The 58,934-nt window shown below is 37.3% G+C and overlaps 7 protein-coding genes and 2 long non-coding RNA genes across 13 annotated transcripts; 4 read left to right on the forward strand and 5 right to left on the reverse strand.

Annotated features, from left to right (window-relative positions):
* Positions 1-21,952: 21,952 nt before the first annotated feature.
* Positions 21,953-22,913, reverse strand: LOC147919122 (uncharacterized). The gene is made up of 6 exons (XM_087503851.1): positions 22,869-22,913; positions 22,740-22,780; positions 22,591-22,672; positions 22,345-22,497; positions 22,174-22,303; positions 21,953-22,071 (listed from the first exon to the last, which is right to left on the reverse strand). The coding sequence occupies exons 1-6, from the start codon at positions 22,911-22,913 to the stop codon at positions 21,953-21,955; spliced, it is 570 nt and encodes a 189-aa protein (XP_087359977.1).
* Positions 22,914-23,389: 476 nt separating this feature from the next.
* LOC104706895 (ubiquitin-conjugating enzyme E2 PEX4) lies at positions 23,390-25,019 on the forward strand. Of its 2 annotated transcripts, none has more exons than XM_087504295.1 (6): positions 23,390-23,615; positions 23,911-23,960; positions 24,090-24,212; positions 24,343-24,471; positions 24,547-24,676; positions 24,767-25,019. In XM_087504295.1, exons 2-6 carry the CDS (start codon positions 23,955-23,957, stop codon positions 24,853-24,855), a joined length of 477 nt encoding a protein of 158 aa, XP_087360421.1. In that variant the 5' UTR covers positions 23,390-23,615; positions 23,911-23,954; the 3' UTR covers positions 24,856-25,019. The 2 variants fall into 2 exon arrangements, with proteins under 2 accessions (XP_087360421.1, XP_087360422.1); XM_087504296.1 differs by having other exon boundaries at positions 23,536-23,797.
* LOC104771051 (uncharacterized) lies at positions 24,874-28,034 on the reverse strand. 2 transcript variants are annotated; one of them, XM_087504293.1, is made up of 15 exons: positions 27,884-28,034; positions 27,649-27,801; positions 27,159-27,280; positions 26,995-27,065; positions 26,808-26,888; positions 26,562-26,690; positions 26,374-26,463; positions 26,237-26,290; positions 26,029-26,119; positions 25,855-25,925; positions 25,667-25,736; positions 25,527-25,579; positions 25,352-25,445; positions 25,174-25,271; positions 24,874-25,082 (listed from the first exon to the last, which is right to left on the reverse strand). In XM_087504293.1, the coding sequence occupies exons 2-15, from the start codon at positions 27,768-27,770 to the stop codon at positions 24,996-24,998; spliced, it is 1,233 nt and encodes a 410-aa protein (XP_087360419.1). In that variant the 5' UTR covers positions 27,771-27,801; positions 27,884-28,034; the 3' UTR covers positions 24,874-24,995. The 2 variants fall into 2 exon arrangements, with proteins under 2 accessions (XP_087360419.1, XP_087360420.1); XM_087504294.1 differs by lacking the exon at positions 27,884-28,034 and having other exon boundaries at positions 27,649-27,756.
* A 246-nt stretch (positions 28,035-28,280) lies between these two features.
* Positions 28,281-31,974, reverse strand: LOC104771053 (eukaryotic translation initiation factor 3 subunit B). The gene is made up of 11 exons (XM_010495531.3): positions 31,652-31,974; positions 31,304-31,538; positions 31,036-31,182; positions 30,646-30,774; positions 30,399-30,527; positions 30,222-30,305; positions 30,010-30,134; positions 29,726-29,924; positions 29,112-29,644; positions 28,913-29,021; positions 28,281-28,830 (listed from the first exon to the last, which is right to left on the reverse strand). Exons 1-11 carry the CDS (start codon positions 31,762-31,764, stop codon positions 28,492-28,494), a joined length of 2,142 nt encoding a protein of 713 aa, XP_010493833.2. The 5' UTR covers positions 31,765-31,974; the 3' UTR covers positions 28,281-28,491.
* A 602-nt stretch (positions 31,975-32,576) lies between these two features.
* On the forward strand, positions 32,577-34,162 carry LOC104771054 (uncharacterized). Of its 2 annotated transcripts, none has more exons than XR_764705.3 (4): positions 32,577-33,172; positions 33,260-33,480; positions 33,581-33,650; positions 33,849-34,162. It is a non-coding gene; the product is annotated as an uncharacterized LOC104771054 (long non-coding RNA). The 2 variants fall into 2 exon arrangements; XR_015592444.1 differs by having other exon boundaries at positions 32,679-33,172; positions 33,831-34,162.
* On the reverse strand, positions 34,163-38,046 carry LOC104771056 (protein tesmin/TSO1-like CXC 7). The gene is made up of 9 exons (XM_010495532.3): positions 37,606-38,046; positions 37,412-37,525; positions 37,125-37,305; positions 36,643-36,972; positions 36,414-36,502; positions 36,237-36,331; positions 35,831-36,154; positions 35,144-35,739; positions 34,163-34,720 (listed from the first exon to the last, which is right to left on the reverse strand). Exons 1-8 carry the CDS (start codon positions 37,833-37,835, stop codon positions 35,705-35,707), a joined length of 1,398 nt encoding a protein of 465 aa, XP_010493834.1. The 5' UTR covers positions 37,836-38,046; the 3' UTR covers positions 34,163-34,720; positions 35,144-35,704.
* A 1,124-nt stretch (positions 38,047-39,170) lies between these two features.
* Positions 39,171-42,772, reverse strand: LOC104771058 (small RNA degrading nuclease 5). Of its 2 annotated transcripts, none has more exons than XM_010495533.3 (14): positions 42,222-42,772; positions 42,075-42,125; positions 41,916-41,981; positions 41,690-41,823; positions 41,498-41,607; positions 41,207-41,329; positions 41,027-41,097; positions 40,889-40,948; positions 40,760-40,815; positions 40,601-40,661; positions 40,224-40,491; positions 39,945-40,126; positions 39,568-39,857; positions 39,171-39,450 (listed from the first exon to the last, which is right to left on the reverse strand). In XM_010495533.3, exons 1-14 carry the CDS (start codon positions 42,330-42,332, stop codon positions 39,327-39,329), a joined length of 1,707 nt encoding a protein of 568 aa, XP_010493835.1. In that variant the 5' UTR covers positions 42,333-42,772; the 3' UTR covers positions 39,171-39,326. The 2 variants fall into 2 exon arrangements, with proteins under 2 accessions (XP_010493835.1, XP_087361848.1); XM_087505722.1 differs by having other exon boundaries at positions 42,075-42,142; positions 42,222-42,512.
* Positions 42,773-44,309: 1,537 nt separating this feature from the next.
* LOC147919123 (uncharacterized) lies at positions 44,310-46,532 on the forward strand. The gene is made up of 3 exons (XM_087503853.1): positions 44,310-44,647; positions 45,662-46,090; positions 46,190-46,532. Exons 1-3 carry the CDS (start codon positions 44,310-44,312, stop codon positions 46,530-46,532), a joined length of 1,110 nt encoding a protein of 369 aa, XP_087359979.1.
* An 11,638-nt stretch (positions 46,533-58,170) lies between these two features.
* Positions 58,171-58,730, forward strand: LOC147919124 (uncharacterized). Its single transcript, XR_015592898.1, has 3 exons — positions 58,171-58,301; positions 58,491-58,517; positions 58,608-58,730. It is a non-coding gene; the product is annotated as an uncharacterized LOC147919124 (long non-coding RNA).
* The last annotated feature ends 204 nt before the right edge of the window (positions 58,731-58,934 follow it).

Below are 58,934 nucleotides of genomic sequence, written 5' to 3' on the forward strand. Positions count from 1 at the left end.
AAAGTGTTGATCGCCACCCTCTGGTGTCGTTCGACACCAGATTGCAAGTGTAGATCGACACCCTCTGGTGTCGGTTGACACCCTTCTGTAGTAGCAGTTGATGATGCAAATGCTTTGTATATTGTCTGGTTTGTTTTATTGTTTGTTGTTTGTGGCATGAAGAGATCTTATTGCTTGTGTGGATAGCCCAATAGATGGGAGGATTGTCTCACTGAGTGTTTATTAAATACTCATGCATCTCAATTTGTGTTTGTGGAAAATACTCATACTCATGCATCACAGTTCATTGTTGCTAGATCAATCTCTGGAAAAAATGAAGAATCTTTGTTCCAAACCTTCTGTCTTTTGAAAGCCTTTTCCACTTGTGTGAAACTTGCTTGAACATTGTAGCATCTCTATATTATTGGACTTAACCTGAACTTAAATTGTCTTGCTTATGGAACTTGAATGCTTGCTCATGATAACTCTAAATCTCGGGTTAGCACTCCATTTTTGCCAATCTTTTCGCTTAACCCGAAATTGTTTACCCCTACCCTTGAACTCAAACCTTTTCTTTCAAACCTTGTTGTGATTTGTTGAGGGAGGCCTTTTCATGTTTCGATGGTGCTATAGGTTGTGAAATCTTGAGAGTATTGAGAACGATAAAGAACTGGCTCTTGTTTTAGCTAAGTTTAGAACCATTTGGACTAGCTAGTAGAATCGGTTTTGAAAGATATGTGGTTAGCATGTTTATTTGGGGTTGGGTTGAGGATCAAAAGAGGAATTAAAGAAGAGGGTCCCTAAGGTTCAGTTTAATCAGCTCTAAGTCTCTAAGTAAAAAAAAAAAAAGAGAAATATCTTGCTATAGTCTCCTGAAAAAAAAAAAAAAAGAGAGAGAAATGGCTTGCTATATAGTCTCCTGAAAAAAAAAAGAATAAAAAAAGAAAAAAAGAATTAGGAGTATAGCAAAGAAAGAAAAAAAATATTTGTAAAATAGAGCTAGATGTTTAAAGTTAAAACCTTAGGGATTGTAAAAAAAAAAGGAGTTAAAATCAAGGTTGTGGACAGTTTTACTCTAGGGTGTTGGATAAAAAGAAGATAAATGAGAAAATGGTAGATCATCAAGAGTTAAGCTTTGTATGCCTCAATTGTTCTCAATCTTAGATAGTTTTCACAATTGTCTAGCATTCCTTCTTTTGAGAGTAAGCCACCTAAAGATATTGTTTGAAACCTACCTACCAAAAAGCCTTACCCTTGTAACCGATTGAGCTTGATTTATTTTCCATTTGCAAGAATTCGCCAAAAACTTTAATGAATGTGAAAGAGATGTTCTTTGGAATCGCAAGTCTTTACTGATAGTTGAAGGATGAACAAGATCGCTGCATGGTGATGAGTCCAGTCCACAAGACAAGGTCTCCAACGGTCACAAAGTCACTAGAATCTTCTTCCATCTAACCGTTATTGATAATACACAAGTGGGAAGCAAAGAGAAGTCAAACAAGAGTCACATGTATGTTTAAGGAGAACATGTCACTTTCAGTCATGTAAATTGTGCATAGGATCTCTAGAGAATATTCTAAATTGTATAGCCTTTAAATAGATTGTAACTAGGAACTAATTAAGGTAAGAAGTGAGAATTCTTCTTCTACACTTTATCTCTCAACTCTCTCTTTACACTCGTATACTCTCTTTCTCTCTCTCTTGTTCTACACACTTGATCTTTACACTTTCATACACTCAAACTTACATGGTATCAGAGCAGTTTCGCTCCTACTTCTAAATCTCTCACCCACCTTATACTTCCGCTTAATCTATCTTTCAGTTTCTGTTCCGACTTTAAAGTCTTTTCTCTTTAACCGTTGGATAATAGCATTAACCAGCGGACAAAACTCCATGGAAGGCACCAAAACCTTGATTGTTCCAGTTACTCTCAAAGGAGAGAACTATTTGTTGTGGGAAAGAACCACAAAGACGGCTCTATGCGGCTGAGGGCTTTGGACCCATATTACATCAAGTGAAGCTCCAAAAGGCGAGCCTACTGAAGACGGCAAAGCTGTAGCCGCAAGTGGTGAAGAAAAGTGGTTCCAAGAAGACCAAAGTGTTCTCGCCATCATACAAAACTCTCTTGATGCTCTAATACTCGAGGCCTACTCGTATTGTGAAACGGCCAAGGATCTATGGGATACCTTGCAAAATGTCTTTGGTAACACTACCAACCTAAATCGAGTGTTTGAGATCAAGAGAGCCATCAACAACCTAAGCCAAGAAGACATGGAGTTCACCAAACACTTTGGGAAGTTTCGGTCTCTTTGGGCTGAGCTTGAAATGCTTAGGCCGGCGACACTTGACCCGGCCATCTTAAACGAGAGGCGTGAGCAAGACAAGGTGTTCGGCCTCCGTCTTACACTGAATCCATCCTACAACGACCTCATCAAGCATATCTTGAGGTCGGACAAGCTTCCTAGCCTAGAGGATGTGTGTAGCCAGATTCAAAAGGAGCATGGCTCCATGGGACTGTTTGGTAGCAAGGGGGAGCTTGTAACCGCTAACAAGGCTGAAGTAGCGACCGCAAACAAAGGCTACTATCGAGGTGAAGACAAGAACCCTCCAGTGTGCAACCATTGCAAGAAGCCAGGCCATTTCAAGAATCAGTGTTGGATTCTTCATCCACATCTCCGAGCCAACCGGTCGATGAACAACCGTGGAGCACCGAGAGCAAATCAAGCGGTTGTGGAGTCGTCAAGTGCAGAGCCACACCAGCAAGTCTCGGACGTGAATGGAACTGCCCTGTCTGTCAACACTGACCTCGTGAGGAAGTCTGACCTCGATGCACTCATCAAAGCACTCAAGGATGCCTCCGGTAACTCCTTTCCCGCTTTAAAACCGAATAAACCCCTTATAGTTGACTCCGGTGCATCTCATCACATGATTAGTGATTCTAAGTTGATTAGTGATATTAAACCTGCCTTAGGAAATGTGATCATTGCTAATGGTGAACAAATACCGGTTAAAGGAATAGGAAACTTGAAGTTGTTTGATAAAGAATCTAAAGCATTTTACATGCCTAGCTTTACGTCTAATCTCCTATCTGTTAAAAGGGCTACAACTGATTTAAATTGCTATGCAATATTTGGTCCTAATAAGGTTTATTTTCAGGATATTGAGACAAGTAAAGTGCTTGGTCAAGGTTCTACTCAAGATGATCTCTACTTGCTTAAGGACTTGAATTTATCTTCTTCAAATTCTTCTTGTTTTAGTTCAATTTCTAGTGATGTGAACAATTTTATTTTGCATGCTAGACTAGGACATCCTCATTCTAGAGCTCTTGAGCTTATGTTTCCAAATATTTCTTTTAAAAATGATGAATGTGAGGCTTGTATTCTTGGTAAGCATTGCAAAACTGTTTTTCCCATGTCATTGACTATTTATGATAATTGTTTTGATCTTGTTCATTCTGATGTTTGGACATCTCCATGTTTATCTAGAGAAAATCAAAAATATTTTGTGACTTTTATTGATGAAAAATCAAAGTATACTTGGCTAACCCTGCTTCCTTCTAAAGATAAGGTTCTTGAGGCTTTTATTAATTTTCAAAATTATGTGACTAACCATTATAATGCCAAGATTAAAATTTTGAGATCAGATAATGGTGGAGAATATACAAGTCATGCCTTCAAACAACATCTCAACAAACATGGGATCATTCATCAAACCAGCTGCCCTTATACCCCACAACAAAATGGTGTAGCCGAAAAGAAGAATAGGCATCTCATGGAGGTAGCTCGGTCTATGATGTTTCATACTCATGTACCTAAACATTTTTGGAGTGATGCTGTTCTAGCCGCATGTTACCTCATTAACCGGACGCCTACAAAGATTTTGCGAGATGTTCCCCCATTTGAGGTATTAAACAAAGAAAAACCCACCTTCGATCACCTTAGAGTATTCGGTTGTGTTTACTTTGTTTTAAGGCCAGGTGAATTACGGGATAAGCTTGATGCCAAGAGTACAAAAGCAATGTTCATTGGCTATTCCACAACGCAAAAAGGGTATAAGTGCTATGAGCCGGAGACGAGGAGAGTTCTAGTATCGCGTGATGTCAAGTTTGTGGAGTCAGAAGGGTTCTATGATGAGAAAAATTGGGACAAGCTTCGCAATCTATCAACCTCTCCATCCGATCGGACACGGAACCTCTGAGTTATCCTTGAACGGCTAGGCATCAAAAACGATCGGGTCATCAACGAACCTGCCGGGTCAACATCACCAACACACACTGAGCCACCTATAGAAAGCAGCTCCAGGGAATCCAACACTCAACCCGCTCTGACGGATCAATTAAATCATGAAGAGACTCACTTGGAGAATCTTGATGATGAGGATCTTCCGGGCGAAATCATGGAATCACCTAACGATGAAGTTGAAGAAGATGATCCTGAGGACATTGATCATGAGGAGGTCATTCCACTAAGACGTAGCCAACGCCTGGCTGTAACACCATTACGACGCAGCCAACGTAATGCCTCGCAGCACAATCGGGTGTACTATAACAATGTGGCTGTTGTGCATCCTATTTAAGCCGTGTGTACACTCGCTCACTTTCCAACGGAACACCAAACTTTTCTTAGCCAAATTGATGAGCATTGGGTTCCACAAACATACGAAGAGGCCAAGGATCAAAAGGTATGGCGTGATGCGGTTCAAGCAGAGAGAACGGCTATGGAGAAGAACCATACATGGGACGAATCTGATTTACCAAAAGGGAAAAAGGCTGTCACCTCATGCTAGATCTTCACCATCAAGTACAAGAGCAACAGGGAGATCGAACGCCACAAGGCTCGCCTAGTTGCACGCGGGTTCACACAAACGTACGGGGAGGACTATAGAGATACGTTTGCTCCGGTGGCCAAGCTTCATACGGTTCGAGTAGTTCTCTCTTTGGCCACGAACATAGATTGGGAACTCTGGCAAATGGATGTCAAGAATGCATTCTTACAAGGCGAGCTTGAAGATGAGGTTTATATGAGGCCACCACCCGGCTTAGAAGACACTATTGGTCCAGGAAAATTTTGAAGCTCAACAAGGCTATATATGGTCTTAAACAGTCACCTAGAGCATGGTACCACAAATTGAGCACAACCTTGCTTGGAAGAGGCTTTCGCAAGTCAGAATCGGATCATACACTCTTCACACTACCAAGTGACAAAGGTATAGTAGTCATTCTAGTATATGTTGATGATATCATCATATCTGGAAGTGACAAGGTAGGCATTCAAGAGACTAAAGAGTTTCTTAAATCAGTTTTTGATATTAAAGATCTTGGAGAGCTTAAGTATTTCCTTGGAATAGAAGTATATCGATCCAATGAAGGATTATTCTTATCTCAAAGGAAATATGCACTTGATCTCTTAAGTGAAGCAGGGAAGCTTGGATCGATGGCTGTAACCACACCATTTGAGGAAAACTACAAGACAGCCGGAAAGGGGGAGCCTCCATTTGAAGATGTCACACGATATAGGCGTTTAGTGGGTAAGCTTATATATCTTACTATTACTCGACCTGATATTTGTTTTGCTGTGAACCAGGTGAGTCAACACATGCAAAACCCAACTAGACATCACTGGAACATGGTGAACCGTATCCTCAAGTACATCAAAGGATCACCAGGACAAGGCATATGGATGGGAAGAAACGAGAACACCGAACTAGTAGGATATTGTGATGCTGACTATACCGGAGATCATGGGGATCGTCGTTCAACCACCGGATATTGCACATTCTTAGGAGGGAACCTGGTCACGTGTAAGAGCAAGAAACAAAAGGTTGTCTCACTATCGAGTGCGGAGTCCGAGTATAGGGCCATGAGGAAGCTGACTACCGAACTCATGTGGCTTAAGGCCTTATTGAAGGATCTTGGAGTCGAATCATCGAAACCTATTACTATGCATTGTGACAACGAGGCAGCCATTCACATAGCCACCAACTCCGTATTCCACGAGAGAACAAAGCACATTGAAGTTGATTGTCACAAGGTGCGAGAGCAAATACAACTCGGTGTTACTCTTCCATGTCACACCAACACCAAAGAACAACTAGCCGACATCCTCACCAAGGCAGCCAGTCCGCAAGTCTGCGAGTACATTCACTCTAAGCTCGGCCTTAGAGACCTCACTCGGCCATGAGATTTCCCTACCATGACACCTACACTCTTTTTCCCTTATGTATAGTTTTTCCCAAGTGGTTTTCTATACTGAGGTTTTTTTAATGAGGTGGGTGCTCGTGAGTCCAAGCTTGATGTTCTTACTCGATCAAGCTTGAGGGGGAGTATGAGAACTCGCACCATGTCCGTACAATGCACCTCGTCCGTACAACCAATACGAGATGGGCCGTCCGTACATATTAAAGGATCAACGAGTCCAGTCCACAAGACAAGGTCTCCAACGGTCACAAAGTCACTAGAATCTTCTTCCATCTAACCGTTATCGAGAATACACAAGTGGGAAGCAAAGAGAAGTCAAACAAGAGTCACATGTATGTTTAAGGAGAACATGTCACTTTCAGTCATGTAAATTGTACATAGGATCTCTAGAGAATATTCTAAATTGTATAGCCTTTAAATAGATTGTAACTAGGAACTAATTAAGGTAAGAAGTGAGAATTCTTCTTCTACACTTTATCTCTCAACTCTCTCTTTACACTCGCATACTCTCTTTCTCTCTCTCTTGTTCTACACACTTGATCTTTACACTTTCATACACTCAAACTTACACTTGGCACCATTAAACTATCTTTAAGGACTATAGCTTGAATCCTTCTATTAGTACTTTGAGGTTATGAAACCCCACTTTCAAACCTCATCCTCTTATTTCCTTGCTAGAGAACTAGCAAGAGATAAGTTTGGGGGTGTTGATAGCTCTCTAATTTACATGTTTTAGTCATCCTTTTTCATCTAGGTTTTGCATCATATATACCCTAACCTTACCATTTTTAGGTCCTTAACCTTAGGAATTTGCATTTAGGCCATTTAGGATGCTGCATTGTTGCAATTGTGCATTTTGGATGAAAAGAGGTGATTTGGAGCCCAAAAAGGGGAAGAATGATGCAAAACCCGAACATGTAACCGAAGGAGCGATCGCGCGAGAAGAACAGTCCAAACCTTAACCCGATCAAAGAGGATCTGAGCGCAGGAAGAAGAACCCGAAGCCCTACCCGAGCATCTACCTGACTTGAACCTCGTGCACAACCTCTTTGCAGACCTTCGGGCAGAAAAGGCGAGTATGTGTTCTTGGTCGATTAGGATGTCTTAGCTTGAATGTTTATTTTATAAAAATTCCTTTCTAGATTGGTATTCTTACTGTTATTTTCAGACCGAGAGGTTGAGATTAGATCTAGGGTGTTTTGCCATCAAGAGATGTTGTTGAAATGCTTGAATCAACCAATGCTTGAGATTTACTTACTTAGCCTAAGAGATTAGATGTGTAAGGAGTTTATTCACAATAATGAATCGGATTTTAATGTCTGCTTAGTCATGTTTCTCCAACGAGAGTTGGGTAGGGAAGTGACAAATGTTGAATGTTTCTATCACGAGAGTGTTTTAGCAAGATTTAGGGATTTATTGTCTAAGGGATATTTTCTTAAGGCGTGTGAGATATCCCAAATTAATCAGGAGCACTTATGAATCGATTACCCCATCCTTAGGAGCTTTCGCATCTTGATTGTTTAGTTTTTTTACCTATAACTCGACCCATTACCCGAACTGGTACTCGATCACCAGCCTCGTGTATCCCTTCGAGTTGTTCATCTTTGTGTTATTGATTTCTTCTGTCATTCGATTACCCACTCGATCTGGTACCCGAATGCTTGCATCGAGTGCTTAGGTCGTGTGGTTCTTGTTTTTATATACTTTTCCTTACTTTAGGTTGTTAGATAAAACCCCCATTGACGCTTGGCTTGACTTGCATTGTTCTGATCATATCTTATCTGCTAGCATAACAACCATTTGGATTGATAATTCTTTGTACTACAACTGCATAAAGAATTGATACCCTGGGTGAAAATACTGTTATCAGTTAGGCTGCTAGAGATGAGTCAGTAGAACATTACTAGGTTGCTGGTTTGAAGTTTTATGTTTCTGTTGGTTGGTTTAATACTGCTATTGAATAATTGGTTTATTATTTATTGGTATTGGTTATTGAATATTGGTATATGTTGGTTATTTTCCGCTGTTTGGTTTGGATGTGGTTAGGTGGCTAGTGGGTATGGGACCACTAATTAATTATGATTATATAAAAATTAAAAAACGGGTCAGGTCGTTTCAATCTTTTACGAGAAAACATGAAACTGACCTACTCCAACCTGTAAACCATGTACCTTAAATTTGGCCAAATTTGTTACTTCTCTTATTACAATTTTTATAAATTTTCAAATTCATTGATGTTGTTCTTAACTGGTAAAGAAAGATTTGGAAATTAAATCACTAGTTTTTGTGCTAGAAACACTTAGAATCTGGCGCCTCAATCCTTTGAGCTTAAGAGAAAGATTTCATTGAAGAAACTCTCTAACCAAGTTTTAACTAGAAATGGTCATCTATACATGTCTGCATGTTCATGATTTGTATGACATAATGCACTATTTTGCTTATTTCATCTAGAAAATCTTTCTGCTTTTTTTTCTGATGGTCAATAGCATGTGGACATGATTTGATGGATGACATTATATATATATTGAAAATAAAGCTAAATAATTATAAACATATAAGCATCTGGATTTAAATTTGTGGATGATAAATATATCAAAATGCAAAATTAAAAAAAAAAAAAAATGAAAGGGAGTAAGATAAACACATTTATCAAAGAAAGGGAGTTAGATAAACAAATAAAAGAAAAATAAAATAAAAATTATTAGGAAATGGAGAGATAATTAGTAAGGGTACGAAAGAAAGCTAAATAAAATAGAGTAAACAAATAAAAAATAAAAGAAAGATAAAACTATATAGTAATTTGTTTGGAGAGATAGTTAGAGGATAAGAAAGTAAACAATAAAAAAAGTGTGGTGTGGTCCAAAAGTGTGCAAGAATGTTATTTTTCTTACAAAAGTGTGTATTAAAGCAAAAAAATGAATATAGTTTTTTTTTCTAACTAAAAAGGGATAAAATATTATATATTTACTTCTATTCTTTTTATTGTGCACCAAAATTTTATATCAAATTAAACATTCTCCAAGGAGGGAAGATTAATAAGGGAGGAGCCGAAGCTAAAACTCCCTAATCCAAAAGCAAGATAGATTGATAGAACAAAATAATCCTAACACTTTGACAATAACTGAAATCGCAGAGTCCTCGATACTTGATAACAATAGAGCAAAAAAGTGAGAAGACACCTTGGACAACATTAAACACACAAGGTGAGATGTTGCTCGAGATTGAGTCTACCAAAGGGGCAGACAAAACAATCCACAATTGGGCTGCAGCGACAAAGGTGACAGGGCACCAAGCTGGCGAGCCAATGAAACCATCAGAGAAAGAAATCTCTGGGGAAGCACCCCTCAAGAACAGATGCTGGCCGTGTAACATAATAGCATCAGCTGAAGCATCATGGAAGCAAGGATGACAGTTGAGTGCTCTTCTCCAAAATCCGGGAAAAAGAAGCAAAAACAGAATGGAGGATAGAAGTATATCCAATCCAGTCAGGGTAATGGATAAAAGTATATCCAAACATGAAGGTCTTCTAACTGGCAACTCCTAAGCAGACCGGTGGCTCCAATTGCAGAATGGAACATACACCGGCCCAAACGGCCTAACAAGGAGCAGAAAAGGGCAGTGAATACAAGCTCTTTTAGTAGACCAAAAATGCAAACCCACTAAGGAGAAAGCATCAACAAAGATCAAAGAAGTATTGGACCAGACCCACCAAAAAATCAAATCCAGGGGCCTCCGAAAAAGACCTATCATAGTCGAGACACCATCACAGCGGCGGAAGGGAGGGGGAGCATAGGACGGACCAGTACTTCGGGTTGGCTAATGAGGCGGAAACAAGACAAAAGGAGGAGATGTGGGGAGGGGGAACCTGTGAAACAGTCGGCAAGGGCATAGTTAGAAGGAGGCTAGCAGCGAAAACAGAGAGAAGGGAACTCACAAAAACAATTGAGGGAACACCAGATCCAGTTCTGAGAAGAGACTCGTCCATACCTGGGCAAATGCAAGAAAAGAAACCGTTACACAAAACAGCCTCCAGCTCCAGAGGCCCCGCTAAGACAAACTCCAAAACTCAAAGGAGAAGACAAATTACGGCAGAAGCAATGCCGGCAAAGAAACCAAAAGTACGATTTAGAAGAGAACTTGAGACGACAAAAGCTTGGATTTTTGGGAGAGAAACGGGGCAGCAAACTAGTGCTCTCTTTGGTCACTTGGGAATGGCGGCTAGGACGACCTCCAGAGAGAGAAAGAAAATAAGTTCTTTTAACAATAGCTAAATTTTTTTAACATATATTTACTTTTAAAAAATAGTTTCTATCTATAAAAAAAATATTAATATATTATTTTTAAAATTTAAATAATTTTAAAACCCAAAACTCGCACATCGAGCGGGTCATAATCTAGTGACATATAATTAACACATAATTATGATAAATAGTAATCATATGAAGAACTTGGTTATTTAGTAATAAATATAAAATCAAAATGATAAATGTTCTTTTCTAAACCCATCTCAATAGTTTGTTACATTTGATTTTACTTTTAAATTTTTTTTTTAATGCGTTTTATTTTCTTACATTAATGGTTTTTTTACTCAAACTTTTTTTAGTTTATTAGAATATGTTTCAGATATCTATACATATTAATAAGAAACATTTTCTTTTGTCAACAGTTATAATAACTCAACTAGATTAGAATCCGTGCTAGAGCACGGGTTGAAATTCCTTTTATTTATATAATAATTTTTTTTTTCAACTGCACAATAAGATCTTGGAAATCACGATTCATTGTGATAAATTGCCAAGATTTTTTTTTTTTATGCCTAACAGTATATTTTTATGCCAAACAATATATATTTTGTAACAATACATGGAATACTAAAGATTTTATTTTGGAAATTGTATAAATCATTAGAATATTCTCTTTAAGAGGATTCTTTGGGATATTCTTAAGTGTATTCCACAGATTGACCAATTAATCTATAATTTTTTTTAACCAACCTATATTTAATCTATAATCTATTTTGTAACCAACTTATAAAAATTATATAGTTTACAATAAAGGTTATGTACTTCCGTTTTATTATATAAGGGATTAAAAGGTTAAAGAATGCAAGTCGTAAGTTCAAAAAATTTGCACAACTAACATCTATATTAACATTTTCACAGCATTTTTTGAGAAAACCCTTGGAGTTATAAACTATTTACAATCCTATGCCATTGAAATTTATTATTTTTTACATATTTAGCAACAAAAAATCGAGTCAATTGTTTCCTTTATCAGAACCCTATAAATCAGTTCGAAATCGATTTTGTATATGCGTCATTATTACTTACCACATTCAATTATAAAATTAATTCTCCCCCTTAATCTTTATATGCAAAACCAAAAAAAAAGAAACAAATTAAAGTCTCAGAAAAATCGAATAAGATAAAGTTAGTATATTCCTAATAATCAAAATTTTGTGAATATTTAATCCCTAATTAGTAGCATCAACAGTTAAATCTATAGCGTGCAAAGGTTGAAATGTTCAACCTAATTTAGTGTGACAACCCGTCCCGCGGACTCCACTAGCCCACTGCTAGCTGCCCCAACGGACCGTCCGTGGACCCTGCTAGCCCACCGCTAGCCGTCCCAACGGACCCCAAGCTGGCCCTGCAGGGCATCGATCTTAACCCCTCACTGGACAAATGGAACTATTCATCCAAATCCACAGTAGGTTATTGGTGCGCCAGGCGTTCCTCTAACCCTGGTCCCCACCCTTTAACAACCTTCTCACAGGACAAGCTGTCACCAATTGATCACCAATTCATCTGCAGGTCAATTGGTGACAACTTTTTCTGTGGGAAGGTTGTTCAAGGGTGGGGACCAGGGTTCGAGAAACGCCTGGCGCACCAATAACCTACTGTGGATTTGGATGAATAGTTCCATTTGCCCAGTTAGGGGTTAGGATCGATGCCCTGCAGGGCCAGCTTCGGGCCTATGGGGACTCCACTAGCCTACCGCTAGCTGCCCCAACGGACCGTCCGTGGACCCTTCTAGCCCACTGCTAGCCGTCCCAACGGACCCCAAGCTGGCCCTGCAGGGCATCGATCCTAACCCCTCACCGTGGCAAATGGAACTATTCATCCAAATCCACAGTAGGTTATTGGTGCGCCAGGTGTTCCTCGAACCCTGATCCCCACCCTTTAACAACCTTCCCACAGGACAAGCTGTCACCAATTGAGCTGTGGTAACTTGACTTGCAGATCAATTGGTGGCAACTTGTCCTGTGGGAAAGTTGTTAAAGGGTGGGGACCAGGGTTCGAGGAACGTCTGGCGCACCAATAACCTACTGGTGGATTGGGATATCCACAGTGATGGGTTAGGATCGATGCCCTGCAGGGCCAGCTTGGGGTCTGTTGGGACGGCTAGCGGTGGGCTAGCAGGGTCCACGGACGGTCCGTTGGGGCAGCTAGCAGTGGGCTAGTGGGGTCCGTGGGACAGGTTGTCACATTTAGAGCCTATAACTATAAACTAGATTTTAACTCGTGGTACACTGCATGCATATAGTTTTATTATTATTTATATTTTATATTCTATTTGTTTGTTAAATATTAGATGTTTTATAAATAGAGAAATAACCAAATTTTCTGGCCACTTGTGCGACTAAATGTTTATATTAATTTTTTAACATGTAATATACTATATGACCATTTGTTTATTATATTTAGTTTGTTTTTTTTAGTGTTTGAGATTTTATTTCGATTTTTAATTATTATAACAAAAAATAAGGGATCTAAATACATAATAAATCATTTATATGATATGATTAAGTCACATTTTTCCTAATGAATTAATTATTTTACACAATTTTAGGTAAAACAAATTGATTTTATATGTCAGATATTATAATATTTATAGTGTTGGTAAATAATAAAATGAAGATTTAACCCGTGTTAGCACATATTTAATAATATTTTATTAATTCCAATATTTCCTTTTTATAACCACATTATATAGTATTTTAAATTTTTCTAATTTTACATATTCATAATATTTTAAATTTTATTAAATATATATTTATATATATATATATTAATTATAATATTTAAATAATTAGGAATCGAAGTTCTTCTTACGTTAAGAATCAAAACTCACAGGTTTGAAAAATAAAATGGAAAATATATCATTGTTTATGTCTCTATATAATATTGATTGCTGTTTTTTATTTTTGGTTGGAATGAAATGTAAAATATTTAAGAAACAAAATCTGCAATGATGTTATTTTTGGAAAGTTTTAAGGGATTAAATTTGTAAATAAGTTTTTAAATAAATATAACTTCAATGGTAAAACACCAAATGTACTTTAAAAATGTTAATATAGATTATGCTAGAGAGCCACTAGATGCCTACATTGGAGAAAGATCCAAGAGAGCTTGTCTAAGGACAACCGACTCTACTCACCCTGCTTGAGAAAGCAAGCTAACTCGAGCCAACGACGTTAAACAAGTGCGCTTATTGGGAGGCAACCCATATCTAGTAAGTTTTTATTTTTAGGATTTATTTTCTTTTATTTTTAATATTTCTACATTTTAGTTTCATATTTTTATAAATAAAAAAAAACACAAAAAAATAGAAAATAGAAAAGCCAAAAAGAAGGAAGAAGGAGATTACACACGCTATGACTAGTGGCAAGTACCACCTACTGACCGGCCATGTTCAACCTGACCAAAGCAAGCCGAAGGCGACGGATCAATCACAATCCTCATGTGATCGATGCCGAGAGTCCCCACTAGTTGTACCAACCGTAGCCGATCCCATGTACCATGTCCTATGTCCCATGTACCATGTACCACGTCCAACATTAGCTGCTAATGTTTGTGACCGTACCAACTACTATGTCCGCAACCGTTGACCTGTGTACCGCGAGACAAATCCAAACCCCCACCATCCTACCACCAACCATCACCATTCTTTTACTTAGGTATGTTTTTATTATTTTTATTTATCATTATTATTGATGGTTTTAGGTTTTTGTTTCAAGGAGGATGCATTTAGAGATATATCAAACACAATTCGAATGAACTTAGCCTAGTTCATGCTCAATGTCAAGCAACCAAAGGTACAAACGGTTAGTCACCATATTTTTCCACAGCCGAATTCTAAGACAATTTTTGGGCAACCATAAAATGTCTAAGAGTCGACACAACATCAGTCCATCAAGGTGGCACTGTTCTTAAACCCTACACTTTTCTTTATGATATTTAATCCTCAACTCTTTCTTTTTTCCCAATGAGGACAGTGTGATTTAAGTCTGGGGGGAAGGATGTTCCATCCTATACTAATGCTACTTTCTATTTTGTTGACTTGAGACATTTTTCCACTTTTTACATCAATAATTTTGACGTTTTTATCGAGTCATATTTTTTTTATTGAGTCAAAACTAGTAGGGATTATGATCTTATTCTAACGGTTTATTTGATTTGGATTAATACTTTATGATTCTTGATTATGCTTGACAACAGAACCGAAGTTTGGAAAGACTGTGAGCCGACTCAACAATCCCCAAAGTCCCTATTCGATGGATATTCAGATGATCTAACGTTGTCTCTAAATTTTTATAGGACCTAAACCGGACTTAATTTTCATGCCCTGGGAATTGGTATACATTGGACTAGGTCTCTACATTCAAGCCACACAAGACATTGCACTTCTTTAAAAGTATGTTCCCCTCTCTCTTCCCTTCAATACTCTAAAAAAAGAATAAGGATATAGGTAAAAAAGAAGTGAGCCAAGGGATGTCGAGTAAACCGGTGCATACTTTGGATTTCATGGAAGCCTGTCCAATATAAAAAAAAAAGAGAAGAAAAAGAGCAAGGGATATATAAAAAACATAAAATGATACCCTAGAAAATCAGGGAGAAATAGATTCCTTGAAAGTGAGAAAAGGGAGAGGAAAGCAATTATATGAAGAAAGTCTTGGCTTGAAGAGAGTCGACAAGCCTTTGATCGATTTTCCCTTGGTAAGATTTCACTTTTTATTATTGTTTAATTTATGTAAAGAGATGACAATGGAGATTCTGAAAACTCTAAAGAATTGTGGGATCAAGGAGCGTTGATGATTCTCATGGACGATTACAAATGGAAGTTCCTAATGTCAAGGAGAAGAAGAGTGCAAAGACAATATCCCCAAAGATAAGTGAATTTCCATTATTTTCAAAACCTCTTTTTCCATGACTTTATTTTGATTATTTGCTTGTGGACAAGCAAAGTCTAAGTCTGAGGGAGTTGCTAACATCATTATTTTACTCATTTTAGCTATAGTTTTAATATGCATTTAGAAAGAATTTGATATGATTCCAAGGCTTTAATGCCCATTTTTAATTATTTTAGGTTTCAAGAAGATTTTACAGATTTTATATCAAAAAGGACCAAAAGACAAGAAAAATATGTTTCAGGAAAGAATCAGAGCTTTGCAGTACGGAATACTTTTGAAGAACTTCCAGAACTCACATTTCAAGGTGCTTTGTGTCTATGGAAATCTGGAAGAGTCATCTTTCTCCTCGAAGTGGAATCAAGTCAATCCGTTCAATCATCAGGACGTTATGCCCAATTTACCGAGACGTGTTATAAACCGATGAGAAGATAAGTTTGAAGCCAAGTGGAATTTAATAACGGCCATTTTAGCAACCATCACGGCGGCCCGGCCCGGAGGAGTCACCACGTTCTAGAAGCTTCCTGCACCGCCCCTTGTCATGCACTTAACAATAAAAGACGTTTTTACCCTTACAAAACCCTAAGCTTTCAAAACCTATAAATACTCTTCTAAACCAAGGGTTTCAAGTGTGCAATCATTGGAGCAGCCAAGAGACACGACCAGAGGAGCAGCCAACGACCTAAAAGCTCTCTCTCGTCCCTCTCTCGAAGCCTTGAGATCCACCAACTCTTTCTCTTGTTCGTTTGATACACTAGTTTTCATAAGGAGAAATCTTTACATCTTGTACTTGGTTCTAAGAAGTAATCTCTAAACCTTATTCTTACTATTTATTCTTTTATGTTTATGAATTAATTAAACCTAGCTTTGATGATTCCCTTAAACATGCTAGAGTAGTTTTTTAGTTGGGTTTAAAGGGATAAATCAAAGGGGGGAGATATCTTAGTTTATGTGGCAATTTTTTAGGGTTTGTTAGATTTATATTCTTGTTTATTTTATACTTTAATTCTAAGTCTTTGCTTAATGCTTTAAATTAGCCTCATGAACTAACTATGATCTAAAGTGTGTGTAGGTCGCCAAAAACTTGCATGTGTGTTTGACCTAGCTTAGATGTGTGAGGTGTCATAGGAAGCACATACCACTTACCTATGGAACTTCATGGATTAGAATCAAACCTGTTTTAAATGCTTTGATCTATGTGTCGTTGCCTGCGAAAGTTGAGTCTCAGAGTATAGGGATCTTAGACGGTTAGCTTGTGATCTATAAGTTAACGGTTCATTCGTGTTTCGTAGTCCGAGTTTTAGATAAACAAAGTAACCCTAAACTTTCCTAGATAGATAGATCATTGATCCTCTGCGATTTCCCCTTGATGCCCAACGCTTTTCTTATTTATTTTACTTGTTTTTTATTTACGTTTATTGCTTACTTACCGTGACAACTAAAACCCCCATTTTTATTGAGTCCTAGCCTTACATCTCTTCCGACGGATTCTAATACGATTTCCCCTAGGATTTAACTCTGATGAAGGCTGATAACCGAGTGATAGGTGATGTGGACGGAAGGTGATGATGAACGGATGATTTTGGGTGATGATGTGTGAAGATCGAAGGAAGAAAACAATGGTTTGATGGAGATAGATGTTTAGATGGTTGTATGGAACGAAACAAGTGAAGAATTTCTGTATCACAAAGTGTTTAGAAACCCAGAATTCAAGAACGCATTCAAGAAATCAAATTGAGGAAGAAAGATCAACAATTCGTGTTACAATATCATTCTTCGCTAAAGAACAAAGGAGGCGTGCTATTGGGTTTTATAATCAACCCTAGTCTCGACACTCCAAACAACAGGTAGTTCAAAATAAAACAGCAAGACGTTTTAAGGAAATAAGAAAACAGCAAAACGTCTAGGTGACCTGTAGTAGTACAGAAGTCGCTTGTACTAGTACAGAAGTACATTATTCCCCATTGGTAATGACTTCTAGATAACTCGACGTAGTGATCCATTTGCCTCATTAAAAACCATACTGAGAAAACCCAGTGGGACAAAACTCAGCTATGGGAAAAAGAGTACAAACTTCACACCTAAGTTATCTAGTTATCATTACCGGGTGAAGTCTTCATGGTGGATATGTTGAAGACTTGGATCCTCGGTAAGACGAATGACCCATCAGCTATGAGTGAATGAGCTTCCTTGGCCATCTCCTTAGCTCCTGAACGAGTGATCCTTCCCACGATCTCTGGTTTCTCTGCAGCTTCTGACTCCTGGCTAGCCTCGATCATATCATCCTCCCCCTCTTCAAAAGGATTTGTCCTCAAATCGGAATCTGCATAGTAAGAGAGCAAGTCAGAAACATTGACTGTTGATGATATGGTATACTTACCTTGAAGATCAGTCTGATATGCGTTGTCATTGATCCTCCTGATGACTTCCCTGAAAAACAAGTTAGCTACAATAGCAGCATCATTCGTCTTGTGACTTGCAATGAAGTGAGCCATCTTGCTAAACCTATCAACCACAACAAAAATAGAATCTCTACCATCTCTGGTTCGAGGTAAGCCAAGAACAAAATGCATAGAAATATGAGTCCAAGGTTGAGAAGGATTCGGTAGAGGAGTGTACAAGCCGTGAGGCTGTACCTTACCCTTCGCCATTTTGCAGATATGGCACCTAGAACAAACCTTCTCAACGTCTTTCTTCATTTGAGGCCAATAGAAGTGTTCTTGCAGTCCAAGTAGAGTCTCTGACACCTCAAAATGTCAAGCTAGTCCACCTCCGTGAGCTTCTTTGATCAGCATCTCTCTCATGGATCCTCTGGGTATGCACAATCTATCCTTAAAGAACAGATATCCATCCTGCCTATAGTAGTTTTCAAAAGCAAGCTTATGGCATTTGCCATAGCTCTTAGCAAAATCGAGGTCAGTCTCATAAAGTCCTACTAGCTTAGAAGACAAAGTAGAAATGAGAGTGTACCTCCTGGATAATGCATCTGTGACTACATTATCCTTACCTGCACTTGGACTGAGGTTCTCTTTAATGTGTCCCTTGCTCATCAGCTCTTCTACTTGCTTCTGAAGCTCTTTAGTTTCTACTGGATTGGTTCTGTAAGCTGGTCTGTTCGATAGAGCTGAACCTGGTACCAATTCGATCTGATGCTTTATCCCACATAGTGGCGGCAAACCTGGAGATATCTCTTCTGGAAACTCATACTTGTACTCCTCTTTAATCTCTATGATTTCGCGTGGAAGCTCTTCTGCTGTCTTAGTGCTGGTGAGTGTTTCTTTATACTCAAACATGAATGTGGTCATCTCTGGATCAAATAGATTGTTGAACTCACTGTGGTTGATGTACAGGCTGTGAGACACTTTCTCTGTATCCTTGCGGTTCATGTGAAGCTGGTCCTTGTAGATTTCGCTGGGTGTAAGTGGTAGAAGAGTGACCTTGCGTCCTTTGAACTCAAATGACTGCTTGTTGGTGTGGCCATCTTGAAACACTCTTCTGTCGAACTGCCATGGTCTTCCCAACAGAATATGACTTGATTTCATCGGAATCACATCACATAACAGCTCATCCTCATACTTCCCAATCGCTAGTTTCACCATCACTTGCTGCGTGACTGTTAAAGCTCCCTTGTTGTTCAACCACTGTAGCTGATAAGGCCTTGGATGTGAAGTGGTCTTGAGGTTAAGCTTCTGTACCATCTCTTCACTAGCTGCATTAGTACAGCTACCACCATCTACGATCAAGGTGCAGACCTTGTCTTGAACCATACACCTGGTGTGAAATAGGTTCTCACGCTGACCTCTATCATCTGGATGCATCTAAACACTTAAAGCTCTGCGTGCTACTAACATCTCTCCCATGACTGCGGGTTCTCCTTCTTCATCTAGTTCAGGCTCTGGTTCACTTTCTTAACTGTCTACTGGCACAATCTCTCCTCCTTCTTGAAGAAGAAACATCTTCTTGTTAGAACAGTCTTTGGAATAATGTCCCATTCCTTGGCATTTGAAACACCTGATATGACTTGTAGAGGTGCTACTCTTGGACTTATAATCAATCTTAACTTCCTCTTTGACTGTGGTTGTCACGGGTTTGCTGTCCTTGGTGAAGGCGGGTTTACTGAACTCTCTCGGCTTGGACATGTCAGGCGTAGATGTAGACCTCATTCCCTTTCTCTTGATCTGCGATTCAATCAACTCTGCCTTATGTACCATTTCTTGCACATCTTCATAATTCTGCAGCTCTATCTTGTCTTGAATCTCTCTGTTCAATCCTCCAAGAAACCTAGACATAACCATGTCTTCACTCTCCCTCAGATCAGCCCTGATCATAAGCGTTTCCAGCTCTTGATAGTAGTCTCTAACAGACTTGGTGCCTTGGATGAGACGCCTAAGCTTGTTAAGAATCTCCCTCTGATAGTGTGTAGGCACAAATTTCTTTCTCATCTGCGTGACTAACTGTTCCCATGTAGTGATAGCAGGTTCTCTCTGTCGATGTCTAGTAAGTCCCAGCTGCTCCCACCACAACAAAGCATAGCCATTGAATTCGGATATGGCTATCTTCACCTTGTTCAGCTCATAAGTACCTTGAACCTGAAAGTTAGATTCCATCTTCCTCTCCCAGTCTAGATAAGTCTCTGGATCATTGGTACCATGAAAAGAAGGATACTGAATCTTGAGATTTTTCAGCTGCTGCCTCAAAGGATCATAATCCCTGCCTCAAAGGATCAGATACTGTTTCGGTTTCTCCTCATTGTCTCTTGACTATGATCTGAAACTTCTTCTTCTTCAGAATATTCTCTATCTGACTCAATATATACTCGATGCCCAGCTACTTGTTCAACTTGTTGTGGGCGTATATGATCTCTACCGGTTCTGCGTTGCTCTCTTTCTGTACCCTGAGTGCTTCTCCTCTGATTGAAACAAGTCTCTCTCCCCCCAGTAAGTGTATTAACTGTTCTGATCCGTGTGTGCTTGGAAGAGACTCCAACGTGTGCCTTTCCTTTAGCTAAACGATGGGCTTCATTAGGACTAGGCGGGTCTGAAGAACTCTGTTCTGAAGCACTAGATGCTTGAGCTATGTCTTTGAACTGTTTCTCAAACTTGTTACTGAGCTGCTCCATCTGTTGCTGAAACTGAGTAGACATTATCTTGTTTGCTTCTGCTATTTGCTTAGACATGGCTTGGTTCAAAGCTTCCATAGCTTCTGGAGAAAGCTCCATTGTACCTGCAAATTAAAGAAGAAACTCGCAGTAACTTGTTCTTTGAATGAGAAAAACGAAAATAAACTCTAAGACTCTGAATTTTAAACAAGAAAACACGACTTGCAGACCTAATGTCGAACAAGACTATAAGAAAGAAATCGAACAATACCAAACCCTACAGCTAACAAACTCAAAATAACTAAACCCTATTTGCAGTCTAATTTCGAAACAACACAAAACTAACTCCTAAACTCAAACGAATCAACAAAAAAACTAAACCCTATTCGATCTAGACACAAACGAATCAACAAAAACAAACCCTAAAACTAAACAAACGAATTTTAAGCAACAAAAACGAGATTAGGGTTTCAGAATCGCTTAGCCTTGGCACAGAGTTGGCTCTGATACCACATAATACGATTTCCCCTAGGATTTAACTCTGATGAAGGCTGATAACCGAGTGATAGGTGATGTGGACGGAAGGTGATGATGAACGGATGATTTTGGGTGATGATGTGTGAAGATCGAAGGAATAAAACAATGGTGTGATGGAGATAGATGTTTAGGTGGTTGTATGGAATGAAACAAGTGAAGAATTTCTGTATCACAAAGTGTTTAGAAACCCAGAATTCAAGAACGCATTCAAGAAATCAAATTGAGGAAGAAAGATCAACAATTCGTTTTACAACATCATTCTTCGCTAAAGAACAAAGGAGGCGTGCTATTGGGTTTTATAATCAACCCTAGTCTCGACACTCCAAACAACAGGTAGTTCAAAATAAAACAGCAAGACGTTTTAAGGAAATAAGAAAACAGCAAAACGTCTAGGTGACCTGTAGTAGTACAGAAGTCGCTTGTACTAGTACAGAAGTACATTATTCCCCATTGGTAATGACTTCTAGATTACTCGACGTAGTGATCCATTTGCCTCATTAAAAACCATACTGAGAAAACCCAGTGGGACAAAACTCAGCTATGGGAAAAAGAGTACAAACTTCACACCTAAGTTATCTAGTTATCATTACTGGGTGAAGTTTTCATGGTGGATATGTTGAAGACTTGGATCCTCGGTAAGTCGAATGACCCATCAGCTATGAGTGAATGAGCTTCCTTGGCCATCTCCTTAGCTCCTGAACGAGTGATCCTTTCCACGATCTCTGGTTTCTCTGCAGCTTCTGACTCCTGGCTAGCCACGATCATATCAGATTCTCTAAACAACAACTCTTTCTCTGTGGGATCGATCCTTAAATACTTCAACCGATTAACTGTGCACTTGCAGTAGTCATGTGATCTTTTAAGGTAAAAGATTTTGAAGCGAAATTTCACACACATCAATGTCCCACTTCTTCTCTAGAATGGGTAAACTCTACAATAAGCCAATCGGAACCTAATGCTCAGCCTTCACTAACTGGCAAACATCATATTCCGCGGCCCAATCAGCTACATCCTTCTTCATCCCGACCCAATGATAATACTGCTTGAGGTCACGATATATCTTAGTCACTCCTGGAAGAATAGAAAACATATTCGCATGAGCCTATCTCAGAATCTTCTACCTCAACTCCTCATCTTTAGGTACACAAATCCGTACATGCATAAATATGGTACCATTAGCGGAGACATGATACTCCAAACCAACGTCCCTAGAGGCATTCACTAGTCCATCATCCCTCTCATGTGCCAACCAAACTCTACTCAAAAGATCGATTTGGTCTGATGCCTCTAATCCCAAAGGCTCCTGTGAAATAGCACACAACCTCAATGCACTATCTCACCCACCAGAGATTCCATATCTGGCTCCTGGGCCGAAGCCGTCTGCTTACGACTTAGAGCATCTACAACCAAGTTAGCTTTACCAGGGTGAAAAGCTATCTCTAGATCATAATTTGCCACCAACTTTATCCACTGCCTCTGCCTCAAATTTAGCTGAGGCTGAGTGAAAATGTATTTTAAGCTCTTATGATCTGTAAACACATGTACCTTCCAGCCATAAAGATAAGACCTCTAAATCTTTAGGGCAAAAACCATAGTAGTCATCTCCAAGTCATGGGTAGGATAACTGTCCAAATGCTTCTGCAACTGCTTTAACGCGTAGGCAATAACCTTCCTATGTTTCATCAACACACACCCCAAGCCAACTCTAGAAGCATTTGTATAAACCACATAACACTCACTCTGCTCTGTCAATGCCTAGGAAACTCCTGATCTTCGTGGGCTATACATACAACCATCAAAAATTAAACCATGAAAAGGACAAGCATCCAGCCGCCTGCTGAGTAATGGTGTCGACCGACAATGATCACCTGATATCCACCTTCCAACGAGTCCAAGGCTCTCCTAGAGGCCATTTCAACTCATAAAACCACAAAACTAAGCAACCAAGCAAGAAAAGACAATCAACCCACTCCCAAAAACAAAGAAATTAAAGATCTTAGCTTAGATAAGCCATGGTCATGCACCCACCTATCCAACAAGAAGTTTCTGACTAACAATGACGAATTCAATACCACAACAAGCCTCCCAACACATCTTTAGCCTTAGATCTTCACTCAACGGGACAAATCTGTCTAAAAACGGCTTAGAACTCTCAGGAAACTCACATAAACTATTTATCTCTTCTCAAACTCTCTGGAAAACGAAAAAAGGCTAAAAAAATAAGGACATCGGGTTTCTTCCTTAAATACTCGAGCCCTAGAGTTTTCCCACTAAACCAAACCAAACCAAAGATATTAGAAATAACTCGAGCACTAACCGAATAGTGGTGTCAACAAACACCCTTTCTTGGTGTATACCCACCCAAACCAAAAATTTGGTTCGCCTGTATTAGATGAAAATGCTTGAGGTTTTTTTAGTTAGAAAAATGAAATGTATCGATTAATTTGGTTAACAAAATAAATAACTGAAATCTGATAACCGAACCGAATCGAACCATTATTTAGTTGGTATCTTCCGTCATCTCTCTCTCCCTCTGTACCATCCGTCAATCGAATCAATTTGCTTTCTCTCTCTCTCTCTCTCTCTCTCTCTCTCTTCTTGTCATTCCTCTGCAGGTAAAGGCTTCGTTGAATCTTCTTCCTCTTTATTATGTCTTTCTTTATTAGATCTCAAAAGTAGAGTGATTGATTAACCCTAATTAATCAATGTTCTTGGATAATACACTTTCACCTAATGATTGATTGAGATTATCACCACCGGATCTGATTACTGCCGTCTGTCTGTGAATTACAAGAAAGTAAAATAAAACCCTAATTTTGCTGCAGGGTCGTTTTAGTTCTTCTTGATTTTTAGTATTTGATATCAAGATCTCTCTTTTTTTTTTTTTTTTTTTTTTAATAACTTTTGCAGTTGAAAACGACGATTCGATCTTTGCTTCTTTGGGCAAATAAGAGATGCAGGTAGTAGTTTTTTTTTTTTTTTCTGTTATGAATTTCACTATGATAATAACTAGGGTTGTCTGAGAATTAATTTTTTTTGGCTAAAAGTGATTGATTGATTGATTGATTGATGTGGTCTTGTAAAAATAGGCATCATCACGAGCGAGACTGTTTAAGGAATACAAAGAAGTTCAGCGTGAGAAAGTAGCTGATCCAGATATTCAATTGGTGTGTGACGATACCAACATTTTCAAATGGACCGCTCTTATCAAGGTTTTTTTTTTTTATAATCAAAACACTCCATTTTTTTTTTATTGCTTTCGGTTCAAATGGACCGCTCGCTCGCTCGCTCTTATCAGTCATCAGTGTTCCATTTTTTTTTTTTTTTTTTTTATATTCTCAGGGACCGTCTGAGACGCCTTATGAAGGCGGAGTTTTTCAGCTTGCATTTGCTGTTCCTGAACCGTATCCTCTACAACCTCCTCAAGTGCGATTCTTGACCAAGATATTCCATCCAAATGTGCACTTCAAGGTTCAGTGAAAACGATGCTGTTTTTTTGTAATCTCTTTGCTACAAACGTTTTTTTACATTCTTTGGATTTTGTAGACAGGGGAAATATGCCTCGACATACTCAAGAATGCGTGGAGTCCTGCTTGGACGCTTCAGTCCGTGTGTAGAGCCATCATAGCATTGATGGCTCATCCTGAACCGGACAGTCCTCTTAACTGCGACTCAGGTGAAAACAAACAACAAAAAGAATATGCAACTGCCTTTTAGTGTAACTACAAATAATATGACACTTATGTTTTCGTTGTTGCTATTGAAGGTAATCTTCTTAGATCTGGGGATGTGAGAGGGTTCAATTCAATGGCAAGCATGTACACACGCCTCGCCGCTATGCCTAAAAAAGGATGATACTCTCTCTCTTTTCGATTTCGTTAATGATAATGATTTGCAACAAGTGAATTTCAGTTTACAAGCAGAGATGTTTCTTCTTCTTATTATTAGTTTACAATTTTACCAATATTACAATTGGACATGTCATGTCCACCGGTTTATTTAAGGAATTTGTCAAACCAGTCTGATGACTCTTTGATCATATAACTCGTCACTTCGTGTCCAACTCCATCTTCTGCTTTGAACTGCTCTCAAGAAACATCAAAAAGTCTATTTCCTTAATTTCTCTATCTGGTACAACTATATATAAGATTAGATCAATGATGATATACGTACCTTAAAATTTCCAGAAGAACCAGTTTCCTTATACGCCTTCTCAGCTCTCTTTAAAGGAACTTCTAGTCCGCCAAGAGGGCACCGAGGATCCTTGGCACCTGCATATGAAAATCCGGAAAAAAAAAACTTGTAAGTGTGTCAGATAGATAATGAGCATATACATATCGATTGTGCTGACCGTTAAGGATGTAAAGAGGCCGTGGAGCAATCACTGGTAATGAGTAAGGTGAGTCAAACTTAGAAGCTAGTCCAGGAGCTATTCTGTTCCACACCTGTTTTAAGTCAATCAAATACTTGTCAACTGTATATTTGAGTCGCAGTCCGAATTCCTAGTCATTTTCAAGCTTCTTTACCTTTTCGACTACTTCTTTGTCGATTACACTCTTTCCCAGATCAATCCTTGCTTCTGAAACCATAGAAAGCAAAGGAATTATAATTCTCATACTCAAGTATATATTGAATCTTTTAGTAAGTTTTTTTTTCAAAATCTGACCTTCAAATAAAGGTTTTATACTGTTGACTCTTGCTTCCCACTCATCATTGTCTATTGCCCATCTAAATCCCTGCCCAACATTCAAAAGTTTTTTGAATTAGGAAACCTTATCCTCTTACAAGCAAAAGAAAAGGTCTCTCATAGTTGCTATGTTGTTTAAGAAAGAGTAGTAATGATGATATTTGCACCTGGACACCGATTAAAGGGACAGCCACGGAATAGCGTGTGTCAGCTGCAGCAGCAAACCAAGCATGCATCCCTGTACATATTGGTTTTCACAATGAACAAAAAATTAGTATATATGAACTTACTACTATTACTACAACAAATCAAGCAACTCATCAGTTTGTTATATGACTGACCTCCTAGCGAAATGCCAGTGATTCCTATCCTTTTTGGGTCTATATCATCCCTCTTAGTAAGATATTCAGCTAGTTTGATCAAATCCCAAACCTAAGAAAAGACCAAAAAAAAATAAAAATCAAATAGATGCAGTAAGATCGATGTTTTATACTCTAAAAGTGAAACCAGAAAATGAAAGCTAAAAAGAGGCAATGGGGAGTTTTTTACAGTATCAAAGATAAAAGGCATTGTGTTTCCATTTTTCCAAGATGATATAAGAGCCTGCATTGTAATTTACACCCATATCAGAACTCAAAAGAGAAGAAAAATAAAAAAAGGTCATATATAATGAATTTGTAACAAACATCATTATATGCAGTTTTGCAGTTGTAAGCGCGTTCCCCGTGGTAGCGAGAGTCTAAACCGATGGCTACATATCCCCTCGAAGCATATGCCTAAGTAGAAATAAAACATATATATATATATATATAATCAAAACATTCTTTGTTGATTAATTAAGAAGAAATCAAAAAGTTAACAATGATGATGTTACTTCGAGCCATGGCCTTAACCATTCTTTGTTTGTGTTTGTGCCGTGCATAAACACAATCGCTGGCCTTCTTTGTTCACTTGTCTTCTTCAAGCTTAAAATAAGCAAAGGCAATCTCCCTTGCTCTGCATCCTTTATATTCCCCATTACAAATAGAATACAATTTTTTTTTTTTTTTTTTGTAAGACTTAACACAAAATATATATATTATCCATAAGTTTCTTTGAATATTTACCAAATGTTAGTTACCTCAGTGTGGAGATGAAGGTTTTCTTCTTTAAGCATCTCTTTCAAGTCACCAATGTCTTCTTTTGGACAAGACTCTATTGCCTGTGTTTTGGTAATGACCAAAAACCAAAGATCAAATAAAAAGAAGAATGAAACTTTTATAGGAAAAGAAAAAAAAAAAAAAAAAAAGGATTGAACATCATCTCACTTCTGTAGATGGAACATCGGATTGAAAGAGAGGGTTCTCGACAGAATTCGAATAATCCACCATTAGTGGAACTATAGATATTAAGATTTAAAGGAAGATTAATTAATATATGTGATTATGAGATCGGGAAAAAATTAGAAGAAACATTAGTAATAATAAATCACCTTCAGGAGATCGTCGACTCAGGAGAACACGAAGGAACTCCGATCTAAACACTTGGGCTTGAGAATCCATAACGCCGTTTCCGGTGGTGGTGATCGGTGGTGGGAGAAAAAGATTCGGTGTTCTGTTTTCGTTACTCAAAATTAATGTCAACGGCATGCAAATTTGCACAATTAGCTACCTCCTTGCTTCTTCTTGATGACGTGTTTTGGTAAACTTTTAAAATACCTTTTGGTTTTTTTCTTTGTTAATGATTAAAAACACTTTTGATTTTGTCATCACATTTTGGATTTTTGCATTTTGGTTTTTATTCGATTTCTATTACACAGAAGTTATACGAAATGTTTTTTTTAGCATCCCCAAAAAAAATTACATGAGTTCTTAGTTTTATTTACTACAAAATTGTATGTAACACATATGTACTCAATTTATAATCTATATACGAAATATTTTTAAAAATACTCAAGTCTTTTAATATTCAAGTGAGAATACCTTCCACCAACTGGCATGGGAGAGGAACCTTTGTTTCCTAGGATTATATGGGCGATCTGGACAGCAAGAAACAGAAACATCTTTAACAATCGACAGCTACAACTTTGTGATGAAGCCATCATCAGTGCCTGCGTCTAGATGGAAATAAAAGAACTACAACCACAGAGTCAAACACCAATGAGCATAGTGACTTTTCTACTTGGCTCTCGATTGAACCAGACAAAATAAGAGATACCACAATGCGGCTTGGAGATAAAAGACGTAGATAAGATCAGATCAGATCGCTCTAACTCTAAGCAAAGTCTTCTCTGCTAAATTAGGTATCAGAAATTTATTAGCATTAATGGGAAGTTCACTATATGCACCCACAAAACACACACACACACAAGGGTGCTGCTAAATCACTTATATATATACTTAAATGATGAAAAAATGAAAAGTCTCTTTCAGCCTTATCAGTTTCATCATTGATTCGGGACGTGCACTTATTACTGTGTTTAAACTACTTTCATATACAAGGCCAACCAAAAAAAAAAAAAGATGGATCTTCAGTTATGTAGTATAGACCTAATTTTGCTTGCTTAAAGCCTGAAATTGAGAAAGATAGATAAGTTAACGTTGGTCAACAAATATGATAACAACTGTTGCGTTTTGCCGTTATGTAGATCACCAAATCCAACTTTACAATTCTCAATCCTTAATTTTGTCATCACAAAGCTCAAACGCTATATTTCATATATCTCAAACGCTAAAGATTTATCCTAAGGAACCAAAAATTCCCTTCGAAGTGTATAGAATGCTGACGTCTAAGAGATCCGAGGTACAAGAGAGAGGCTGAGAAAATTACATGGACTCTTGAACGATTTCCTCGGTTACATCGATAACATCCTCAAACTCAACTTCTTTGGCTTCATACTCATCTTCTTCCACATCACTAACTTCACCATCCCGAAGATTTTGCCTCGCGAGTTTCTCCTCTTCATGAAGAGACTTCCACTGCATCACCCACTTCTCCCATTCTTCCTTCAGTGCCTTCCTCTTCTCTCTGTCTTGTTCGCTCAACAGCAACGACACGTCCTGATCCTCTGCCTCGTACTTCTTGCTGTACTTCTTCAGGTCCTTTGCTATCTCTTCTTCCTTCTCCGCAGTCAAGAATGATGGCGGTCTTGGACGCCAAGCCAACTGTTAAACCATACACAAACGTTTTTTTAGACATCGAAATGGATGATACTTGCTTGAGACCGAGTTTCTTTTTGTTACAGACCTGGAAGAAATGATCCTTCAGTGTTCGGTAAAGCAAATTCCCGTTGAAAGACCATATGGTGAACCCATTCTCCATCTCGTGGACTGATGTCACTGCAGTTGCAACGTACCTTTGGAAATAAAAAAAAGACCGAACCGCATCAGAGATTGGAACAAATAGAAACAACCAATGGACTGGTTTAGTTTTAAGACAGTAGTACCTTCCAGTTGGGTCCCATTCGATTTCCGTGGCCATGAAGTGTTCGGCTGTGGCCATTGTCTCGAGCTCATCCACGTTGAAGAATTCAAGCTGGCCATTGAATCCCTTTAACCCAGCAAGAATGATGTACTTGCCAGTGGGGGACCAGAAGAGGGCATTGGCTTGTTTGGCCTTCAAAGTTGCGAGCTTTGAAACCCTTCCAGTGTTTTGTGCAGTCTTCATTGTGTAGAAACTGACATCTGGTCTTGGTTGGTCACCATGAATCACAGCAAACCTGTGACCCTTGGGCTCCCACGCGAAAGCAATGATCTTGTCATTCTTGTTGTCCAGCTCAAGAACCTCGATGGGAATATCCCTCTCTTTGATACGGAAAAGCTCAAATCCAGAGTATATGCTCTTCTTAGTTTTTGTATATCGATCAACCTTGACAGCAAGATACTCTCCACTACTCTGCCAGTACATCTTGCAGTCGCTCACACTGAAGAGATTCTTCTGCCTCAACTCCACCTTGCTCGGGATTTGGATTAGAGCAACCTGAAGAAAGACATGTAAATACAAAACAACTGGCAGAAAACTGAAGCAAATTGAGGATTCAGGGAAATAATAGAAACATACCTTGGCAGGTTGGTTTCCACCACCTTGTTCAGGAACAAACAATGAAAGGATAGAATCAGTAGGAGACCAGCAGATATCCACAACATTATCGACCTTAATGGATTTCTTGTCTATTAAGCTGAAAGTCTCAGTCTCATAGACAGAGATAGTGTTTTTGCTAAGCTTGGCAAAGTATTTATCATCATTTCCACCAGCCCATCTGCAGAAAAAGTTTACGAGATATCAACAAATGTGCACAATAGTTGAATAGAGAAAGGACATTGACATGCAGTTGAAGATATTACCTGAAAACAGGCCAAGAGGCACCAGCAACACCACCAGGTCCTCCAATTGAAAACTCATCAGCACTACCCTTGAAATCTCTCATCATCCTCCCGGTCCTCACATCAAAGACCTTAATCTCTACTTTCTGAGAGTTTGACAGAAATCAGAATCCTTTGTATAGAAATGATATACAAATAAAAGTTGGAAAGAACAGAAGCAAAGATGCACTCACACTTGCATCTCGTGGGTTGCTTGGTTCTTGGCTATGGTAAGTTACCAGATATTTCTCACCTGGCGAGAAGTCAACTAGTTTTACCTAAAACGGAATCAACAAATTAAAACATGTCAATTTTCAGGCCAACAGAGGAAAAACAAAGCTAATACGTAGCGATTAAAAGGATTGTCAAACCATAGAATGCTGATAACGCATGAGACGCGTGAATGTATCAGCACCACCCCAAACAGCTGCTCCTTGCTTGTGAAGTGTCACAAGGTATGTACCTAGAGGAGACCACTGCACATAACTCTCTGTCCAATACTGCATAGGAGGAGAACATCATTAAGTCAAAAAATGGATACACACAGGAAAATGTAACATTGCTCTAAACAGTCAATTAACAAATAATGGATATACACAGGAAATGTAAGTAACTTACAGGACGCTTATGAACAGGTTCAGGCTTCTTCTGCCTAGGATCATTCCAGTAAACTTCAGTATCAGCGCCATGACGAATGACTAGCTGGTCCCGGGCTTTCTCATCAGTAAGCCATTTTTGATAATTTTCCTGAGAAAACAAACACCATATAAATAACGAGAACAAGCACCTCAATAAAGAAACAAACATGCAACAAGATTTACGCAACTTTTAATTATTGGTTAGTATACATACAATGCGTATACAAATCCTAACTCTAATGCAGCTGGCGAACACACGAAATTCACTGAATAAAACCAGCAAATAACCAGCACAGACGCAGAGGAAGTTATTCAAAGACAATGATTCAAGGTAGCAAGGAGTAGAGTATATGATGAAAACTACACATACCGCAGGGGAATAAGGCCTGGCCTGAGGAGGCTCCCACTCCTCCTTCACATTCATCAACCTGTCGAAATCATCAAACTTGTTTACATCAAAGATATGAGCCTTGTCCAGCTTGTAGCCATGAGTCTTTTCCTTAGCATTTTGCGCTTCCTGCAAGATTGAGAAACAAACTCTTTTTAAGTAGACGACCCTATTGAAACATACGAGGCCTACACAGAGATAGAGACACCTAAGCTAAATTAACTAAGCTGCTCATAGTTAGTAAAATAACCTGAGCGGTATTGAACTCAATAAAACAGTAGCCCAATGTTTTGGTATCGGGTCCAACGGGCATCCACAGTCCATTCTCCCTGATCACACCTAACTGGTTGTAAATTTTCTTGACAACACCTTCAAGTTTCTCATACTTCTCTCTGAGAACATCAGGGAGGTGATCTACTACGATTATGTTACCGAATCCAGTGTCGAATTCTGACTGATCATCGTGGTATACTGCTTCATCATCACTACCAATCCACCAAAGATTCCAAAGAAAAAAGAAAAACAAAAAACTCAGTTCCGTTGTTCGTACATTCTACAATAAACCAGGACGCATAGATCTATTGAGAAAAAATCTCACCTCGCGATCCCAAAATCGTCTCCAGGGGGAAGTTGGATGGAATCGAGATTAATCTCAGACCAATTAATCCCTAACTGAGCCGCTCGGCCATCTATATCAACGGCCGCAACCATGATTTCAACAACTTAGATCCAAGACTCTGTGCGCTTTGAGGAAGAAGAAGAAGAAGTGAAGAAAGTGAGAGCCTAGGGTTTTTATAGTTTTGACAGTGTTAAGCCGATGACGAAGACGGAGGAAGACTGAATATTTTCCCCGGACGGGTCGGGACATGTAATTGGTTGGACCTATATTATTCCAAAGCCCATTAACAATAATACAGCGACGAAAAGCCCATTATGCTCTGTTGATTCCTTTGACGATACATCATACAGTAGAACCTCTATAAATTAATAAAGTCGGGACCATAAAATTTTATTAATTTATAGAGGTTTTAATTTATCGATAAATTAATAATTATTAATTTATCGATAAATTAATATTTTATTAATTTATGAAGAGACTTTTAATTTTCATAATTTTGAAAATTTTATATTACAAAATAAGATACTTTTGTTGTCAATTCATATTTTAAAATTTTGTTCTTAATTTATAATCTTGTTTATCGTAATTGCTAAGTTGAGTTTAGTTAAAAATGATAAATATTAGAAGCTTAGAGTTTATAAGAAATTGCTACTAGTATCATTCATGTTAATGATGAAGTCGAATAAGATATTGTGGTAATTTTAAAACTAATTACATATAAAGAATCAATTATCGCATTTAGAAATATTCAGAATTTTTGGATGCGATTTGAAAAGACAACAATGAAAAAAAATTAGAGATGAGCTCCAAAAAGAATGCAAATTCAAGAATATGCAAACAACAATAGAGTTATCTTTCACTAGATTTTCTTATATATATATATATATGGGAGATTCTCATAAATAACACCATTTTGAGTTTTTCTTCCAATACTAGCACACACTCTTGAATGTTCCAAAACTAGCACAAAATTATATATCTTTAATTTTGGAAAATTTAAATTATTAAATATAATTGTCCTCTTATCTCGATTTTGTCATTTCACCTTTGTCTTTTCTTCTTCTTTTTGAGTTTCTATTTTCACATATCGTTTTCTCAGATTTTGACCCTTTAATTTGGCTTTGTTCTTCTTCCTCGTATAGTAGAAGAACATCACAAAAACTGGGTTTTTTTTCTTTCTTTCTGTAAATTCTCAGATTTTGACCCTTTAATTTGGCTTTGTTCTTCTTCCTCGTATAGTAGAAAAACATCACAAAAACTGGGTTTTTTTTCTCTTTCTTTCTGTAAATTCTGAAGAGATCCTTCACGGATTTGATCTGTTTAAACTATATAAAGTCTTGATTTTTATAAATCAGCTAAAAAAAGAAGTCGCGGTTTAGAGTTTATGGTTTGACTAGGAAAAAACAAATCATACTGAAATAGGTTGTGAGGTTTCCAAGTTATATGCATTTTGTTGGGTATTAGAACCTGAAGGATCTAATCATGGAGTCACAGGGTTAGGTAAAGAACGTATCTTTTTTTTTTTTTTTTCTCGGGTTTGTTTTGTTTCTGTATGATTGAATTGGATTTTTGTTTTTGTTTCTTTAGATGAGGATAGGAGAGGTGAAGGGAATGATTTGCCTCAGTTTCGTGAATTCTCAATTGAGACGTTAAGGAACGCTACATCAGGATTTGCTGCAGAGAATATAGTTTCAGAGCATGGTGAAAAAGCTCCAAATGTTGTGTATAAAGGGAAATTGGAAAATCAAAGACGTATTGCTGTTAAAAGGTTTAATAGGAAAGCTTGGCCTGATTCTTGTCAGTTTCTGGTAATAATTAGCCTTTGTTCTTTGAATTTTGCTTTATAAAGTCTTTTTTACCTTTTTTATATGTCAATCTGAATCTCTTCTAAGTTTGTTCTTTGTATAGGAGGAAGCTAGAGCTGTTGGTCAGTTAAGGAACTATAGAATGGCAAATCTTCTTGGATGTTGTTATGAAGGTGAAGAGAGACTTCTTGTTGCTGAGTATAATATGTTGTCATCCTTAATGTATTGTTTATTGTTTGTTGCTTGTGTATTGATGTGTTCCTTAGTCACAGTTGAAAATTCAGGAAGCATTGTTGAAAATTCAAGAAGCATTGTTGAAAATTCAGAAAGACTTTCCTGAAACATATTCTCAGTTTTCATTTTTATTGTAGGAAATGGGGATTGAAGATTTCTCGAAGCTACGTGGTGTACACAAGATGCATGTATGTTTTAGATATCTTTAAGGAGTGTGTTGACATTTAATAGGACTATGTTCCTTTATCTAGTTTTACTTTGTATGTTGTTTAGACATCAATGTTGTTTGGGAAACCTTTTAACATTGTTTTGGTACTTTTATATTGTTTCTACATCATAACACTGTCACATGTTTCTGTTAGCACTTTGATTTTACTGTGATTGAACTTCAAGAAGGATTCTATGGAAATTAAGGAAGGACTGTATGAAATTCGGGAAGGATTCCATGAAATTTATGAAGGTCTCTTTGAACTTTATGAAAAAGTTTGAATTTCCTAACATCAGAATGTGTACAAATGTGAAATCATTACCCCTCACTAATGGAGTAAATTACTCCAAATATTCTACTAATATCTGACACACTGAAGTAAAACACACAAAAATAGAGATTGAGAAACATATTTATTCAAATTGGGAAGGATTCAATAATATTCAGGAATGAGTCCTTGAAATTCATGATAGTTTTCATAAAAATTCAAAAACTCATTTACTTTAATTTAGGAAAGATTTCTTAACATTTAGGAAGCTTCCTTGAAGTTTAGGAAGGTTTTCCTAAATGTTTAGAAATCCCTGACTAGAACCAGATGACACTCCATGACTGTACTCCGCCTCTACACTAATAGCCCACTCCATAACCGACGAACTACAAGCCGAAAAGCCGCAGAAATCAAAATCAAAGATGACTACAAACTTCTCTCACTCTTAAAAAATCTCTTAGTCATCTTCCTCCACTCAACAACCAATTGTATACATCCATAGAGATCTGAACATGAACTCCATTGATTTCAACCTAAGAACAGATGATATCAGTTTCAATTGAACACATACTTCAATCAAAGTAGAATAGAAATATTCATTTCACAGCAGAAGCATTTTTTCCCCATTCTAGGCAAAAGCAGAAAAAAACTTTATAAAACCTCAAAATTGGTTTGATGGTTTCAATAATAGAAAAGAACGAAGAGAGATAAGAGATGCAGATAGAGATTGATATCTCTCTGATGGAGAAATTGGGTTAGAGAAAATTAAAGGAATTCATCATCAATTCGCAAAGAAACGATGCACAGATGAAGATAATGACGGAGATCACCGATGCACAAATGAAGACGATGACGCAGATTAACGATGCTGGAGGAAGTCTGAAATTGACTATGCCAGAAGAAGTTTGAAATTGACTATGCCAAATGAAGATATATAACTCAGATCGGATGCTCACCTTCACCGGCGATAACCACCGTCATCGTCCCATCAACAAATCGATAACTAAGTAAATAGCAAATAAAAATATTTTGATATTTGATGTAAAAACAGAAACTATTAATTTGTTATTTAAAATAAAATATACATAAATGCTAGTTTTGGAAAATGAGAGAGTATGTGCTAACTTTGGAAAAAAAAATTTAAAGTAGTGCTATTATGATATTGATGGGACCATGTTTTTACATAGAATTTTCAAAAAAATTATTATCTTATTAATTTATGGAAATATGTCATTTTTTACATCGGCCCAACTCGGGACCAAAAGAATTTATTAATTTATAGCGAGTATTAATTTAAAGAGTATTAATTTATAGAGGTTATACTGTACATGTTTTTTTACAAAGCTAGGTGACAATTTTAAAACCTTCATACTATTTTTAAATTATGAATTAAAAAAAATAGAAAAAATGAGTTAGATCCTAAAGTTTTTTGTCAGAAATTTCCCCCTAAGCATTATTATTACCCCCAAAAACTAATTTGAGTCTAGATGGCTTTGCTCTTCATCATCTGGTTCCTTTCAACTTGGATTTGTGTCGGCTTTGGTATTTCTTCCTGCATAACACAAATCTCTTGAATTAGCACATCATCTACGAGACTACAAGGAGTCAAGGATACGATATTAAGCTATAAAAGCAAAGCTTACCATTTAAGCTCCCACGGTTTGAGAGTTGAATGAGATAGTCCCTAAAGCTTGACAAGATCTGTCGTTCTTGTTCTAAGTAAACCTCCGAGCTTGTGTCTGTGTCTTCTTTCTCTTGGCTTGTTTTCACTCTGGCAAACGTATCTTTCTCTGAGCCGATCTCATGTTCTTCGTCACACATCAATGCACGTGTTGCTGGAGATAAAGGCTTCTCTTCTATTCTATTAGTATCAAGGACACAATCTGGAGAGTCGTTGATAACATTAGCACCTCTTTGGGCTGGATCACGTGAAGGATCTTTCCTTTTGTTTGTTTCACATTTGGCACCTGAAACACCACATCAGACATTCTCTTAACAAATGATCTGAGGAACATATCCTCCTTACATATAACTGCATGATATATGTACCTGATAATTTATTTGCCACATCCACTGATTTTGAAACCAAAAGCGAACATAGCTCTCTGACATGATGTGGTTGGATAATATTTGACAGAGAAGACCTATAGAAACCAAAACATTCAGGTCTCACGGTAGTTTCCAATGGGCAAAATCATAGAAAGGAAAAGGTTTGATATTTCCAACCTGTAAGCACATGTGGTATATCCAGATACCGCCTTGTCGTTAGGGAGTGAAAAAAGAGAAGTGTCACCATTTCTTACAACGTGGTTTGCCTAGTTGGAACAAGAAAAACACACACAGAAAAGTATGCTTTCAATGCAAGAAGTGAAGCTAAAGACCACCAGATCGACACATCAAAACAAAAACAAAAAAAAAAGGATTGTATTACTCGGCAAGATATATAGAAGTTTACCCTCTGATTCTGGACAACGAGTGAATGTAAAGCGTCCTTGCTCTTTCTCTTTCTTGATTCAGGAGGGTTAAGATAACCAGACATGTCGATGGCGCGGTTAACAGCAGCATTGGTCGTCTGTTGTATGTAGTTTTCTGAGACCTGAGGTCCATGAAGAAGAGCATTTCTTTCTTCGCTTCCTTCGAAATTCTTGCAATCTTGACATCTACAATTCTCTGAACACAGGACATTCGCCTGGTAACACTCACAGTACTTCTTGAGGCATCCTGATTTCTTGCAGTGGCATCCTTTACTGTGCTTTCCAAGAAGCAGCATTTTCCGCGCATTCTCCTACAAAGTCCATTTCAAAGAACATTCAACAAGCCGAGGATAAGTTATATAAGACTATATCATCAGCCAAAGCACTACTCAAAAGCTATATAGGACACCTTCGAAATGCATAAAGCTACATCTTTTTGAGATGCAAGATTTACATTACAAACCTGCAAATCTTTAATTCCATGAGGACTACCAGCAATCTTGGGCTTAAACGCATCCGGATTACGCTCCAAGATCGTCGTGACAGCTTCTTGTCTTGAATTCTCTTTATCCAAATTGTTGTGACAATTCAAACAGTTGCAACTACCGTTACAATAAGATCCAGACGCAAAACATTCGCAATACCTTTTACAAAAAATCCACAAGTCTGTTAAAGGTAAAGGATCTAAACCAACATGTTTTTTAAACTCTCTTTAAAAAAAAAAAAAAACATAACAAAACAGATACTTACAGCTTCAAGCACTTTGAGTTTTTACAATTGCAACGTTTCTGTTGTTTATTTGGAGTATTATCTATCGATTCAAGTTCTGTCTGTACTCGTGAGGTCGTCAATGGATCTTGGTCGCTACATACATATAAATTCAAAATCAAACCCCAAAAATTTGATAGATATGAGTAATTAAATTGTTTGTAAACCATATTTACCTCACTCGACAGTTTCCTCCTGATTGATTCATATGAAGTTGGTTGTGAACAAATCGGTGAAGCGGTGGTTTCTGCGGCGGAGTGACTTCCGTCGCTGATTCTTGAGAAGATTTCACCGGGGAAGTCGGCGGCGGTGGTTGTTCTAGCGACTTCTGAAACGAATCTATCTTCGCAGAGATGGAGAAATCTGATTGAGGTGGATTCTGATTAAAACTCGAATCCTCCTCCATAGCAAAAAGATTTTACAGAAGGAGCAGAGATTTTTTTTTTTTTTTTTTTTGATATGGTTCAAGTTTGAAAAGCTCTCTTCTTCTTCCTCTCTTTGGGATCTTTTTGAAAAATCAAAAAAAAAAAAATCAAACAAACTGAGTTTAATCAGCGAATCTAGCGGTTGAGATTTTAAGGTATTAATCAACGGTTCAGATCGTTTAATTAAGATCCATCTAGGTTTTTAGAGGATACGACTCATATGAGCGCAATTTGGCGCTAAGGAAGACTCAGAGTGTTTTACACGTGCGGTATGTATAGTAAAACCTCTATAAATTAATACTCTATAAATTAATAAATATTATAAATTAATAAATTTTACTGGTCTCAAGTCGGATCAGTGTAAAAATTAACAATATTCGATAAAATAATAAAATAATAATTTTTTTGAAATCTCCATATAAAATATAGTCCCAATAATATCATAAATAATAATTATATAAATATAAATATATATATATAATTGTGTATATTTCTTCTAAACTCATTTCTATAGAACAATTGTTATGTTGTATTTTCAAACTATAATGATATCTCTAAAATATTTTATAACATGTCATACAAATAACTAAATTTTAAAGTTTAATTTTTAGATATTCATCATTTACAATTTGATAATTTGACAGATTATAAAAATAGGAGAATTGGTATTATTTTTCATAAATTTGAATTTATGTATGTCATGTATATAAGTCAATTTGTCTATAGTATTTGTAATTTATTGTCAATAATGCTTTCTAAATATTACAAGTTCAATTCCTAAACCATAAAATTTATAACATTCGAAAGTTTAATCTTATTCTGTTATAATTGTTCTAATTCATAATTTTAAAAAATTTAAACAATTAAAAATATATCTATAAATCAATAATTATTAATTTACACTATAAAATAATAATTATTAATTTATAGATAAATTAATATTACTATAAATTAATAAAATGTCTTGATACTAACATTATTAATTTATAGAGGTTTTACTGTATTCTTTTTTAATTAAACTAACCGACCGGTTAAGAGATTGGTTCTCCCACGACCGCCTGCACACGTACCAGTTAAGAGATTGGTTCTCCTACGACCGTCTACAAACGTACCGGTTAAGAGATTGATCTCTCACGATCACCCACCCATAAACGCTACGTTTGCACACGACTGCAGTTATTAGCGTTTTAAATAAGTTAAGTATATCGTTTAATACCGCTAAATCAGTCGTTTAAGTCCTTTAATAACGTTTAAAACTGCAACTATCCGTTTCCGCATGATTGCCTCCTATGTTATTCTGTCTTTTTAAACCAAACTTGAAATGTCAAACTCTTAAAATGTTATTAAAATCAGAATATCAAAATTGACAATATAATAGAACGACCTATAAATATGCTACGAAGTTACAAACCAATAATATTTGAGAAATAAAAAGACTCAATGTGATGCTTAAAGAACGTCTTGTTGTCAGTTTATTGCTTGATACCAACAAAACAGAGAGCTACTTCGGCTTGTGCTTGAAGCTCTTCAAGAACCTTGACAATTTTCTCACGGTCAAACCCGATTCCATTCTCATCTTTAAGCATTTTCCTCACTCTTCATATCCACCAGCAAGAAACAGACAGGGCAGGTAAAAAAAACCAATCAGATCGCAAATTCAGAAAATATTCGTTTGTCTAAAAACACTTAGGATTTGGATTGAGTGCTACAAACCTGTCTACAATGGATGTGTCTCCGTGTCCGGTGCAAACTATAAACATCGCATTGGTGGGTAACGCATCGTAAAGGGATTGCACTCTCTCGTTCATTTTCTTTAAGATTTCCTTCGTTTCAAGTGAAACATTGTTTTTCTTCTTGCGGCTCGTGTTGTTGTTACATGTAAGCAATGAGATCATCTCCGCTATTCTGGAATTTAGATTCTGCGGATCATTCGCTCTGCTCTGGAAATGTGTATTCAATTCTGAGAACTGTGTCCAAACGAACTGTGACCGCTTGTTCTTTACCTAGAAACATATAAAACACACATGTATCAAACGTTTTTGGCAGATGACTAGTAATACAAAGAAATGGATGGATTCAGAAGTTTTTACCTCCTTCATGGCCTTTGAAAGTGCTTCGTCGTCACAAGAAACTGGAATTGAATTGGATGACTCAGAAGCATATCGCTTCACAATGTTGATATTGTCAATCATAGAAGTAGATTTCCCGCTCTCATTCAAAATGGCGAGTAGCTTTTTTCTTCTCACTTCCGGTGGTGAGCCAAAATCAGGTCCTAGTGGAAGCCAGAAAAGAAAATCACTTTAAAGGATACAGAGAAAAACAAAACACACAAGATTTAAATAGTGAGGTTAAGACTATGATGTTCTTGCCATGTTTTATCTTCAATAGTGCCAAATCCATGGCTGCTTTTGCATCCTCTACGCTGTCATGTCCAGATTCAGACAGCTGTATCTCTCTAGCAAGAAACTTTTTTGCTAGAATTCGAAGTTTAGTTTTATAAGATCGACCATGTGGATGCTTGTATAGTAGTGCAGTGTCAATCACCAGATTATGAGAGATCTTCAAAGAAAACAAGTCATTTTCCAAGGAGTGCCCGACTAATATGGTCTCTTCGAAAACCAGCTTAAAGAACTCTTCCTGAACATAGGTAACGGCTCTAATTATACTAGACCATTACAAGTCTTCAATGCAAAAGTTCAAGCCTCTTAACCCATATCTAATAAAAATTAAAAGGATCTCGTCAAACCTGAATATCTTTAAGAGTTGTTGTAACTCCTTCCATCATCACAGCTGTTATTCCACTATACCTGCAAACCGATACCAATACTGTATTTTTTAAGAGGTACTAGAAACAGATACTATTCTAAAATTCATACACAAAATCACCAATATTTGCATGACTTACCTCGTGTTATAATCAGTAATAGGATTTGTTGGCTTGACTAATTTATCTAATAGAACCTGCGTGATCATGGAAACTTGGTAACATAAATGAAGAAATCTAACATACTTAAAAAAGGAAGGAAGAAGGTACCTGTCCTTGGATATCGACCAGCGTCACTCTTGTTAACTCCAAACCCTCCTTTGTAATACACTAAGGGTGAAACGAAAAGGAAAGATGTTTACAAGATTATAAGATTATCATGAAAGGCCAGAGAACATAGTTGTTTACCATCTCGCAATCAAGAGCCACAATTTCATGGAAAGATGTTCCTGGTGGTGCAGGAAGTGTAGGGGTAAACTCTGCATAACGAACAGAAAATGATCAAACAATATGACACAAAGGTCAAAGGCAAAGGTTAACAGCTTAAATAGGATTAAGCTGTTGATCTTAAATAGATGTAGCTCGTACCAAATTGTTCAAAAGTGTATCCATTTAGTTCCATTTCCTTTCGACTTAGAGTATAGTATGCAACAGGGAATGGTATGTCTTTTATGATCTCAATGAACGATTTCCCCATCAGATTGCGTGCTTCTACAAAAAGCAAAGATTATATCTAGTTAATGCCTTCTATCGGGAGAAGACTTTTAAAAATCTGAAACTACTGTTTACAGGCATAGATGATATAACTGGAAACATTGAAACCTCGTCGTAATTAATAACGAACAATGATCAAGATACATCGAGTGAAGTCTACTTTACCTGGGCTAGATACAAGGGGAGGTGGTTCCACTGAACTCGTAACAGTTTTCTTTCTTTTAACCTTGCAAGTAAGGATTGTATCAATTGTCCTCATGTCATCAACTACAGAGCTAACACAAGAACAAAAGATAGTTTTTTTACCAACAGTTAACCAAATAATTGTAAAGAGAAGCACCTAAAACTTACACCAACCTCAAAGCTAAAAGTGCTACAGGATTGCCACAACACGATTTCAAACTAGCAAGTGCTTTAGACTGTGATAAGTATAAAGCTGCATCCAATCCAGGAAGGTAAAGCATCACAACCTTTGGAATGAGAGGCTTGTTCTGCCAAAACCATATCCTCAAAAATGTCAATTGAACTTAAAAGTAAAGGACACAATCAAACAAACATATCCAACAGGGTCACTTGTTCATACCTTAATAAACACCCACGAGGGCATATAACCTTCTGCAAGAACCCATGTCACAAGTCCCTGAACATCCTATTCAAACCCAAAAAACGCAAAAATCTTACATTATACCAATCATACAATCCTAAAAATTTGATTAACCATGAGGATGATTCAAAAACCTACTTGTAAGTTCAATGTTGTTTCAGGGCTCTTGAAATCGAGTTCTGCTTTCGCCTACAAAGAAGAAGAATCTTAACATCAGGAATCACGATATTGAACACTTAATCAATCTAAATCGATACTAAAAAGTTTCAGAGGAAGTGTTGATACTTCGGGTCCATATATATCGAAGAAGCTGTTTCCGGTATTGCTCTTAACATCACTACCGTCGCCACTTTCTCCACCATCTTCCGCGTCACGCTTTCGCTTCGAAGACGACATTCTTCAGAAGACGACGTATAGCTATTCGACAAATTTATCCGAGATACGATTACGCCGCCGAGTATAGCCGTCGTCTAACACCGCCGTCGCGTTTTTAATTTGCCGTCGCAGAGAAATTTAAGGGTTTGTATGTTTAACCTTGTCGCCTCCAAAAAAAAAATATCTCAAATAGCTTCATTTATTTAAAATTTTTAAAATGTTTGACCCAGTAAAAAAAGTATTATAATATAGATTCGGTTTTTTTTTTCCCTTCTCGGTAATTTGCAAATTACATTCCAAGCTTCATTCATCCTAGCTTCGGTTTCTCAAAATGAATTTATTTAAAAAGGAGAAACAAATTTAATAAATAACTTTTTCTCAAAATCGGACAAGGCTAGAAAATAAAAAGAAATTAAAATCTTTTTAAGTTTAGAGAACTAGGATTTTTGTATTAATTGTTGGATGTCTTAGAAGGAGGAGATATCACTTTATTTATATGATATCTTAGATTACAAAATAAGTCTATTTTCTTAATACTTTAAACTGAGATTTAGGAAAGTTTCTTTTTCTGATGTCAAGTCAGTCTCGGGGAGATGATCTACAGAAGTCGGCCTGTCAACCTCGTTGGGCCTCTATTCACATGTCTGTCTGGCTTGAAACTCTGATTTTAAATTATCAGTTTGCCTTTGGTTTAGGTTGGTATGTCGGGAGTGCCAAATCCCGCACCAACATCGACCAAACTTACATTCCAAACTTCAGAAAGTGAGTGGTCTTGCTTGCCGTGTTATAAGTTCCTGACTCTTGGTTACGACAAATCGCCTTTATGGTTTATCTTAAGGTTTTATTGTCGGTTGCTTTTGTTCTTAGATTAAAATTATCGTCTTCTTTTGTTTTTGGTATCAATTTTTATGTTATGTAGTGCTATTTTCTTTAGTTCCCTTTTAAGAACTTAATTTTGGAGAAGTCTCTGTTTCCTCCAGCCGTTATCTCTGAAACCATTTATGTAGTCTGCCGGCTTAACCTCCCTTCTTTTGACGTAATACTCTACCTTGTATTCTATCTTGGTTGGAACCAAGTTTATCGAAATATCATTGAAAAAAAAAAAAAACAGTCCAAGCATTAGATATGATAACCAATTTTTGAAACACACATCATTTTTTTTCCTTTTTCTTTATTAACTCGAATTAGATATGACAACCAATGAGCATACAAATACAAATACAATCAAAAATTAAATATAACAAAATAATATGTTTTTGAAAGTAAAAAAACTTATAAGCTATATTTTTCGTTTCATATGTAGTATTATTTTGATACATTTCACACAAATTTAAGTTAAAATAAATTATATAAAGATGTTTCTATTTAACAAGTGACAATTTAAATTTAATAAAAAATAGTTTTAGATTAAAAATAAATTGGGAAATTTTAATGTAAAATTATACTTTTGTGAAACTAAATAGCAACGCATCGATTATTATTCCAAGGTTTATGTAATCAACTAATCATGACATGATTAGGAGAAAAACTCTAAACAAACAAAAAAACAACAACTTAGTGTCAATTTACATCAACAAATTACCATAAAAAGCAGTTGTTATAAGCTGGAACATCAGATTTATGATATGTATTACTAATTCAAATATTGCCCATGAGATATACCGCCATGGAATTAAAAAAAATATTGAACTACAAGTCTACAACGCTATCTCGGCTTGTTCTCTAAAAGAGATCACGTGATTATCATCTTGTTCTCGTCTTTCTTTAATCATGTTCTTTACAGTTTTTTTTTTTTTTTTTTTTGATAAGAATGTAAGTTTCAAAAAATGAAAGTTTTAGGAAGTGAATCATAAATATATGGTCCCATGCCAAAAAAAAAAATAAAGAACATGAAAACATAAACATTCGAAATTCAAATTATCACTAAAACCATGAGCTGTGAAGTTTATGGCAAGGCTATGAATTGGACTCGAAAAAGAGAATCCCCTAAACAAAAACATGGCAAGAAGAGCAGTCAAGGAAAGAGATAAAATCACGACGAAAGACGAAAAAGCGAGGAGAAAGTTCCTTCGACGTAAGCCCAAATCAAAGAAGAAGCAGAGCTACATGAGCTCAAGTTGCTGTCCACTGTCATCTTGGTTACATCGGCATCTAAGTATTGCGGGAAGGCTGCAGTTGTTGTCCACTGTCATCTCAGGTATCATAGATTTTTGGACAAGCGCTTTCCTCCTCCCTAAGAAAGTCATCAAGCGTATCAACAGTCTGTCTAGCTCTTTCATGTGGCATGGTTGTTTGGACAAGCCTAATGGAGCAAAAGTAGCTTGGGAGGACCTCTTGTATCTTAAGAGGGAAGGGGGTTTAGGCTTAAGATCAGTGGCGGACCCAGAAATTTTTTTTACCCAGGTCAAAACATACAAAAAAGTTGCAGTTAATATAAATATAATACATTTTACTATGTTATAAAAAAGTTTTATCACATTTTCATTTGTAATAGTTTTGAAAATATCTTTCTCGACAAAATTCAGAACTATTTTGAGCATCATATCTTTTACTGTTTTTTTGTAGAATGTGGTTTAGTTTAAGCCGAAAACTAAATATAATTTGTTTTAAAGATAATAATTTTAGAAAAAATTGATTGTTAAAGATGATTTTTGTGTTTCTTTAAAATCATAACTTGTATTGGAATTCTAATTTGATTGTAAAAGATGATTTTTGTGTTTCTTTAAAATCATAACTTGTATTGGAATTCTAATTTCTAAGTATAATTAACAAAATTATTAATTTGCTTGTAAAACAAAATCTAGTTTTGCACCTAATGTATAAAATTACTTGATTTTGAAGAATCTGTTGTACATGAAGAAGAGAACCTGAAAGACACTAGTAAGAGATATTTTTCTTTTTTCTTATTTTAGTGCAAAGAATAAATTATTAGGTTAAAAATTGGGTTAATGGACATTTTTTAAAAAAAATTATAACATATAAACAAAAACTCCTTCTTTTTGTTGTGGGTTAATGCACTTTTTGTTTTTATAATTAAATTAAGGGAGGTCAGGTTAAAGTAAATTAAGCTGGACTCATAAAACTAGTTAAAAAACCTCTAAAACTTGTGAAGAAATTTTTTTTTTTCCCAAAATTTGGGCAGGTCAGCTGACCTCCCATCACTACATGTAGGTCCGCCATTGCTTAAGATCTTGGCACTCGTGGAATGAAACATGGGCCATGAAGCTGATTTGAATGGTTTTTTTCAGAGTGGGCTTCATCTGGGTTGCTTGGATCCGGCGGAAATATCTTTCCTCTTCCACTTTTTGGGCTTTAAATGATAATTCTTCTAGGTTTTCATGGATGTTCAGGAAACTCCTCAAGCTGAGGCACAAAGCCATTAATTTCCTCAGGATTAAACTGGGCACAGGAGAGGATACTTTTTTTTGGTGGGATCCATGGACTCCCTATGGCTCACTCATTCACTTCATGGGTCCTGATGCTCCTCGTCAGCTTGGGATCCTCTTGCCCTATTTAGTTTTGGACTTTAAATCAGGTGCTGTATGGAATCTCCTTCCTGCCAGATCAAAAACTTTTCTTCAAATCCTAAGCTTCATCACCACACTTCCCAACTTGCAAGTAAGTGACTCTCCCTCTTGGTTAATCAACAATAAGGCATATAAGTCCTACCATTCAAAAGACATGTGGAACTCACTGCGACTTTCAAGAGCGAATGTTCCTTGGTCTTCTCTAGTTTGGCATAAAGCTGCAGTGCCTAAACATGCGTTGGCTGTCTGGCTGTTTATCTATAATCGGAACCCTACTTTGGACCGTATGATTATATGGGGTTTGGATGTATAACCAATTTGCCTACTCTGTGGTCTGCATGATGAGTCTAGGAACCATCTTTTCTTTGAATGTGAATACACATCTGCAATCTGGTCTACCCTGACTGCTAAATTGGAATTGTATACTCCTCTTCTGGAGTGGGATCAAATCATTCAGTGGCTCCCGTCAGCGTCTTCCTCCCCGATTATCTCTCTTGCTCTTCTTCAAGGGTGGCAAGCTTGTGTGTACGAGATTTGGAATGAGCGGAACCGTCGTTTCCATGATGGTACAACGCTCCCTCACACCTCAATCCTTCGCAAAATATCTTTGGCTGTAAAGTACAAGTCAACAGCTCTCAAAAATCTCTCCTCGAAGCATGAAGAAGCTTTGGAACTTTTTTGGTCCACTCACTAAAAAGCCTTTCTTGGTCTATTTGAGTGGGTCTCTCCCCTCCCTCTTAAATCTATTTCAAAGTATGTAACTCGCTGGTTTTTTTGTTGGTTCTTGTCTGATTCCTTGTTTTTGTAAACTCTTTTATTTATAAAAAGGTCCTTTAACCAAAAAAAAAAAAAAAAGTCGGCAGGCAATACTGTTCTCTACCAAGATCCCCTCCTAATGTCAGTAGCATGGACTGAAGTAAATTACATCATATTTTTTTACAATTTATTAATTTTTGTATTATGGTGCCTCATCGACCCACATCACGCAAGGTTCGTAATATTGTACGAACATAACGGAAAGAAAACATGTACAATGGTACGACTTGGTGTATTTTGTGAGTTGACTCTGCCTAAACATATCACATTCTTTTTAGGCATGCTTGACTAATGCGGATGCTAGTATTGTTGCTGGTCTAATTTATATAGGATTCATGTTTGTAAATTCGCATGGACTTGAATTAGGACTAGTGTTTTGGCCCATAATAAGATTCAAATCATCAAGTGCTTCAAATTGTGATATCACCCAATTTGATCTTCCAATAAACATTCATTTTAGAATGAGCTATATTGGTATCATCACTACATAAGATAAGAAGAATATATAGGTAAGTCTAAATCATTCTAAACATTTAAAAAACAATAATATATTATATAACAATAAAAATACTGATTAGGCCTGGGCATTTTACCCGGACCTGAAACCCAAACCCGAACCCGATCCGAAGTAGATGGTTCGGTTCGGGTTCGGGTATTGTATAAAATCCGATCGGATTCAATACCTCTAAGGTTCGGATACCCGATCGAGTTGGGGTATTACCCATACCCGATCGGGTTCAGGTATTACCCGAACCCGAATGCCCACCCGAACTAACCCGAATTAAATGTAAAAATATGCATTCTAGGGGATTTGAACCTACAACTTTGAACATTTAAAGGTGCATCTTTAACCATTTGCCACTTCAGTTTCTCTGTCTTAAGAAGAAATATTAAATATTTATATATATACAAGTTTTCTAAAATTTATAGCAAAATAAAAATTAGTTTTTTTTTTGTTCATGGTTCGATTGAGTTCGGGTATACCCGAATTACCCGAACCCGAACAGGTATTACCCAAACCCGAACCCGAAAATATAGAAAACCCGAACGGGTTCTATATGTTTAAACCCGAAAACGCGAAAACCCGAAAACCCGAACCCGATCGGGTTCACCCGAATGCCCAGGGCTAATACTGATAAACAAGATAGCAACATGAGGTATTAAAACATGTAAATTCAATCACATGATTTTCACAGCTTTATTAGAAAAATCTCATCATACTGGAAAATGTCGAATTAAATAGAAATTTGAAGATCATACTAAAAATTTATTAAAGAATTATTCAATCCGAATTAGTCTTTTTTTTTTGTTCACCAAATGGAATTAGCCTAAAAGTCAGTTTTTTCATATAATATATCTATTAAAAGAGACAGTCATGCGCCATCAAATCATTCAACCACCGTTGGAATGTCATTTTAAATATAAGTACAAAGTGTAAACCATTTTATTTCATTGTATATTAGATGTAAACAAAAGATGCATGAATTGTTTCCTGAATTTTGCTATTGACCAAATTTCTTTTCCCACGGTCATTTGATCAATTCTCTCATTGTTTTTATTATTCTTGAATTTATCCTAAATCCATGACTCGTGTAATAAATTTAGTATTTATAATTTAAACGGTGACGACATAATAACGAATGTTAATATCTAGAAAATAGTCAACTCAAGAGGTAATTCACAAAATGGTTTACGTTATTTGTTAAGAATCATCGATTTTAGTAGAACGATTTGCTTTTTTATAATAAAAACTAGGGAATACACCGCGTTACGCGCGGGATTTGTGATTTTTTTGTGTTTTAAATAAAATATAAATAGTATTATAAATTATATTAGTATATACTTTAAGGGATGAATGGACATTATTTATATATGATACAATTACACCATATAATTTTTTTTTTTTTTTGAACAACCAACTACTTTCATTAATTAAGTGGGCTCAATACAGTTTAATAGGGCCTGTTTTGCCAGAAAGTCAGCCTCAGAATTTTGAATTCTCGAACTAAAATTAAAGGAGCAATAAGCGAAAGAAGACGAAAGGTTCAGGATATCTAGTAGAATCCCGTGAAGCTCTTTAGATCGGATCTTCAAGTTCAGGGCTTTGACCAGCATCTGCGAGTCTGAAGCTACATGGAGATGGGTGAAACCCGATTCAGATGCAACTCTGACTGCTGTGAGAGTTGCTTCTGCTTCGGCCATCAAGGGGGAGTCAACAAAGTTGGAGGATGAGGAGCCAAAGAGCAGCGTAGAATCGGGTTGATCTTTAAAGATCCAGCCGAAACCCGCTTTTTTGTTTGATGTCCAAGCCGCATCCGTTTGACAGAATATCGTGGAGGGAGGTAAAGCTGTTTGCAGTTCAACTTGCTTCGCTTGCCTCTTGTCTTGTTGTTTTGGTTCCTGAGCTTGCTGCCATTCCTTAGCTCTGGTGATTGCTAACAAAAGGATCTCCTCGATTTGGATCTGTTCTTTGCGGAAGATGAGGCGATTACGGGCTGACCAGATAGACCAGAGGATCCACGGGAAGAGAGGGCCATTGCCAAGACCGGAAGGTGGAAGAGCAATTGACCGAGAGCCTATTGCAATACCCGATTTAACATTGTTGATCAGATCTGGTCGGATGGGATCCTTGAAAGGGGCAAGTGACCAGAGGCTGGATACAAATGGGCACTTGAAGAACAGGTGGAGGACAGATTCAATCTCCCCACAGTGGGGGCAATTAGCTTCTTCTCTTATCTGTCGGAACAGAAGGTTTTCACCCACCGGTAAGGCGTTCTGAGCAGCTTTCCAGAGGAGGAGTTTAACTTTAGGGGAGCAGTGTGTGGACCAGATACTGGTTTTCCAGTCGAAGTTAGGTAGGTTTCCCCGAGGGGGCTCAGGTCTTGTTGCAGTCGTAATCTCGGGTTCCACTTGATCTTTTAGTGACAGAGCTTCATAGTATCCCGACTTGGTGGAATAAATCCCATCGTTTGAAGGTAACCATCCCCATCTATCTGAGCCATGTATTCCACTTGGTCTAAGTTTGATGATGTCTTCTTCATGATGAATGAGGATCTCACGAATAAGGTCTTTGTTCCAGGTTGTTGAATTTGGAATCAAAAGGTCTGAGACAGTGAGATGTTGGGTTTCCTTCGTAGGTGGGCCAAAGGGTGCAAGGGGTCGAGAGAGGGACATCCACGGTGTTCTCCAAAGTGGTGTGGAGGTTCCACTTCCTAAAAGACGTCGCAGGTGTGGTTTAAGCAGGTCTCTGCCCACACAGATACTTTGCCATCCATGGGAAGATGCTGCAGGGGGAACACACTCCATAAAGGAGGCGTTCTTACAATACTTACCAAGTAAAACTATCGCCAGCAGACAGTTGGGGTTCTCCATCAGCCTCCAGCTTATCTTCGCCAATAAAGCATCATTGAAGGTTTGTATATCCCTGAATCCCAGTCCCCCTTCTTTAAAGGATTTTGTTAACTTCTTCCACGCAAGCCAACTCATCTTCTTTTTACCATCATTTGAATCCCACCAGAATCGAGTCAACGCGGATTGGATGCGTTTACATAGGGAGTTTGGGAGCTTGAAGCAGGACATTGTGTAAGAGGGTATGGCTGCTAAAACAGATTTGAGGAGGGTTAGTTTACCCGCAGAGGAGAGGAAATGGGTTGACCAGCTCAGCGCCCGCTGTTTAATCCTGTCCACTATTTCACTGAAAAGGTCTTTTTTCTTGCGTCCAAATAGCTCCGGCAACCCCAGGTATTTACCTTGACCCCCCCCTCTTTTGTTATGCCTAGAATGCTCTTAGCTTCAACCTTAGTATCCGGACATGTCTTCGAGGAGAAGGTAATGGATGATTTTGCTTGATTTATTTGTTGACCAGACGCCTCCTCATACTTGTGCAGGATATCCTTTAGAGTTCGACAATTGAGCTTATCTGAGCGGCAAAAGAACATGGTATCATCCGCGAATAAGAGGTGGTTTATGCGGGGGCTTTGTTTTGACACTCGTAGACCAACAAGCCTTCCTTGAGCTTGAGCATTGTGACAAAGTCCGGAAAGGACTTCACTACACAAGATGAAAATGTATGGGAAGAGTGGATCACCTTGGCGGATACCGCGGTGTGGTGTCACCATTCCTTTAGCTTGGCCATTAATAAGGTATGCATACGACACCGTAGTAATGCATTGCATGATCCAGGTAGTCCACTGCTCATGAAAACCCAATCTGCTTTGATAAAATCCCATTCTAGGCGATCATAAGCCTTACTCATATCAGTCTTTACAGCCATAAAGCATCTTACTTTGGCTTCTGATGTCTTCAGGTAGTGAAGAGATTCATGAGTAATGAGTACATTATCTGATATAGCACGGTTGGGAATGAAAGCTGATTGGTTTTCTGATATGCAGCTTGCTAGGATTGGCTGGAGACGATGGGATAGGAGCTTTGCAATGATCTTATAGTAAACCGAGCACAAAGCTATAGGTCGGTAGTCCGAGACTTTTGTAGGGCTGAGGATCTTTGGAATGAGCCTGACGTGGGTATGGTTTAAGTTTTGAAGAAGGGAGCCAGATATAAAGAAGGATTGGACCTCCGCAATCACTTTGTCAGCCATCGTTGTCCAGTTACTCTAAAAGAAGCAGGCTGAGAATTCATCAGGTCCTGGCGCCTTGTCCGGGTGGATAGAGAAGCAGGCCTTTTTGATCTCCTCAGGCAAAGGCATTTTGATCAGTTGAGCATTCATCTCCGGTGTAATACGTGGCGTCAGAGCTTCATACACTGTGGAGAGTCTACACTTATCATTGGAGGTAAAGATATCCTGGAAGTAATTTGAAATAGCAGAAACTATTTCTTTTTCTTTGTAAACTGGGTCACCAGGTTGCCTTTCGATCACTGAGATATTGTTTATGGCTCTTCTCCCTTTTGTTGCAGCATGGAAATATCCGGTGTTTCTATCCCCCAAAGCTAGCCAGAGTTGGCGACTGCGCTGTTTCCAGAATTCTTCCTCCTTTTGGTAAGCCTGGAGGAGGAGATGATTTAGGGACTCAATTTCAACCTGTCTGCAGGTGGAGTCACTCATTGCTTCCTCTAGTTGTTCTCTTAGATCAAGGATAATAGCTTGACTATTAGTGTGGTGTTGTTTTGACCAGGTGATTATAGCATGACGACAGAGAGCAAGCCTTTTTTCAACATTTGCATTCGGAGAAGTATTCCAGGCTTCAGCTATCAAGGTTTTGACTTCATCATTGTTTTTTAAACGTCTGTCATAACGGAACAAACCTTGTCTTTTCTTCTTTACAGGGTCAAAGGAAGTCACCACTGGTCTATGGTCCGACCCTTCAAATCTAAGGTATTCGTACCGGCCTGAAGGGTAAGCCAAGGTCCAAGAACTATTAGCCATAACTCTATCCAAACGACATCTGACAAAGTGTGTATGTCTCTGTCCTCTCCAGGATAGGCAGTTTCCAGAATGTTTTAAATCATAGAGATCACAACTTGACATGAAGGCTCTAAACTCCGAGAAGGAGCTTTCTGGGCGAGGGGGGCCTCCTACTTTCTCATCTCTATGCACGATATCATTAAAATCACCCATAAGGATTCATGGTTCCTCCCGGTCAACAGCTTGGGCACTGAGGGCTTGCCAAATCTCAGCTCGCTTCGTCCTATCCGGTTCTCCGTACACGAAGGTACTTAGGAAAGTCTTCCCTTTTGCTTTAATCTTGGCATTAATGAAGTTTGGGCAGTGGTCAAGAATCTCTACCTCCAGGTTGTCTTTCCACAAGAGTGTTAAACCACCAGAAGCTGGAGATAGAGGGGCAACTACGAAGCTTTTTGGGAACATTAAACCCTGCAACTTGTTCAGAACAACATCGGTAGGGTTTTTTGTTTCCATTAGAAAAATGAGGTCAGGACATACTTTCTTAGCTATATCCTTTAGCCTTCGAACTGTCATGGGGTTCCCCAGCCCACAACAGTTCCAACTGACCATTCTTAAGGAAGAGGGGGTGGTGGATTCTGAAAATCCACCCCCTTTCTCTTTTTTGAAGCAGGTATGAGTCTGATGGCCGGTGACCCCGTGGAGGAGGCTTTCCTGGAGTTGCCCAACTGTTCAGGTGCCTCTGCATCATGTATAGCAACCGGGGGATATGCGGAATTGGCAGTTTGGGTTCGGCTAGTACTACCTCTCGATAAATTGTGAGCCCCTTTCCCCACTGTTCCCTTCTTTGGTGAGCTTTTAGTAAGGTTGCGCTTTTGTGATTTGGCTCCTGGGAGGGTTACACTTTGTTTGCTTCCGGTCTTGTGCAGTGGGGGTCGGCCTCTGCTTTCTTTAGTGGTATGTGAGACATCATTGGTCGAGAGAGCTAGAGTCTCGGATCTTCCTTGAGGCAGGATAGGGGAGGTTTCTTGAATAGAGGTAGTTGCAGGCTTATCAATAGGGGCATTCATAGACGCAGCGATAAGGATACCATTTACAGTTTCCTCCATAAGATTTTTGGCTTCTCCTTGAATGACTCGTAATTTACGAGCTGCACTCTCTGTAGGGTCTGCACATGACGTGTATTGTACAGTAACCTCCATCAAGTCCTCCATGACTTGGTCTCTAGTTGGGACATTGGTAGCGGTGTTTTGTACCAAGGGTGGAGCGACCACTTGTCTGCTGTCATGTTGCATTGGTGATAGGGGAGTTTGAGGTGTTGCATCCTCTCTGTGGTTGCGTTCAAGTGGTGGTCTACGGCTCCTGGAGGAAAGACTATTATCCTGCTGGTGAGGGATGGAAGAGTGGGATCTTTCTCTCCACTGAAGGTTCCGTGGGGGTAAGCCAGTTGAGGTGCGATCCCTGTTCACCAGATCTTGATGTCGTACCCTGTCTGAATGTCGCCTGTAGTGGTCCCTAGGGATGGTGCTGCTGCCTGGAAGGGGCCGGTGGGTCCTCCGGTTACCTTCTCCCTGGCTACGGTAAGATTCCAGGTCAATTTGTTCGTAGGTTCTTTTTTGGGGAGTAGTGCTTCGCTGTGAGTTAATGCTTCTTGCAGGGCTTTGGGGACGGGATCTTGGAGCCATAAAATTATCCTCAGGGGTATAATAGTTTCTCACAGTTCCATGGGAGATATGGTTCGATAGAGCTGGGGTTGGTGGAGGTTTGTCTTGCTGTTCCTCTAAATTCTTCAGTCCCGGACAGGTCTTTCTATCATGAGTGATTCGGAGGCAGTGGTTTTTCAGGTTTTTGTATTCGAGGTAGATCAACATTTCTGAGCCCGTTGAGAACTCTACTACTGTCTCCATAAGGAAAGGTTGCAAGCCATCCATCATGACTCTGATGTTTGCTGAATCTGGAGATATATCTACTTCAAGCACTTCTCCTAGCTCCTCTCCTATGGTTTGGAGCATTTCTGGTTGCCAGAAGTGTTTAGGTAGGCCCTGCACTTCCACCCAGAACGGGATCTTTGAGGGGAAAGAGTCCGAAATCACGGGTTCCCACCGTTGTAGTATGACCATCCACTGGTCAAAGTGGTAAGGCCTTTCTTCAAGGACTTTGAGCAAATCTTCCTCGAAATCAAAGCGGAGTTGGAATATGCCACGTCCAAGGTCAGATCCTCTAGCTTTCCCTTTGAGGTTCCAGCGGTTTTCTAAGAAAGGTAGCAGGGCCCAGATTCGTTGTCCTGCAGGGTTCGTTAAGCGGCCAATAAGGGTAAGGGAGTTTTCCTCAATAAGGGCTGAGCAGTCCAGTTCGGGGGCTTTGATGCGTTTCCGTGGTGGTGGGGAGTAGCTTTGAGCTAAACCTTTACCCTTTTGATATGCAGGGATTCTGTATGCCATGGTTTCTGATGGAAAGAAGGTTGGTTTCAGGTATGCGGTGAGCTTACCAGGGAGGTTCAGCCAGTAGTAACGGAGTTTGTAAAGAAGGGAGCGGCGGAGAATATCTATATGGTAGGAGTTAGAGAGTGTGAACGGTTTCGCCGGGGCTAACAGTGGTATTTGCGGAGTAGATTCAGGCCCGGAGATAAGGTTTGAAAGTTGACTTGGGGGAATATGGTTTTGGCCATTGGATAAACTCTTAACGGTAGGATAAAGACTGGTAAAAGGTGACTTTTTAGAGTAGGGGGTTAGGAAATACCCGGATAAAAGCTTGCATCTTGGGTTTTAGGCGGATGCACCGGGAATATTTCCTATAACATAGTAATTTATATGGAACATTAACTATGGTCTCCTTTTTGTTTTCTATTTGAACCAAATTAATTATCTATTAAACAATTTAAATCCAACAGAAATTGTGCCTGCATTACCAGAGAACTAACTTTTAATATAAAAGATGTTTTTACTTGCTTTCTTCCTAATGTAACCAAATAATAATTAATGTAAACCTGCAAATCTGTTATTTCCTTCACGTTTTAAGTAGAGGGAGATTCATGTGCGTTTTAATTTCTGAGTATGTACCCCATTGAGAACAAAGTCTCGTGTAGTTGATTAAAGACTTTGAAATCTTGTTATCCCTTGAAGCAGCATATGTTACAAGCATTAGGAAAGGGTCTAACTAAACTTTTTTTTTTGCGAGAAAGACTTTGGAACTGCTATGTTTTTAGCTTGTATTAAGTTATAAAAATAAAAATAAAGTGTGCTCTTTTTAACACACACACATATATATTAAGAGTTCAGACGAAAGGAACCATGAAACCAAAGCTAATTACGTTATGGCTATTGTCATCCTCTGTTTGCATCTAGAGTAGAGATGTCTCTCAACTACCAGTTGATTGATAACCTTTAACGTGGAACAGTTCTAGAAGAAAAATGAAACGTTAACCGTTTCAGAAAATAAAAGTAGACAAATAATATGATCATGATAAAATCACCTAAACTGATTAAAATAAGCAAGTGTGGCTGATTGAACCAATAAACTCTCGTTGAAATTGTTTGTCCCGTATTGGTAAACTAAGTCTTTGAACCTTGCTTTCAGTTGAGGCTTGAGGGCTTTGTGCTTTTTAGTGCTGAGAAAGTTCTATATATCGTTATAGAAAATATATGACGACACTTTTTGTTTTTATCTTTATACTTATTCTCATGCAATTAGACGAAGTCAGTGAGAATTATGGTGTATGACTTAGATTTATGCAATAGCATGAAAGATCCCTAATTTTTAAAAAAGATCTTACCATGTAGTCTTGTGTGCTTGAGAATTCGGCGTCAAAGAGCTAGCTATCATCGACAATGGTCTGAGTGTGTGAGTTTGAACATCATCATATCATCCGAAAACCAAAACTTCTCCGGCGCATCTAGAAAACATGAATTAAGATTGTTGATCATCCTCCAACCCAATGCTTCTCCATGAGCTAGAGAGACAACAAAACAGTAAACATGAGAAAACATGACCTGAATTTTAAAAGCCCATAAACTGAAGAGGAAGCAAGAAGAAGAAAGGCAATATCTTTTTACATGTGGTCTTCCACTTCCAGCGTAGAAAAATTGCACGTAGAAGTTATAACTAAAGGTGAGATTAGTGAAGTCGTAACTTATCTGGTGGGATTTAAATTGAGAACCATAAAGCCACAGGAGATGAGAGAAGCTTGAAACAGTGATCATGGCCATGTGGGAGACAATGGGTCTTGAGGCTAACGTTTCATATGCTTAGCGGATTTCTTTTATTTTTTGCAAGATGTCGCTTGGTTAATTTGTAGCCGTTAATTGTTGCATTGAGAAAGAGTTAGATGATGTGGCATGCTCTAAGATGAATTTGGAGTTTGCTGAGGTGGACACAAGGAGAGGGCTCAAATTGTCCCTTTTATTAGTACTAATATAACAGAGAACCAAAAGTTAGTATAACAATAAAATGTTTACAAGGATTTACGAATTTGATTAAAATTTCATGAGGTATGATGTATTCTTTTATGGAATTCTTTTGGTTAACTAGTAAACCAGAAAAAAAAAAAAAAAAAAAAAAAAAAAAAAAAAAAAAAAAAACAGGTTTAACGAATCTAAATTTAAAAATCCAAAATGCAATTAGAACTCTTAAATATTCATTTAGAATATGATTTTAGATAAAAACAGTTTTATTTTGTGAACAAATCTTTATACTATGTGGAGCAAAACAACTAGTTGGGGTCAGAATTTCGATTAAAAAAAAATTGCAAAAATGGATCATTAACACTTGACTGAAAACACTTTTTAGACTTGTTAATTTTTAAAGTATCGTTTTAACTCATTTCTAGAAATGACCGGTGTGAAGTGATCTTAGTGTTGTGGTCAATGATAAGTACTTAATACACAAGACACCATCACACTAAAGATTCAGTCCCGCTCCTTATGAATATAGGGATATGGCTAATGGACAGGCCTGTTGTGCTCCAATGGTTGAAAAAAAAATAACTGATTTTACATCATTTATATTAATATTTTTGAAGTACATTTTAGTTTATGCTCTTTAAGTTTTGCTTATTTAATTTGTTTTATTTACAACATTAACCCCTAATGATTTTCCTAAAATAACATTTCATAGAAACTCAGTTAATGGAACTATTTAAATCTATATTAACATTTTTGAAATACATTTTAGTTTATGCCCTTTAAGTTTTGCTTATTTAATTTATTTTATTTACAACATTAACCCCTAATGATTTTCCTAAAATAACATTTCGTAGAAACTCAGTTAATGGAACTATTTAAATCGACCTAATTTGATAAGTTTATTGCCATAAATAGCATGACAAAATCTATACATTTCGATGTTTCCAAAAACAACTCTACGCATTAAATTTTAATCCCATAAAAATGTCCAAACTTATTTTAATAGATCTTTAGAGACTGTATGATCTCTTAAATTTAAATGACACAGCCGAATTTGAGTAACAAATGATTTCAATCCCAATAATTATTATCTATATATACATTTTTGAAGTACATTTTGGTTTATACCCTTTTAGCTTTGTTTATTTAAAATTTTATTTACAGAATTGATCCCTATATATTTGCAAAAAACCAAAAAGTAAAATATGGAAAATCAAATTCGATTACACTAATAATATACCTAAAATATCAAAAAAATCAATTATTTCCTAAATTATCTCTGCCGTCAAATTTTATTTTCCTTTTAAATTAAAAGATTTGAATATTTTAGATTTCAAAAATGGAAATAATAATATCTTACACATTCAATGTCGATATTTTAAATATTATATATTAATATTTACTAACTGATTTTATCTTTTACAGAAACCATATTATTCTCTCAAGGTTTTGATTTCTTAATATGGAAAAAATTTTAATCAAAAAGTTAGATTTGGTATATAATAAAGTTGAATAGAATCCTAAAATATAGCATATAGAAACTAACTAAAACACACAAGATTATTTAGTTTGATATTCCTAATATAAATATTAAATCTTTTGAATTTTTTCATAATAATTATCATATTTCCAAAGATCTTTTTGCTTGCTCAACAATATTTACTCATATCACACCTAATTTATCATCATCAATAACACTATAAATAACCTAACGTCAATATACCAAATAATCTCATTCCTACTTTGCTATTTTTTTCCTTCTCAACTCTTATTTGCTAAAAAATGATAGATTTTTTCATAATTTACATTACTAATATATATTTCTTAATTGTTTTTTTGCAGCTCAATTCTAATCATCCCAGTAAGAGTGGGAGCGGTGCATCAAAAGGTATGTTTTTAAATTTATTTATCAAAACTACTTTTATTTTGTTTTATCTTTGCTGTTTAGTTTTTTTTCCTTCTAAATAACTGAATTTCTATAGAAAGGTTCATTGGAGAATCAGTAGTAATCTACTTAAACTATTTCTGTTACAAATACAACTTTAAATCTGCTAATATCATCCTTTTCTTTTGACAGAGGAGCATAGAGATCTCAGTTGTAAATGTAAGTTTTATTCTCACTAACGTTTTCATGTGCAATTAAGTGATTAAACATAAGTGAAGTTTTCTTACATCATTTTTTAATTGAAATCAGGGTGTAGCTCACTGCAACAACCTTACAAAGTCAATAAGGAACGATGGAAGAATGAAAAGTGTATTAAATTTTTATTGGTGCATTAAAAAAAATTGTACTAAAAAATCAAAAGTTACGTTGATGCTTTTATATTATATTTTCTTTAAAAATTTAGATATATTGTCATGAAAAAATTAATAAACTATAAAAATATGTTAATTTGGTAAAACAATTAATATAATAAAATTTTATAAAAAAAACTTATTTTGATTTTGGTGAGACGGGTTGGCATTAGTCCCTCTATAGAGAGTCAAGTAGTATTGTTTTTCTTATTTTTTTAATACTTTT

The sequence above is a fragment of the Camelina sativa genome, chromosome 20, assembly GCF_030686135.1.
Source record: "Camelina sativa cultivar CO46 ecotype springtype chromosome 20, ASM3068613v1".
Classification (NCBI taxonomy): domain Eukaryota; kingdom Viridiplantae; phylum Streptophyta; class Magnoliopsida; order Brassicales; family Brassicaceae; genus Camelina; species Camelina sativa.

What these genes read in the sequence shown, in the direction of transcription:
- LOC147919122 (XM_087503851.1), bottom strand. Translation starts at nt 22,913, where the DNA reads ATGGCCTCTAGGAGAGCCTTGGACTCGTTGGAAGGTGGATATCAG. An exon ending in AGCCAGATATGGAATCTCTG is followed by an intron (nt 22,304 to 22,344) that starts GTGGGTGAGATA and finishes GCTATTTCACAG; the next exon opens with GAGCCTTTGGGATTAGAGGC. An exon ending in GTATCATGTCTCCGCTAATG is followed by an intron (nt 22,072 to 22,173) that starts GTACCATATTTA and finishes CTATTCTTCCAG; the next exon opens with GAGTGACTAAGATATATCGT.
- LOC104706895 (XM_087504295.1), top strand. An exon ending in AATGGACCGCTCTTATCAAG is followed by an intron (nt 24,213 to 24,342) that starts GTTTTTTTTTTT and finishes TTATATTCTCAG; the next exon opens with GGACCGTCTGAGACGCCTTA. An exon ending in TCCTCTTAACTGCGACTCAG is followed by an intron (nt 24,677 to 24,766) that starts GTGAAAACAAAC and finishes TTGCTATTGAAG; the next exon opens with GTAATCTTCTTAGATCTGGG.
- LOC104771051 (XM_087504293.1), bottom strand. Translation starts at nt 27,770, where the DNA reads ATGATGGCTTCATCACAAAGTTGTAGCTGTCGATTGTTAAAGATGTTT. An exon ending in CCGATGTTCCATCTACAGAA is followed by an intron (nt 26,889 to 26,994) that starts GTGAGATGATGT and finishes ACCAAAACACAG; the next exon opens with GCAATAGAGTCTTGTCCAAA. An exon ending in GTTCTTCTGGAAATTTTAAG is followed by an intron (nt 25,083 to 25,173) that starts GTACGTATATCA and finishes TCTTGAGAGCAG; the next exon opens with TTCAAAGCAGAAGATGGAGT.
- LOC104771053 (XM_010495531.3), bottom strand. Translation starts at nt 31,764, where the DNA reads ATGGTTGCGGCCGTTGATATAGATGGCCGAGCGGCTCAGTTAGGGATT. An exon ending in TTGAGTTCAATACCGCTCAG is followed by an intron (nt 31,183 to 31,303) that starts GTTATTTTACTA and finishes TCAATCTTGCAG; the next exon opens with GAAGCGCAAAATGCTAAGGA. An exon ending in TGCGTTATCAGCATTCTATG is followed by an intron (nt 30,306 to 30,398) that starts GTTTGACAATCC and finishes ATTCCGTTTTAG; the next exon opens with GTAAAACTAGTTGACTTCTC.
- LOC104771056 (XM_010495532.3), bottom strand. Translation starts at nt 37,835, where the DNA reads ATGGAGGAGGATTCGAGTTTTAATCAGAATCCACCTCAATCAGATTTC. An exon ending in ATGGAATTAAAGATTTGCAG is followed by an intron (nt 36,973 to 37,124) that starts GTTTGTAATGTA and finishes TGGACTTTGTAG; the next exon opens with GAGAATGCGCGGAAAATGCT. An exon ending in TCGTTGTCCAGAATCAGAGG is followed by an intron (nt 36,503 to 36,642) that starts GTAAACTTCTAT and finishes TGTTCCAACTAG; the next exon opens with GCAAACCACGTTGTAAGAAA.
- LOC104771058 (XM_010495533.3), bottom strand. Translation starts at nt 42,332, where the DNA reads ATGTCGTCTTCGAAGCGAAAGCGTGACGCGGAAGATGGTGGAGAAAGT. An exon ending in TGGCTCTTGATTGCGAGATG is followed by an intron (nt 40,949 to 41,026) that starts GTAAACAACTAT and finishes TTTCACCCTTAG; the next exon opens with TGTATTACAAAGGAGGGTTT. An exon ending in GACACATCCATTGTAGACAG is followed by an intron (nt 39,451 to 39,567) that starts GTTTGTAGCACT and finishes GTGGATATGAAG; the next exon opens with AGTGAGGAAAATGCTTAAAG.
- LOC147919123 (XM_087503853.1), top strand. Translation starts at nt 44,310, where the DNA reads ATGGCAAGAAGAGCAGTCAAGGAAAGAGATAAAATCACGACGAAAGAC. An exon ending in GTAGCTTGGGAGGACCTCTT is followed by an intron (nt 44,648 to 45,661) that starts GTATCTTAAGAG and finishes ATGGATGTTCAG; the next exon opens with GAAACTCCTCAAGCTGAGGC. An exon ending in CATGCGTTGGCTGTCTGGCT is followed by an intron (nt 46,091 to 46,189) that starts GTTTATCTATAA and finishes TGATGAGTCTAG; the next exon opens with GAACCATCTTTTCTTTGAAT.